Source organism: Sceloporus undulatus, chromosome 2 (assembly GCF_019175285.1).
Source record: "Sceloporus undulatus isolate JIND9_A2432 ecotype Alabama chromosome 2, SceUnd_v1.1, whole genome shotgun sequence".
In the NCBI taxonomy this organism is placed as follows: Eukaryota; Metazoa; Chordata; class Lepidosauria; order Squamata; family Phrynosomatidae; genus Sceloporus; species Sceloporus undulatus.
In genome coordinates, this window is record NC_056523.1 from 171,178,769 (window position 1) to 171,250,857 (window position 72,089).

The window sequence follows — 72,089 nt, forward strand, 5'->3', positions numbered from 1 at the left end:
ATACTGAGGAGGGAGCGGACTTGTTTTCAGCTGCTCCAGAGACTAGGACCCAGAACAATAGATGCAAGCTACAGGAAAAGAGATTCCACCTCAACATTAGGAAGAACTTCCTGACAGTCAGGTCTGTTCGACAGTGGAACAAGCTTCCTCAGAGTGTAGTGGAGTCTCCTTCCTTCAAGCAGAGGCTGGATGGCCTTCAAGCAGAGGCTGGATGGCCATCTGTTGGGGATGCTTTGATCGAGAGTTCCTGCACGGCAGGGAGTTGGACTGGATGCCCTTGCGGTCTCTTCCAACTCTATGATTCTATGATTCACCTTAACCACACTTTTATGTTGCTTGGCCATTGGAGTCCCAGTTTTCACCTGTGAAATGTGGAGGGTATGGAAAACAAGGTTTGATGGTTTTTGTTTTTGTTTTGTTTTACACAAATGAATATCCTCCTACAAAGTCCCTAAATGTGAAAAATCATTGAACAAGTCACAAATTTCTTATAATATCACCCAAGGTGTGAAAACTTTTGAAATTCTTTTTTCTTGTATTTGAGCATGAAAGACGTAAAGGTTTCACTAAAGCCCAGCAATTGTTTAGAAGTTCCAACTTGAAATTTAAAGGGGATATCTCTTGTACCATACTTCAGTTGTGTTTCAGGGTTCTAACAAAATGCAGATGGCATAATGCAAGTATGAAGTTTGCCCTTCCATGTGTTATATTTACCATTTTATCACACTGAATGTTCAGGATGCTGAATATTCGCAATTTAAACAGACATAAATAAAAATATGAGACATGTCATGTCATGCCTGAGACTGATTCCCTTCAAGACCAGAGCATGGGAAACATGTAGGCTTCCAGATGGTGACAAATTGAAACTTCCACCATTCCTCACTACTGGCTTTGCTGGTTAGGTGTGATGGAAGTTGCAGCCCAACAACATCTGAAGGGGCATAAGGAGCCCACCCTTGCTTCAGCCAGATTCCTTTGGCCAGATGTATTCCTGAACTAGGATTTAACTTCTGCAGCTGCAAATGTTACAAGTGGGCACATGTCCTCCACACCTCTCCCCCAAGGGCAGTGCATGGCCTCAGAGTGGGCACAACCAGGGTGGGCAAATTATGGATGTTTATGCTAATTCATGTATGTTTGCACTTGAGATGCCCTTGAATTATCAGCCTAGCTTTGACTATTCCCCTTCCCTGATAACTGGAAAGCACACAAAGCCCCTATGTGAATGAAACAATATTTTCCTTTCTCTCTCTCTTCCTTCCCCACTCTATTTCTGTCTCCATTTCTCTCACCCATTCCTTGTCTGCATACCAGTTACAGTAGAGGGCACATGGAGTCTAGTAGGCGGCACATGGGGAACATGTAGTAAACCAGTGGTAGGGAACCTGTGGTTTTTCAGACATTTTCATAGTGCCATTTCCCCAGTCCCTGGCCATGGGATATGCTGGAGTGCAACATGTGGAGAATCACTGGTTCACCACTCTGTAATACACTGTGCTCTGAATTCACACTTGTACTAGTAATGTTCTCCTTCGAGTTTGCAAAACTGTTCACATAGAGATTTTTTTTCTTTTTGCCTTCACCCCTTCCAAAATCTGGTAGGGTCAACAACACAATGGACCAAGCATAAATCAAGAATGCTGTTATACTTCATCTGAATGCTTTGGGACAACATCTAGAATCTAGAGTCTTGGGCTGTAGAATGAATGCAGTTTGACATCACGTTAACTGCCATGGCTCCATCCTATGGAATTCTGGGATCTGGACTTTGTTGTGACACCAGAGCTCTCTGACAGAGAAGGCTAAATACATCTCAAAATTACAAAGTCCAGAATTCCATAGCATTGAGCCATAGCAGTTAAAACCATGTCAAGCTGAATTCATTCTGCAGTGTAGTTCCAGCCTTGGTGATGCCACTAAGGTAGCCTCCATCCCTTCTGTTTCTAATACTCAGCTGATGGGTAGCATTGCTTATATACCATTGTGTAGAAGAAGAAGAAGGATATCTGCATGTCTGGTTGAATTCAGAAGTTTAGAAAAAGCACCACTCCCAAGAGAGAAAATTGAAAGGGGGCAAAATCACCACCAAGTAGTCCAAACAAAATTATGCCTCTGTAAAAAACAGTTCTCTGACCATCTCTGCATCCTTAACAAACTCAGTCAAAGAGAGTGCTGTCTCAGCCTCCCAGAACATGTTCCTCAGATATGTCCTGCCTGAAAAGGGGTATGCTTTGGTATAGGATGACAACTGTAGATTCCTAGTGGATCTCTCCTGAGAAAGGAGGGCATTCCAGGAAAAAAGAAGTAGCAGAAGGAAAAAGATTTTTGAAGTCATGGAACACTTTTAAAATATCATAAGCACGTATGTACACACATTATGATACTTCTGTCTTCTACTTAGACAGAACACATGATTAAGGCCCTGTCTGTATGGGCCAAAAAAAACATCCTCCCCTGTCTTTTGGTAGGGAGTCCAGACTCCACTTTCTGACAATGTCCAGCCCGTTCAGTGCTGTGTCCAGGGTATCTCCCCCTCCCAAACACAACCATAATGGATTAAAATAACTCACCTAGGAGATTTGGAGTCCTTCATTGTGACACTGTTTACTACCTATCCTACTGTGCTGCTGTCCTAGTGGCAAGTCATTCGTTTTGTGATCAGAATGAAGTGCCAAGCTATGTGACTGATGCTGGGCGCCTTGTTCTGACATCAGAGTAAGTGATTTACTGTGGCAGCAGCTGCAATGGGTGGCACAGAAGATTGTGCATGTGAACAGTCACCCAATGTCATAATGGGAGTCAAGACTTTTCATTATTTGAGCCTAGGGGACAATGGCCCTCCTCCACATTCTGAGAACAGTATTTGGCTGCACTGTCAGCCCAGTCTTACTTTTTGCTTCAATACCAGGGACAGAAGAGTGAATTCCAATATACTTGAGGGATTAGAATAGTTTAGAGGCACTAGGACAGGTTGTATGGCATACACAACTCTGTCTTACAGCAAATGGAAATAGCAGGAAATCCTGGGGGAGCAATCAAGGGGTTGCTACTATTGCTTCCTAGCACCAGCTGCCTAAGGTGAGTTGGCATACATCTCTGGGCACAGGCTGAGCAGGGCTGCTGGTGGAACCACCCTTGATTTTACTGCTTGTCCCTCTACAGCTGCTATGAGTTGTGTATGGAAACTCCCTCAGTGCTAAACCTTGCCCCTTCAGAGGTTCATCACCAGCAGGGCTCCCAGTCAGCTTGGACAAGATGTAAGTAGAGCAGCAGCAAAATCAAGAGTGGATTTGCCATCACTGTGCCAGCTGATCCACTGGCCACCACCTGTGATGCTACCTAATGATAGACCCAGCATACATGTGCCTACACCACAATGATCACACATACTAAGAAAGAGAGACAAGAAACAGGGCTTTATTGATTCCTGTGAAAGCCTTCCTTTTGGGGAGGGATTTTATTCCTCCGCAAAATATATTCTTGGTAGGAATTGTACCAATAACAGATGATCCTTACTAATACACACACACACACACACACACACACACGGAAGGGATCCTTTTTATCTTGACTACAAACTGGATCCATTTCTAAAAATATGATTTTAAATTAATTCCACTGAAGAAACATGACACAAAAACACTTCACCCTTCAAACAGATCTTTCTGTTTAAAATTAGGAATCTTCTTGGGATTAAGTAAATGGAGGTGTTCCACATTATAATGTGGTACATCAGACTTTTACATCTGCAAAGGAGCAGGTCTAAGGCATCAGTGATGCTATACCATGAAGAGAAGCATGTAAGTATTTGAATGCCTCATGCTGGTCAAATCTTTATGGGGTCACAGAAGATCAATCTCTGCAGAACAGATTTCCTCAAATTGGGTCCCTCCAATTGTTTTGGAGATAGTGTGGAATAGTGGTTTGAGTGTTGGACTCTGGTTCTGGAGCAGAGTTTGAATCTCTGCTCAGCCATGGAAACCTACTAGATAACCTTAGACAAGATATACTGTCCTAGTCTCAAGAGAGAGCAAAGATAAACTCAGAACAAATCTTGCAAGAAAACCCTGTGAGTGTTTCACTTTAGGGTCATCCTAAGTCCAGGATGTCTTGAAAGCACACAACAACAACAACAACAACAAAGCACACAGTTCTCAACAATCCTGTTCCTTGGCCATACTGACTGTGGATGAAGGCCTAGATATCTAAAGGTCACTGCCAGATCAAGGATGACTGATGTTGTGGTTCTAAATCTGGCAGGTTCCCCCACCCTTCAAATTAATCTGATTGAACCATTTATATATTTAATGGAGCATATGCAAACAAGCCAATAACCCCTCCTGCACCTTTTTGAATCTCTTATTCTTGATGGTTTATGGTGATGGGGAAATCTCACTCTAAAGTTGTGGAAATGATAGTTCCTGTAGAGCAGCACTCATCTTGACTTGTATTTTAGATATCTCTTTCCACATGACACTACCAATTGGTCCAGGAGAATACATCCCCTTGCACTATCTTGTCTTGTGCACCTGAGATTAAACCTATTTGAAGAAAGCAAACATGATGGTGGTTAACATGAAAGAGATGCAAACAAGCAAGGATTGCAAAGTCAGCAATTTTGACAAAATGAAAACGATGTAATAGGTGTGTTGTGCGTTTGCTGCTGGGGTTGAGCCGTTACTGGAGAACTCATTGCTTGAAGGCAAGCCAAGCCCTTGATGAAACATTCTGCCTTAATCTTTGCATTCTCATGCAACCAAGCCCAACACCTCAAACACATATAAGGAGAAGTCACCCAGTCTCACTTCACAGGGGGCTCTCAATCTCCTCCAGCCTCTTCTCTTCTCTTCCTGCTCCATATAATCATTGCCATTCCCAAGGAGCCACAATGAGCCGGCAATTCAGTTCCAGATCCTTCTCCATGGGTGGAAGAAGGGGCTACTCTGTTTCAGGCAGTGGCTTCAGAACGGGCCACAGCTCAACTTCTGTTGTTCCAGTTGGTGGAACAGGAGCTTTCTCTGATGGCTTTGGCAGCAGAAGCCTCTACAGCCTTGGTGGAAGCAAGCGGATATCCATGGGCCTAGTTTCAGGTGGAGGTGGAGGTCATTTTGCAGGAGGTTTCGGTGGAAGAAGTTTGGGCAATGGTCTAGGATTCAGCAGTTTTAGCTCAGGTTATGGAGGTTTGGGAGGTGGTGCAGGCTTTGGCAGTGGTGCAGGCTTGGGAGGTGGCATTGCCCTTGGCAGTGGTGTTGGCCTTGGTGGTCCCATCGGAGGCTTTGGTGGTGGCGGATATGCCCTTTCAGGCCCAGGTCCCTTACCAGCACCAGGGCGGATCCATAATGTTGTTGTTAACAAGAACCTACTGGCTCCTCTTCATGTGGAGGTTGATCCTGATATCCAGAGGGTTCGGACACAGGAGAGAGAACAGATCAAGACCCTCAACAACAAATTTGCCACTTTCATTGACAAGGTAAGCTGGGGTGGAAAAAAATTTAGACTGCAGAAGGAATAAAGAAGAAGATGAGGAAAGGTGCACAAAAGTGAATTCCTAATATTTTAAAAACAAGAAATGGAGATGATTGTGCTTTTGGTTCAAGTAGCTAAATTGGTACCATTCAGAATATGATTTTTAATGACGATTAAATGTTAGTAGCAACTTCATAAGTGAAAGTTCACTGATGGAGCTGGCTACTCTTAGGGAAATTGCACAGCATCTTTTCTTTGTTTGGAAGCTGTCCAAACAAGGTGGAATGGGAACCTGTAAGTCATAGACAGAGAAACCTCTCAGTTTCAGTTGTGTTTCAGTGAATCCTACCCACATTTTCTTTCACCTTCCTTCATATTGGTTGCAAGACTTTTTTTAGTTCTTTCAGATTCATACAGAATCCACCCCCATGCTTGTGCAGGCTTTTTTCAGTTGTATGTTCACATTTATTTATTTTTTTGAATTTTTTTATTAAACATACAAAGACGTGCATTTACAAATGACAACATATATAAACATACACACATATGTACAAATAATACTACCATTTTGGGTAGTATAACATAAAGGCAGTATGTTCACATTTAACAAGACTGTTAACATGCTTTGTTTTTCTGAAATGTCCAGTTAGTTTGAGAAATATGCAAATTCTTGAAGCGAAGTACATTTCTTCTTGCAGAAAGTTTCAGGGGTGTGAGACGGGTGCTTTAATTGAGACTGTGGATCTAGCAAAAAAAATTCCCATCTCTATTATCACAGATGCTAAAAACATTGGAAGGATATCTTGACTGTGAACATTTAGAGGAAATGATTAATTGATAACTTTCCAGCTATGTAATTCTGTTCATTGATGGGTTTATAAAAAGAGAAACTCTACTTGGTTATACTTTAGGAGTTACTATCTGTAAGCTTCTAAGGCTGGCCATCTGGATGCTTCAGTTCTTAGGGTACCATATAGTCATCATGTTCAGGTACATGTACGGAGATGGAAATTTGTCAATTTTGGTCCCCCCCCCCCCAATACTGGAATGTTTAAGGCTTTCTTGTGTTCTGGATATGTTAATTGCAGACCTTTGATCAATCCAAGTACTAGCTGAAATGAAATTCTCCTTGGTTTCCACCAGCCGGATGTATTAGGTACAGCTATTTCTAGGGAGAAGTAGATCATTTGTATTTGCCTACCACATGAGTTGTGTGTGTTGTGTGGCCTGAAATCATTTCTGACTTATGTGGACCCTAAGGTGAACCCATCATGGGGTTTTCTTGGCATTATTTGTTCAGAGCAGGTTTGCCATTGTCTTCCCCTGAGGTTGAGAGCATGTGACTTGCCCAAGGTCACCCAGTGGGCTTCATGGCTGAGCAGGAATCAAATCCTGAACTCCACAGTCATAGTCAAACCCTCAAATTACTACACCACACTGGCTTTCTAATACAAAGTTTAAAGTAAAGATGAGAAGCCTAGCAACAGAAACATATGGCAAACCCATTTGAGAACTGAAGTGAAAGAATATAGAGGGATTCCTATCCATTGTTATGAATTAAGCATTCATTCTTGATGATAAAAATGGAATTGACAGGAAATTCTCATCTGACCCTTTGTTCAAGTGAACTGGATATTGTTTCTGAGGTGCTGGACTTACATATTTAGGGGCTTGATTCTGTGGCTTGTTTTGAGATACTTTGGGATGTGGATTGGGCTAAACTCATTGATACACAATATATTGTCTTAAGTAGAGACTGCAATACATTTAGCTCAGGAACTAAGAAAGATCTCCACTGAGATATTTGAAAACCAGTGACTAGATTCATTGCTGGCTTAACCCCATAGGAGGCAGCTCCTTTAAAACAAAATATTATACTAACAGTGAATTAGTGCTCTTCAGGTAACTTAGGGGTATCTGTGCTCAACAAGTCATTCATATTTATTTAAACAGGAGTGGGCAATTTGTGGTCCTCCAGATGTTGTTGGATCACAACTTCCATCAGCTTGAGAGATCATGGTTAATTGTGAGGGATGCTAATGATACTTGGAGGACCATACAGTTCCCCATACCTGACTGACAAGGATGTGGTGATGAGCCACTAACCATTTGATTCCCAAGTAGATATTCTGCTCCAGAGCACATGGTTGGCAACCAGAATACATCTCTCTTCAAAACATGATTTCATTCCCTATCATTCCTGAGATGCTTCTGAGATTTTAGCCCCACTAGTCTTTAAATGAAAACATATTTTAAGTAGAAAATTTGCATGAGAGCTAAGCCTTCTGGGTAAAATGCAAGTTGAACTCTAGCAAAATTAACCCTGCCCTACCTTTTCTTTATTTCTGTTCTCCTTCATGTATAAACTTCTGACATACAAGTAGGGTTTGGACTACTTTTGTAAAGGCAGCTTGAATTTCTTTTTATGAATTCCAAAAGAAATAGAAATAGAATTCATGATTGTTTCAGAACTTCAGGTTTTGAAACTGAGACATTTGCAGATATGGTTTTTGAAGTGGATGTTTTTGAGAACCCAGGTTACTTTTAAAAACCCAATTCTTGGATTACTTTTATAGCAGTAATAGTAAGTGTTAATTGGTTAGGTTCAGGGGCCAGGAGGCAGAGAATCATACAAGTAATACTGTGTGATCATGGTGGCTAGCTGTATTTCTCCCTCCTGTTTGCAACCCCTACCAGTATCTGCTTAAGACAACATATACCCTACCAAATGATTCTTTAAATGCCAAGGAGTTTTCAAAATGGTGATGTATTCTGGTTGCCAACCATATGCTCTGGAGCAGAATATCTACTTGGGAATCAAATTGTTAGTGGCTCATCACCACATCCTTGTCAGTCAGGTATGGGGAACTGTATGGTGAGTATGGGTGTCCATGTCTCTATCTATTGCAAAAACCTAACCTGTGGTTGGTCAGGGTTACAGCAGCTCTTTTTATTTTGTCTTACATAACATCTCGCTACATCATCTACATAGCTTATATTAAAATTAGTCCAGGCTAGGAATGCTACCTTAAGAAAACCCCATAGATTGTAATCCTAAAACCAGGTGTGGAGTCTTTTGTTCATATCAAAGGATACTGTCACATATAACAACAACAACAGGGCAGGGGCTGTGGTTAATTTACATAATGTGTTCAAATTCATGTTATGAACACCATGCATCATTAAAAAGGAAGATGTTGCTAGAGGTTTTCATCTCCTGAAGCTTTGGTTACTGATTGTGGGATCCATTGGAAAACAGGAACCCTTATATAAATAGCATTGGAAAGTGGGGGGGGGGGGGGGGGGACCAAACACAAAAATTCACTTTTGTTCCTTGTGTTTGTAAGTGCCTTCAGATTGTCTGTTTACTTATGGTGATCCCATGGATTTTAGAAGATTTTCTTGGGAAAGGAATATTCAGAGATGGTTTTCCCAGTTCCTTCTTCTGAGATATAAACCAAAGCACCTGGCATCTGTTGGTGATTTCCTATCCAAGTACTCACCAAGGCTGACCCTAGTTATCTTCCAAGATTAGACAGAATTTGGTGTCTTTAGACTAGCAGGATAAGTTGACAGGGAAGGGATAGATCTCAAAGGTCCTTTTAGCAACAACATCCAGTTAGTTGCTCTTTGTATTGGCTGTTCTCTTTGCTGTTCTCCTCATTGGTCTTTCCCCCAGACAGACACTTTCCTTGGAAAAGTTGGGTCCTACATCTAGCAAGTACTCTGAAGCACTTCAGTTGCTCTTCTTACCAGCTGTTCTCTTCAAAACCTCTCAGCCCGAGGTGTGAATGTTTGTGTGAAAAGTAAGAGTTCTCTGCCTAAGTTAGATGACCCTCCCTCCCTTCATCCATCCCTTGTGCCACAGTCTGGCCTCCCCTGCTACAGACACTCACCTGTATCAGTGGGTCTTAATTCTGAAAAGACAGGATAGGATTATTCTATTAGTCACATACTTCTAGAAAATATTATCACAAGCATGAATAAAGAAGTATGGAATTGGAAAAAATGCTTTGAGTTTTAATTTAAAGGTATGCCTATATGGCACATCAGGTAAGAGAAGAAGAAACACCTCTTCTAAAGTAGCACCTAGGACCTGTGCTGTTCTTAAAATGATAAACACTTGCTGTCACTTAATGCCACTTGATTAACTGGAGCAAAAAGGTTGTAATCCACTGAGCTAAGCAATTTATTGGCCAAATGCCTCAGTCCCTGAAACTTAACAATGAGAATTTCATGTCAAGCACTCACTCAGGCTTTATACCTTTTGGGGTGTTAATTGTCTTCCAAGCTGCTGACAAGTGGATATAACAAAGTAATTAAAGATATATCTTCATCATAGTAAATCACTAAAAAACCCACCCATTCAAAAAACAAAAAACAAAAACAAAAACAAAACACCAAAAAACCAAACCTCCATTGTAATCAGTTTCATAGTCAGTAGAATGAGGTGGGCATAATCTATGAATGGATTACCATGCCATTATTTAGAATAATGACCAGAAAAGGGTTGTAAGGCACAGTTTTTCACCACTTTAATGGCCATGCCTCAGTTCTATGGAATTCTGGGATTTGTAGTTTTGTGAGATTTACCCTTCTCTGTTAGAGAGGTCTGGTGACACAACAAACTACAAATCCTATAGCATAGTATACTAGAGTGTCTTCTAGGAATTAATCCTTGAGGATGTTGAAATGTGTTTTACCCACAATTAGGTGGACTACGTCTTAGATGTTCCTAAGGAACCATAACCTTAACTTTCATAGGATCTACAAAGAACTTCTGTTTTCAGTTATTATACCACCACTCTCCTATTTATAAAATTCCATCCAGGTTCTTGATGCCACTTGGGAAGTCTAACAGTTGTTCTATTCTGCAACAACTATCTATCAAGAGCAAGTGTGAACTTTCCAAATAGTTTTGGGCTTCACCTTATCAGGGGAGACCTTGTGTTTGGGTAGGTATGTATGTTCAATGTTTTGTGCTTGCTCACCCATAATGTCAGTTCTGAACATCATCTTTTCCATCAGGCCTTAAAACTTAGGCATTTCTGAATGGGAGAGGTGAGCCAAGGTTGTGTTTCAGATATAGCATTATTATGGAAAAAGAATAGATGCACAAAACATTCACAATTCTGTGTCTGAACACAGAAAGAAGCATCCAAAGATGCTCTCAGCTAGGTGTGTAACTCTAACAATTCCCTATATCTTTACTTTTTAGTTGCAGGCCTTTCCCACAAACAACACAGAGGTCCATTGTCTAGTTTAGTGAACAGTGATCTTCTCTCTCCCAGGAACTTAAAGCCTTAACACATGAGAAAATAAAGCCGTAATGGACTGGCAAAGTTGTGGCTTTCTTCTTACCTCTCTGCATGCTGTCAAGCCTTTTGCCAAATGGATTTTTTCAGTGAAACAAAAGACATGCTTTTACGATTGTCTCCTCAGGAAGACATGTCATGTGGGGAAGCAAGAAGAAAGTTACAACTCTGTTAATCTATTTCAGCTTTCTTTTCTCATGTGATAAGTCCCTTAAAATCATAAAGTTGGAAGAGACCAAAAGGCCATTTTGTCCAATCTCCTACCATGTAAAAATACACATCTAAAGCACTCCTGAAAGATGGCCACCCAACTTGGCAATGAAGAGCTTGAAGATTCCAAATATTGGAAACAGAACTAGGAATAGTTACTCTTCTTAGCTGGTATAGAAGGAAATGTAATCCAACCAAGTAACTTTTCTAAGGTCTGGCAACTAGTGATTGTCTGGCAACTGCACTATATTCTCCTGCCAAGATTTTAAACCATTATCTGTTTAATTGTTACAACATCACTTTAGGCTAAGTAGTTTATTACTGTAATTCTAGCTTTACAGATGAAGGAGTTGAATTTGTAAGATAGAGAGTCCTTTGCCCAGGGCCACCCAGAGCGTCCTTGGCTGAGTTACAATATGTGTTTGGTTCCCATGGTCTAAAAGCCTGTATTCTGGTATAATTTAAAAATGTGTTTGAGGATTGAATATCTGTAAAGAAATATGTTTCTATACTTGATATATCTGTTAATAAATCATCATCTTACTGAAAGCCACAAAAGTGAAAACAAAGCAAAACATTTGATTCCTCCTACAGTCATTCTGTTAGTGAGATTATGCTCACTCCCCAAATAAAGACAAACAACTCTCATGTTGTCATAAAGAGCTCCTCCTCCCTGCACAATATTATTGTCTTTTCCCAAACTGACTTTAAGTAGATCTTTATTTACAGTTTGTGCAGACCTTAAACTGATTCTCCAAGGTTACAGCCAGCACAAACCCATCTACCTCCCTACCTAACAACCAGATTTCACTCCTAACAACAGCCACTAAAATGATATACAAAGAGCAAAACTTTCATCTCTGCCTTAAAACTGATTGTTTTATCTAGATTCAGTTCTTTTTCTTTCTTTTTTTAATCCATGAGGACTGTGGCTTTAAAGAGGTTTCCTTGTTAAGCTTTTAATATTACAAAGGTGTGTGTGTGTGTGTGTGTGTGTGTGTGTGTGTGTGTAAATATACATAAAACTGTTAGGAAACATGTTCCATGTGCTCTGAGATGGTTAACTGTTTATTTCTTTTTAAAATTGCCCATGCATGTATATCTATCTCGCTACATATATATATATATATATATATATATATATATATATATATATATATCTGTATGCATATCTGTCTCTCCCTACCTAACAACCAGCTTTTATTCCTAACAAGAGCCACTAAGATATTATACAAAGAGTAAAACATTTATTTCACCTGGTGCATCTCACAAAGTTAAAATTGTTAGAGTTTGTTACAAAATAATAATGACATATTAAATTAAATTCAGTGCATCTGGTGAACTGGGCCATTCTCCTCCTCTTCAAGACTCTTCTACCAAATAAAAAGTGCACTTCTCAAGGTTCTGTTAACTTCTTAGTCATGGCTATCCCACTGACCAAATTAAAGCATGCCTGTTTATTATTTAGTCAATAATTTTTTAGGACTTGACTTTTGCTTAAGCTATCCATGGTCAGGAATACTAAAAGAGAAGGGAGTTCAAGGTGGATGGGAATTTCTCAAAAGGAAGATATTGAAGGCACAAATTAAAACAGTTCCAGTGAGAAAGAAAAATGGGAGGTGTCGCAAGAAACCAGGATGGATGACAAAGGAACTTTCAGCTCAGCTAAATTTTAAACGGAACATGTATAAGAAATGGAAAAATGGAGAAATCACCAAAGAGGAATTCAAACAAATAGCTAGCAAGTGTAGAGATAAGGTCAGAAAAGCTAAAGCACAGAATGAACTCAGGCTTGCTAGAGAGGTTAAGAACAACAAAAAGGGCTTTTTTGGATATGTCCGCAGCAAAAGGAAGAAGAAGGAAACGGTAGGACCACTGCGTGGAGAAGATGGCAAAATGCTAACAGAAGACAGAGAAAAGGCAGAATTACTCAATACCTTCTTTGCCTCAGTCTTCTCAGAAAAGGAAAAGGGTGCTCAACCTGAGGATAATGGAGCAGAGGACAGAATAGGGGAATTTCAGCACAAAATAAGTAAAGTGATAGTACAGGAATACCTGTTTAACCTAAATGAATTTAAGTCTCCAGGACCAGATGAGCTACATCCAAGGGTATTAAAAGAACTGGCAAATGTAATATCGGAGCCATTGGCAATAATCTTTGAAAACTCCTGGAGAACAGGAGAAATCCCAGCAGACTGGAGGAGGGCAAACGTTGTCCCTATCTTCAAAAAGGGGAAAAAAGAGGATCCAAACAATTATCGTCCAGTTAGTCTGACATCAATACCAGGCAAGATTCTAGAGCAGATCATTAAACAGAGAGTCTGTGAACATCTAGAAGGCAATGCCATAATCACAAAAAGTCAACATGGGTTTCAGAGAAACAAGTCATGCCAGACAAACCTGATCTCTTTTTTTGATAAAATTACCAGCTTGGTAGATGAAGGGAATGCTGTGGATATAGTATATCTTGATTTCACTAAGGCCTTTGACAAAGTTCCCCATGACATTCTTGCAAACAAGCTTGTAAAATGTGGGCTAGACAAGGCAACTGTTACGTGGATTTGTAATTGGTTGACCGGACGAACCCAAAGGGTGCTCAACAATGTCTCCTTTTCATCCTGGAGAGAAGTGACCAGTGGGGTCCCACAGGGCTCTGTCCTGGGCCCAGTACTGTTCAACATCTTTATCAATGACTTGGAGGAAAAAATTGAGGGAATACTTATCAAATTTGCAGATGACACCAAATTAGGAGGAATAGCTAATACTCCAGAGGACAGGATCAAAATTCAAAATGACCTGAATAGACTAGAAAGCTGGGCCACAGCTAACAAAATGAACTTCAACAGGGAGAAATGTAAGGTACTGCACTTAGGGCGAAAAAATGAAATGCACAGATATAGGATGGGGGACACCTGGCTTAAGGAGACAACATGTGAAAGGGATCTAGGAGTCCAAGTAGACCACAAGTTGAACATGAGTCAACAGTGCGATGCGGCAGCTAACAAGGCCAATGCGATTTTAGGCTGCATCAATAGAAGTATAGTGTCTAGATCAAGGGAAGTAATAGTGCCACTATATTCTGCTCTGGTCAGGCCCCACCTGGAATATTGTGTCCAATTCTGGGCGCCACAATTCAAAAAAGACATTGAGAAACTGGAGCGTGTCCAAAGGAGGGCGACTATAATTGGTGAAGGGTCTGGAAACCAAGCCCTATGAGGAATGCCTTAGGGAGCTGGGTATGTTTAGCCTGGAGAAAAGAAGGTTAAGAGGTGATATGATAGCCCTGTTTAAATATTTGAAGGGATGTCATATTGAGGAGGGAGCAAGCTTGTTTTCTGCTGCTCCAGAGACTAGGACCTGGAGCAATGGATGCAAGCTCCAGGAAAAGAGATTCCACCTGAACATTAGGAGGACCTTTGTGACAGTAAGGGCTGTTCGACAGTGGAACACACTTCCTTGGAGTGTAGTGGAGTCTCCCTCCTTGGAGGTCTTCAAACGGAGGCTGGATGGCCATCTGTCGGGGATGTTTTTATCTGGATTTCCTGCATGGCAGGGGGTTGGACTGGATGGCCCGTGCGGTCTCTTCCAACTCTATGATTTTATGATTCTATGATTCTATCCCAGAATGGGGGACAGCCTCCCAGTAGTCCCAGCCTCTCTGGCAAGTTGTATTTCAGGCACGGTTTTGATCTATGGAGAAGATCAAGACAAAGAAAAAAGAGAGAGAGGCCAATGGAGCTTTATGGACATATTCGTGCAGAATAGAGAAAAGTATTTTGCTCTACCAATTCCTCTGCTGCCAATCAGTTGAAGAATGTGATACCCAACCAAATGCATCACACTGAATGAAGTCGATTGAACAGAAACCCTTTCAAAGTTGGCAAGAATATCCTCTCACCACCAGAAGCTATTGATATAGTGGAGCTTTTCTACTGGTTGAATACGGAGAAAGCAATGGCTGGAATCCTGTTGGTGAGGCGCAGTTAGAGCAGACTTATTGGGTCAATGGTTGAAGAGTGAGCTAAGACATGGTTAAACCTCAGTGATTCAATCTGTCTGCTCTAGTTGGAACTAAGAACAGGATTCAGGCCAATATTTTCCAGTTCTTTTATCAGACTGCAGTCACCTGTGCCCTGGGAACTTCTGCTCCAGAGGGATGGGAGACCCTCTGGAACAGTGGGAGAAATGTGAAGGCAGCTGTGGAGGGAGGAGATGTCTGGCCCAAATTTCTACAGCTTGGAGTGTTCTGAGCAAAAGTCTGTTGATGAAATCCTATCTATCTCCCAGTGGAATGGAGTCTCAAGTGGAATGGAGTCCCAACCCATTTAGAACAGAGGACTATTTAAACTGGGATAGAAAGTGGGTGGATCTTTTAATTTAGATCTACACACTTGTAAAATCATCAATCCATAGTGGATGTTGTGTGCCATCAAGTTGTTTCTAACTTATGGTAACCCTAACACGAATCTATCATGGGGTTTTCTTAGAAAGTTTCTTCAGAGGCGGTTTACCATTGCTATCCTCTGAGGCCGAAAGAGTGTGACTTGCCCAAGGTGAACCAGTGAGTTTAAAAATTCTTAGGCCTATGTCCAATTCAAGGTGACATACTGAATCAATGGAGCTTACTTTATTTTGTAAACAAATTCACTGATCGATTGAAATACTGAGGTCCCCTTAATTTAAGGATGTCTGCTATAATTAGGACTGACAATGGGGTTAAGCTCAAATCTCCTAGTTCATTTCTCACTCATATTCTAGTAAAAGGTACTGGCAACCCAGGAAAGCATCCAAGCTATCCCAGGAATTGTTTAAACTCTGGTGCCTATGATCTATTTTGTTTTCCAGTAGGCCTTGTAGTTTTTTTTCCTCTCATATACCCTCTGTATTCCATTATTTGCATCTCTTGTTAGGCTGACAATAACAAAGTTGTTCGCTGTATCCTGAAGAACTGTAACAAAGGACAGGGAAACACATACATTTTTGTATTCTATTGTATTGGCATGATGCGTACAGACTGGTTCCTCTTACTGGTTTCTCATACTGGCTTAACATTTTCTCCCAGTGTACTTTATCACATGGTGGTATGATTGGCAGTTTTAAGGAGCTGAACTTCTCTCCTGAGAATTCTAAATCCCCCTCCTTAAAACTGCCAATCCCAGCATGCAACAGGAGGCAGCTAGAGGAGTCACACTGGAATAGTACCTCTTTAAGAGCATAGTGTGATAAACATCACCGTGAGGCCATCTTGACGTGATGTCAGTAACATAGCATCTATTTATTTATTTAGAGTATTTATATCCTGCTGTTCAGCCACAAAGGCTCTCAGCGTGGCTTGCAGATTGCTAATTTGACAGTTCCCTGCCCTCAGGTTTACAATCTAGAAAGACATGATACAAAAGGAAAAGGTAATGGCATTAGGGAAGGGGATCAAGTCCAGCAGATACTGCAGGTTCTTCTCTCCCTCCAAGACCATGATGGTGACAGTTGGACTGGAGGAAGGGTCCTCCATCTGGTTCTGTGCCTAGGCATGGTAGAGCTGTGCCTGTCTCATATTCTCTCCCTCTGAAGCCAAGGTGTTAGCAGTTAAGATGGAGGGATGACCTTTCATCTGCCTCTGGGGCTAGGCATGGTCAATCATGTACTTTGTGAATACTGGCATGCACAAACTGAGTTCAAAAAAGATAACCAGATATTGCCTTTTCTTTGCCCTTCCCCTGTGATGTTTCAGGTGCGATTCCTTGAGCAACAGAACAAAGTATTGGAGACAAAATGGGACTTGCTGTATCAGCAGGGCACTCCAGCTCTGAGGGACAATATGGAGCCACTTTATGAAGCTTACATTGACAATCTCCGAAGGCAGCTCGATAACCTCACCAGTGACAAGAACCACCTGGATATAGAACTGAAGAACACACAAGAGCTTGTGGAGGATTTTAAGAACAAGTATGTAAGAGTGAGAGATGTATAGGGTTGCTGGGAGACTTCAGACCTCAGCCAAGAGAAGGCAGAACAACACAGTTATGTGGTTCTTTTCTTATCCAAGTGAAGGCCAAGATTTCCCATATTTCTTTTTACTATCCCATGGTCGCTGTTGTTTTTCTTACTGCTATCTGTTATAAAAATAATAATAAATAAATTTTTTATTTTTATACCGCCCTTCCATAGATCAGGGTGGTTCACAGCAAATATCAATAAAACACAACATATACATTCAGGTTAAAACAATTACACAGCAGCAAAATAAAACAGAATAAAACCCCCGTTAGCCAGTCCTCTTTGCCACAGAAGAGGAAGGGAGGCCCACTGGACTTTAGTCGGGGAATGCCATCTGAAATAGAAAGGTTTTTAGGCCCTTTCTAAATTGGGCCAGGGAGGTGGCCGAGCGGAGCTCTGTGGGCAGTGTCTTCCAAAGGGCCGGGGCGGCGATGGAAAAAGTCTTCCTAGTTGTAGAGGTCAATCTAGCCCCTGGCACCCTAAGTAATTGCTGCCCAGATGTTCTGAGGGTGCGGGACGGAATGTATGGGGAGAGGCGGTCCTTCAGGTATCCTGGGCCCAAGCCAATTAGGGCTTTATAGGTCATTACCAACACCTTATATTGTGCCCGGAAGCGAATAGGCAGCCAATGCAAGTCTTTAAGCATCGGTGTAATATGGCTGGCCCTGGAAGTTCCAGTGACCAGCCTGGCTGCCATATTCTGTACCATTTGTAGCTTCCGGGTTTGGTATAAGGGTTGCCCCATGTAGAGTGCGTTACAGAAATCCAATCTCGAGGTTACCAGAGCATGTACTACCGTTTCAAGGTCCCTCTGGGCCAGGTATGGGTGCAGCTGGCGAATGAGCCGAAGCTGATAACAGGTGTTCTTGACCGTCGCATTCACCTGAGCAGTCAGGTGAAGCGATGAGTCAAGAAGCACCCCCAGACTGCGCACAGAGTCCTTCACAGGGAGCGTGATCCCTTTCAGGACAGGTGTTGATGGTCTCATTAGGTTGTTGTTGTTATGTGCCTTCAAGTCATGAATTTATCATGGTTTTTTAAAAAGATTTGTTAAGAGGGGGGGTTGCCTTTGCCTTCTTCTGAGGCTATGAGATTGTGACTTGTCCAAGGCCACCTAGAGAGTTTCCATGGCTGAGTGGAGAGTCAAACCCTGGTCTCCCTAGTCAGTCCAACACTCAGACCACTACACCATGCCGGATCTCTCATTACTATGTGCCCAAGTTTCTTTTCTTTCCCCTCTTCCACATCAACCCTCTTCACTTAGTCTAGCACCATGGACTGCTCCTTCAAAATTCAGAATAATACCCAGTGGATTCAGTGCCACACCAACATGGAAGATAGGCACATTAAAATATGCTGGCTAGAGAATGCAGTTGTTCACAATGGGGATACAAATAGTCATACTTGTTCCTTTAGGGAAGAACAAATAATTTTACCATCATTTTCTGCACTGTGCAGAAGCTGTTGAAGGCTGCAGAGTTTTTGAAGATTATTTGCTCTTTGGGAACTAGTCTATGTTTTTTAAAAAGTGCACACAGGGTTTTTATGTAGAAAAATAAGGTTTTTTTCTGTACAAGAATATTCTTTTCTGTAAAGAAGATGCTGTTATCTGCACAGAATTGTTTCAGTCTGCATAAAAGTTTATGCATCCTTTCATTCACTCCTCAACCCTATAAATGTATTTTGTATGCATTTTCAAGAGAGATTTTTTTTGTGCATATTTTATAATGCATCAGTTTTTCAAGTGACATTTTCATCGATTAAAGCATTTGATATGCATCTTCAAAGTCTGTCCCAGGCCTATATAAGAAAAAACTTTAGTATGCTATCAGCCTAGACTTTGCAGTTTGGGACTTATTCTGTGCAAAATTTGCACATGGTATGTTTGTCCAGAAAATTGCATTTTCTGTCCAGGGAGTAGCTGTGCTGAAATATTAATTCCTAGGCAGTAAATGCTGTTTCCTGTGCAGAAAATGCAGTAGATGGGGATTTATTCTACTCAAAATTCACATGTAGTTTTCAGTGTAAAAAACACTGTTTCCTGTGTTTTCTACAATAAAAATACCATATTACTAGAAAGAATCTGAATCTCAAATGGTCTAAAACTCCAGTTGGCACCACCTGGTAGACTGTGAAACTGAAGAAAAACACCACCAATAATATTATCCTTCTAACAGGTACGAGGATGAAATTAACAAACGTACAGCTTGTGAAAATGAGTTTGTGGTGCTCAAAAAGGTAAGTGCCATTGGGCTGTATCCAGTGCTAGATTTCTGCTTAGACAAGAGTGGAATCCAGTACAAACTTAGGGGTCAACCCTGGAACACTAAAAACTGCTCCAGGAGGCTGTTAATAAAACAAAAACAAAGCCCTAAGCTTTTACCAGGCAGTTCTTGGGGTTGTGGGGTGGAGACAGTGATGTGAAAGAGAGTCTAGGAATTCTTGTACTGTTAACAGTGGCCTTTTTTACATGGACAAATTCACCTAAATTCCACCCAAGCTCACTGTTTCTATTTATATGAAGCAGGGCCAAAACTTCAAAGCAAGTGCCGACTACCTTCATGAGGCCTGCACCTGATCCAAGGCTTCAAGGTTTATTCACTCTAACCCACATTTAAATAATTCACCTCTTGTTGCATGTTTTTGGCTCTTTTTGCAGTGACAGCAGTGGCTGAATTCACTCACAGTCTTTGTGAGCTTTCAAGCTCTGCCGCTGTAGCTGCAACTCTGTCTGAGTTCAGAATGAGGCATCCAGCATCGATAGCATGGCTGGGCACCTCTTTCTGATCCCAGTGATAAATGTGGGAAGGCAGCCCTCTGCCATTCATTGCAAGAGCTGGGCATCAGCAGCAAAAGAGAGCAGATAAGAGGAGAATTTGAGGGGAATTGAGGGCCAGAATATTCCAAGGGCAGAGGAGTTTGGCCACTGACTCAAGAAAACTTGAAGAGAGAATGTTCATTCTTATTTCATGTAGATTGTGGTGCAAAAATGTGTATCTGTGCAGCACTAAAGTAATACCTAAAATCTACAGTCTTATATTTCAAAAATTCACTGTCACAGCAACAAGCATACAAAAGCCAGACAGTTTGGGTCTTTTGCCACTTCATTGATGTAGCAGTTCAGGTTAGGAGTCAAACAAAATTGTTACAACTCTGCAGTTTTGCAAATTTTCCTTTCCCATCCAGAATGTTTAAAAAATTGCTACAGTCGTGCCTCGGGTTACGAAATTAATTCGTTCCGCCATTCCTTTCGTAACCCGATAATTTCGTAACCCGAAACACTTTTCTGTTAGCACTGGAAAGCCTATAGCATTTGAATTCGCGCCGAAATGAATTTCGTAACCCGAAAAATATTTCGTAACCCGAAACAGTTTTTGCCAATCCAACTTTTTCATATCCCGGAAATTTCGTAACCCGATCATTTCGTATCCCGAGGCACCACTGTATTTTAAAATGTTTATTTTTATTTATTTCTGTCAAGGATTTATATCCCACCTTTCTTCCACAATAGGATTCAATGGGAATATTATATTAAATTTAAGAAGTATTTACACAGAGAGAAACAGAAAAGCTTGATTTTTACAAGACACTTTCACTTCATTTAATTGCAATACTTTTTTTTCATTGTCTATCATACAAATGCATAATGTAATCTTTACTGAACTGATGTTTAAATATGTTATTTTCTGTACTAAGAGCAATCCTATCCGAACAGTGATTTTGTGTTCTTTTCTCAGGATGTGGATGGCTCCTATATGCACAAGATAGACCTGGGATCCAAGGCTGACTCCTTGACTCAACACATCCAGTTCTTAAGAGCACTCTATGAGACAGTAAGGATAATTTCATCCCTGCTTTATCTGATTAGTCCTACACTTCTAAATTATCTTCAAAATCCAAAATCTGTAATAGCACTGGCAGGGGCAACAGATCCCCTAATTATCTCCTAATCCAATATGTGGCCCATATCTATGCTGGAAATGCCACACACACTGTAATGTATGTCATTTAATAGCAATAGCAATAGCAAGTACATTTCTATACTGCTTATCAATGCACTTAAGTACTTTAAGTACAATAAACGGATGGTTGAGCTTTTCTCAGGGTTGACCCAGTGGCATCATTAGGGGTACGTGACGAGTGTGGTCCACACTGGGTGACACTCCAGAAGAGGGGTGACACCTAGTTGGGCCTTCCTCTTGCTGAAGGGTGAGAAGGGCTGAGTGTGCCCTCCCAGCAATGCTGCCACAGTGAAGGAGAGGGCTGAATCCATCTTTTGACTGTCCGTGCCTTTCCTGGCAGTCCCCTCTGTACCGGGTGACACCAAGGGTGGGAACACCACTGGGCTGACCAGCAATGCTGAGGAAAGGAGGAAAAAAATCAACTGGCTCTGAGCAAACCTTTCTCCAGTGCATTCCTTTCTCCATGTCTGCTGTCTTTTTTCCCTCCTGCCCCAGCACCAATGCCAGTGTAGTGCGTCGACTGGAATAGTTTGCCTTTTTTGTCATTTTTTAAAACTACTCAGTAATGGCATTTTTTCTTACACATGGCCATCATTTTAACATTAGTTAAAATAATTCATGTCATTAGAAGAGGTGCGTTGACAAGAACAACCACTGGAACCATGTAATGTGCTACTGTTAGCAAGTGAAAGTGGTTGCATGAAATACAAGGGAATTGAGTAAAGTTCCCACCCTTCTTATGGCTGTATCTCCAAAGGAAGTAATTTACTTTCCCCTTAGAAGTAAACAACAATTCTTCACCTATGGCCAGGTTGGGCAGTGTGGTCTTTGGGTTGTGTATAGCCCCCAAAGTTACTAAAGAGGCACCCAGGGTCTTCCAGCACATTCCATTTTAAATATAGGGCACTAAAATGCTCCACCTATGATATTCTGATAACACAAACCACTATAACTCCCACAGGAACTGGCTCAGGTGCAGATCCAGGTTAGAGACACCAACGTTGTCCTACAAATGGACAACAACCGAGATCTGGATCTAAACAGCATCATCACTGAAGTCAAAGCTCAATATGAAGATATTGCCCACAGGAGCAGAGCTGAGGCGGAGGCTTGGTACCAAAGCAAGGTGAGGATCTCTTAAACAGCGGAGAGAGGCAGAATTTCATCAGCATTAAAAACAAACAAACAATCTGAATTCACCTTCTCCCAGCCTGTTTATCTGATCAATATTAGATTTTCTTGCCTTTTCAGACAGTGCAGCTCATCTCTAAATGTTTTGGGAAGTGAAATTGATAATTTGTCACACAAAATGAAGGGCAATCAATAGAAACTTTTTCTGAACTGATAGTAGTGTCTGTTCTTCCTCTTCCTCTATCTCTTTGTAACCTGAAACTAATGGAAGCTTAACTTGGCACCAAAGAATTCTATCATTCCCCCGAACCTCCACCCCTGCATATGGAGAAATTGTCTTGAGTATGAGAGATATTTATGAGTTATGAGTTATTTATGACTTCTGCTTTGTTTTGTGGGTTTCAGTATCAGGAACTGCAAACTACAGCTCACAAACATAGTGAAGAACTGAAATCTACCAAAGATGAGATTGCAGAGCTGACTCGGATAGTCCAAAAACTTCGCTCAGAAATTGAAATAATTAAGAAAGCGGTAAGGCATAACATTTTGTTTTGTTGTCATATAGGCTGTGACTGTTCTAGGGCAATCAGTTGACTGAGGGTGCATCTACACTGTAGGGATAATGCCATTTGACACCGCTCTAAGTGCTGTAGCTCCATCGGAATCATGGGATTTATAGTTTTGCAAGGTCTTTTGCCTTCTCTGCCAAAGAGTGCTGGTGCCTCACTAAACTTCAAATCCCACGATTCTGAAGGATGGAAACATGGCAGTTACAGTGGTGTCAAACTGCATTATTTCCCAAGTGGATGTACCCACAACAAAACACATACCCTACAACAGGACCAGTTTATCTAAAATTAGTTTCATGCAATTTATGAGGTATAATTCCTTCTGGTCTTTCCTGTTTGGTTATTAGACCTATTTTCCTCCAGGGAGGGGTTCTTCCACTTAGGCAATGCTTGGGTCCAGACCTGCTTAGGTGCATCAGTACAACTGCGGCACTATAGACTTCATGTATCCCAAATACCTGAACACCTGTCCCTACTAGCAGAATCCCACTATGTTTTGCCACATGAAGCTATCAGTGTGTTAGTAAATCTGCTTTTGAGGGAAGAAGTGTGTCTGGTTTTTTTTAAACACTTTTGCTATTAACATTATCATAATCATTATCATCATTATTAACACTGATAATGAAAATGTCATTGTAAATTAGTTCTTGTTGTTTGGGCATTAGCCATCAAGTTGGCTTCAGCTTATGGAGACTGTCTGAAGGAAAGACTTCCAAGAACCCTTTCACCATTCATTTTTTCCCCTAAGACTTCACTCTCTACAGTTTCCAACCACATGTGCCACATATAAACCTGAAATCTGGCCAATCATTTATTAATAAGTGGAGTGGGTTATACTCTCCCAACGTTCTTGTGTTTGAGTTGTTTGACTTCAAGTTACAGAACATAGAGTGATTGCACAGAGGCGTAGCCACAGAATTAGTAGCCAAGGTGCAATAAAGTACATAATTTTAAATGCCTATTGCATACTTCTTGATTGTCTGAATTCATCCTTTCCAATGATAGAATGGTCCGATTTGTGTTTTATATTTTAACACTGCGCCACTATAGAATAATGAGTGGCATTGTGAATAGCTCTCAACCCATTGTTGTTGTGTGCCTTGAAATTGTTTTTGACTTTTGGTGACCCTAAGGGGTTTTCTTAGCAAGATTTGTTCAGAAGAGATTTGCCATTGCCTTCCCCTGAGGCTGTGAGGTTGTGACTTGCCCAAGGTAACCCAGTGGGTTTCATGACCAAGCTGGGAATTGAATCCTGGTCTCCAGAGTCGATATCCAATACTCAAACCACCACATCACACGGATAAATTTCGTTATCTTGAACATTCCACAGGATCCTGTACTGCTTTGGCTGCAACAGACTAACATGTCTAATATCAGAATTTAGGATGTGGAACTGGAGTATAGCATTCAGATTCTGTAGTGTGGGTAGGCTTGGCCATAGTCAACAGGGTGTCAAGTGAAGAACCAAGCTCTGGATGCGTCTTTTCCATGTTTTTGTTTGGCTTCATTGCTTCCTTCACCCAGACTACGTCTATGTCAAATATAGCCAAAGTACCACTCCCTCTGGGGATTTTTAGTTTGTTGTGGTGCCAGAGCTCTTTGACATAGAAGGCTGAATAGCTCACAAAACTACAAGTCTCAGAAATCCATAGCATTGAGCTGTGGTAGTTAAAGCTGTGTCAAATGGCTTTAATTGTAGATACAGCTTGGTCTAGGATCAGAGCATGGAAAAGTTACGTTAGGGGCTTCTACTCCCAGAATCCCCCACACAACATAACCACTGGTCATGTTAGCTGGGGATTCTAAAAGTTAAGTATCTCTAAAATTAATGTTTCTAATTTCTGGCTGCAACATTTATACCAAGCCATCCACTAAGATGGTCAGCCTTGAATTATTATTATGTTCTTTCACACCAGCTTCCATTTATGGCAACCCTACCATGGAACTTTTAGCAGTATATGTTGTCCAGTTTTTTCCTCTGAGTCTGACAGAATGTGACTTGCCCAAGGTTAAACAGTGGGTTTCTGTAGCTGAATGGGGATACAAACTCTAGTTTCCCAGTGTCCTAGTCCAACACTCAAGCCACTATACTATGCTGTCTCAAAGCTTTGAATATGCACAGAAAAATGTTGTTGACTGAGTGGGAAAAATGTAATGATTTCCACCATTAGAAAGCAACATCTGCCATTAAATAATTTTTATTCTGGAAGAGCTCACAGACAGTTTGTATAAAATGTCATTGAGAACACAGCTGCTTAGGGCTTGAGGTATCCTGAGGACCTTGTCTCTTTCCTGTGGATTTGTATTTGGAGGAAACCAAGCAATCTTCTTAATTACCAAATTAACCAAGGGAGGCATTCTTCTTTTCCTTTTTCAGGTTAATGGCCTGCAGTCAACCCTTGCAGAATCTGAACAACGTGGAGAGCTGGCCCTCAAAGATGCTCAGAAAAAGCTGCTTGACCTTCAGACTGCCCTAACCACCTCAAAGGATGAGCTGGCTCGCCTACTGCGTGACTACCAGGAACTGATGAATGTGAAGCTGGCTTTGGATGTTGAGATTGCCACTTACAGGACACTGCTGGAAGGGGAGGAGAGCAGGTAGGCAGAGGCCAGGGAATCAGAAAATGTCTGATGGAACAGATGTGGGTGTGTGTATGAGCCTTCAAGTTGCCTGTTGAGCTATGCTGACCCTGTGAGTGTCATAAGGTTTTCTTAGGCAAGGAATGTGCACAGATGGTTTTTGCCAGTTCCTTCCTCTTTGGAATACGTAGCAGGGTGCAAAAGATCTTTTACCTATTTGGTGTGTATATGTATGTGTGTGTGTGTGTGTGTGTGTGAGTGAGAGAGAGAGAGAGAGAGAGTGACAGACAGACAGACAGACAGACATGTTTCCAAAATAACGGCGTGTTCTGATTGGAATACTGAGGAATCACTGCTTTGTAAGGGTGGCTAGGACCAAAGAGAGTTCCTTGAGCAATAATATAGACAAATGAGATCATGACCCAATTCAAGGCATGTTTAATGCCAGATCTAATAGGGGCAATTATATATCCTTTAAAATGGAATTCCATAAAAGGGGGCTACCATCAAGGATAGTTTTGTGTGTCTTGTGTTTTGTATGAGCCACAAATTTTTATTTATTTATTTATTTATTTTACTGGCTGCATTCTCATTTTATTATGGTCTCCTCTCAACTTTAACTCTATGGCGGTTACTAATGTGCAACCTAGAGTTATACACTTGTGACTATTTTGTTTTTATTATCCCCACATAGCCCCTAATTTAGGGGCTACGTAAGGACCATGAAAGTCCCTCAGTCTCCATTTTCTGGGAAGTAGCCACTGTAATTGATATTGGCCTGTTCCCCTGTTGACCAGGAAACAGCTGACTGATGTTCACAACCCCACCACCACCGCACAAGCAATCCTTGGTATGAGGGGACATGGCAGGGAGCTTCATCTGGCTGTCATACTAGAGACTGTTCACTGGAGGGGGTGGGACTGTCAGTCAGCTGCTTTCCAATTGACAGAAAAACAGACTCCCACTGATCACAGTGGCTGGCGCATGGAGGTTGTGCGGATTGGAACAGGATTCACTGTGTAGCACCATAAGTATAATGTTTAAACATGCATAAATTACCAACAGGATCCCAGATTTCATTGTTCATTGTTGTTAGGATGTTATATGGAGAACAGTTACAAAAATCTTCCTTGAGGTGCAGATGAATTTGATTAAGATCACTTCCCCTGTCAACTAGATGAATGCCAACTACAAAGAAGAGCCTCAGGCTGGTCTGGCAAGATTTGTTCTTACCTTAACTTATTATTTCTCTTTCCCGTTAGGATGTCAGGAGAGTACCCGACCCCTGTCAACATCTGTAAGTATAATTCTTCAGTATTCCATTAAAATGGGAAATCATCTTGCTGCATGAGGGAATGAAAGAGATCTCTAACCTGAGTTTCCATTTCTACAGCTGTGATCAGCAGTTCCAGCACCATTAATGGTGGTGGTGGAACAGGAGGATACAGTGTCGGAGGAGGAAGTGGCTATGGCATCGGAGGAGGAAGTGGACTGAATCTTGGTGGTGGAGGAGGTGGTTATAGTGTAGGAGGGGGAAGTGGATACAGCCTTGGAGGAGGAAGTGGGATGAGCCTTGGTGGAGGAGGTGGTGGTGGATCCATCAGTGTTGGAGGAGTAAAAACCAGCCGGTTTAGCAGCGGAGGCAGCCTGAGTGGTTCCGGCAGCATCACTGGGGGTGGATACAGCTATGGAATGAGCAGCTCAGGTGTGAAGCTCGTATCATCCCCAAGCTCCTTCAACAGAATAAGCAGCTAAAGTTTTGTTTTTATGTTTGTTTGTTTTTATATTAAAAAAGTGTGTCATTCCTTACGTCAAGAAACAACAACAATGTCCAATGATTATAAGACCCCACAGTATGCAACACGTATATATCTATTGATAACTTCCCTGAGCACAGTGCACTAGTTTAAAATGGCAAATATGCTACTGCTCTGTTGATTATGATACCTATTAAGCTGAAAGATATGATCATTTGGTGTATCTTTGTACATCTCCAAGATCTAGATGAGGCGTGGCATACTTAAATAATCCTCCCTCCACTAAATTTTGGACTGTCTAGTCTGACTTTTTCCCTGACAAGCTAGTTTTGTAGGCTCATAAAAGAACCGCTTGTTTCCTAATAACTGGCAGCAATGTTTGGCCAAAGAATTATCCACCTACAGGCTCTGAAATTGTACAGGCTGTGCTGACTGTGTGTGGTTTACCTGTCTCCAGCCTCTTCAGCTGGACACCAGGCCACCTAACATTGCATAAAAAATACATCTTCATCACTCTCTAGTCGTTTTTGGATGTTCGTTCCAAGGCAGCTTCCCAACACTTACTTATAAAGATGCATAACTCTGCAGCAAACAGGTAGCACAGTTTGTTCCGGGACTTCTGTTTCTTTATTTTATCTCTGTCTGTAAAGGAGATCACCACAAACCTTTTTTTTTTTCTCCTGACAAAAGGGGAAAAGAACATTAACTTATAGCTGAATCAAAAAACAAAAACAAAAAACAATAGCACAAGAACAACAGAAGTGCTGCTTCTGAAAGCTTCCACGTTCTTAAAAGTATTTTCATTGTAATCTGTTTTTACGCACTGATACTGTCAACTTATATTTTCAGCAACTTTCATCTCTCTTCAGACGTTACATATTGCTAACAATGAGCCCCAGCTCAATCATCAAACAGGGTCATTACTCACCTCATGTATCTGCTGTAGTAAGCTTCTGTCTATGAACAATAAAGCTGTTCATTTTCAAGGTATCTTTAGGCTCCTTGTTGTGTTTAGAGCTGAAAGCATAGTATCTCTGTACGAAATGGGAAGAGAGATACTTTTATAGACTGAAGTGTTCATGCGAACCTCCCCTTACTGTCTGTTCACTATACAAAAAAGGGCTGAAGACCAACTCATGAGAAGCCATTGTGAGAACCAGCTATGTGAAGTGGTAAGCATGTTTTGGGTGTTCAGAGAGTTGAACAGCAAAAGGAATGACAATGTTGTATGAAGCTATACTTCTTTTTTTAAAAAATCTGGCATGGGAAAAGTCAACATCTTGTTAAAATTCTAAGGAGCTTGAAATTGTCCTTTAAGTTTTCCAAGGAACGCTTAGCACCATCTTCCTTTGGGTCTATGGCTAGAGAGAAAATAATTTGGAAGAAAGTTGGAAGTACTGTTACTTTCTCTTTGTGATGTAGATACACCACTTTTTTTTTGTTTCTTTTTGCCACACTTGGCTCTGATCAACCATGGAAAGAACTTCTAAGGGATTTGCCATGGGGGCAAATTATCTATATCTGCTATCTTCCATTTTTAAAGCAATGGGTATGATACTTGCAATAAATTGGATGTAATTTTAGTCATCAGCAACTCTTACCTGTGTGCTATATTCAAAACCAATGAGCCTCTGCCTTTGCTACATCTATTGTGTTAGCTTCTTACTTAATTGACTCATTCTGCATCTGTTTGTAGATTGTAGTCATTCTCCCACCCTTCTCTCACTTTGCTATGCTGGGGGATGTAAAATTGACCAGGCCTTTGTATAGTTTCCATTCAATTTTGTGAGTGTTCTAACATTTCTGCTGTCTTTAGAAATAATAAAAAACGGCTTTGTGCAGAAACGTCATCCTTATGTATTTGTGTGTTTTGTCCTTCAGTCACAGCTAGATATTTAAAAAGTAATGGGAACAAATAGCTCCAATATGGCTGATGAAATCATCTCTTGTTAAGAAGAGTCTTCCAGAGACCAATATCCTAATGACCACTACACTAATAGAGGAGGAAAAGGCAGAAAGGGAATAGGGGCCCATTCACACTACAGACTTATAGCACTATGATTCCACTTTAACTGCCATGGTTCCATCCTATCTAATCCTGGGATTGGCAGTTGGAGGAGGGACTCTTATCATTCTGCATAAGAGAAACTATAGGATACAGGGTCCCACAGGATGGAACAATGGCAGACCAAGTGGAATAATAAAGCTATAATTCTGTAGTGTGAATTGGCCCAAGATCTAGCAGCCGAGGAAAAGACACTGTGAGTGCTGCAACAACAGGAAGGATATCAGCAGAAAAGCCATCCCTGTCAGGAGATAAGGCTACTCTGATGTCTCCTGAGCTGCTGTGGAGCTGGCAGGGCAGCTTAATCTCCTAAGAAGTATGGTTTTTGCTGCCATTCCCCACTGCTTCAGGCTGCTGCCACCGTGCAGAAATAATCCAGTTTTACATGGCTCAGTGCTGTGGAATTCTTAGATTTGTAGTTTGGTGAGATAGTTAGCCTTCCCTGTCAGAGAGCTCTGGTGCCACACCAAACTACAGATAGCAGCAACCTCAGTTGAAAGGGGATGTATGCCGATGTGGGACATCCTCTGGTGTAAGGAACTGGGGAGAAGCACTGGCAACATAGAAAGTCCAGAGTATCCAATTAGGGACAGGCTGAGAAGGTGGAGGCCTGCCTGAGGAGCGGATATAAAAGGAAGAGTGAGAGAAAGCTGAGGAGAGTGTGTCAAGCCTGCAGAAGCAAGAGGGTGTTTTAAAAAACTGCCAGGAGGTGCAGTTCAGAATAGGGGTTCAGCTGGATGGGATTCAGACTCCCAATTCCATGAAAGCACCTTTTAAAGGATGAGAGAAGTCCAGTGTCATTAAGGGAATATGTTCTGTGAGAACTAAGTCAGTGAGGGAATGTAAACACAGTACATGTGTAAAAGCAAAAGTAACTCGTGTACTGTAACAACAAGCTTGAGAACCAGCCACTAAGAAAGATACAGTCATATGTTCTGAATGTAAATAAAGTTATTTGTTTTTCTTCATGTTCAACACGGAGTGGCCTGAAGTAATTTTACAGATAACAACAAACACGTAATAAAGCCACTTCAGTTAGTGAGAGGGTCGTCATTGTCACAGGAACCAACAGGTTTCTACCTTGAGACTGTGAAAAAGGGGGAGTGATCTATTTTTGCTGTCGCAGGAGGTAGAAACAAAGCTGTTTCTCCTCCTCCTCTTTCTCTTCCTCCTCCTCCTTCTTTACTTGTCTCTCACTCCAGACCAATACATACTAAAAACAACCAGTACATAATTCAAGATGCTTGCTTTAAAAATCATCTGGGTAGGCTTGCCAGAAGATAGTGGTCTTTACTGTTATTTTAAACTCAGTGTACTCAGTTGATGAATCTTATCCAGCAGGTCTTCCCACAATAACTGTTTTGAGGAAAAATAGGAGACTGGCTATTCTCCCTCAGTACTGACCATGAGCATAAATGTAATCTCAAAGGGACTGTTCAGACAACAAGCCTGTATGGGTTTTAGATCAATCTAGGCATTACATCTCCCCTAGAGAACAATAATTTTGGTGAGGAGCTGCAAGAACTCGCAGTTAGCAATTGGAAAAGCCCCTCACTGCACATTTCCCAGAGATCTCTTGGGAATAGCAATAGCAATAGCAAGTACATTTCTATACTGCTTATCAGTGCACTTAAGCACTTCCTAAGTGGTTTACAAAGTGTAAGCTAATTGCCCCCAACAATCTGGGTACTCATTTTAGCAACCTCCTCAGAAGAATGCAAGCCTGAGTCGAGCTTGAGCCCTTTCTCTGGTATTGAACTCACAACCTTGTGGTTTGTGAGCGAGTGACTGCAGTACAGGCATTTAACCACTGTGCCACCAGGACTCTATGAGAAGGAAATTAAATAGCACATTTATACATTTTATACAGCTTTTATTGGTTTGTAATATGCTGCTCCTGTGTGCCTTCAAGTTGTTTCCGACTTATGGTGTCAAACATATCACAGCAGGGGTTTATTGGAAATATTCGTTCAGAGGGGGTTTGCTTTTACCTCCCACTGAGATTAAAAGAGGGTGACTTTCCCAAGGTTACTCAGTGGGTTTCATAGCTAAGCTGGGAATGAAACCCTGTTCTCTAGAGTTGTAATCCAACACTCAAACCACTATACCACACACAGTGATTTATTTCCATGGAATATGCATTTCAGCCTCTTTGGATACCAATGCTTTAATGCTGAACATAACGAAAACAAAAATAATGACCACAGAAGAAATACATAAATTCAACCTAGATAATGAGGAAATCAAAATAGTTAGAGCTTTCATACTTAGGATCAAACATTGATCAGAATGGAGATTGCAGTCAACAAATCATAGAATAGGAAAGCGAGTCACTAAAGAACTAGACAAGATCCTAAAGCAGTGGTTCCCAACCTGTGGGTCGGGACCCCTTTGGGGGTCAAATGACCCTTTCATGAGGGTCGTCTAAGGCCATTGGAAAACACCTATTTAATTACAGTTATGAAGTAGCAATGAAAATAATTTCATGGGTTTGGGTCACCACAACACGAGGAATTGTATTAAAGGGTCACGGCATTAGGAAGGTTGGGAACCACTGTCCTAAAGAGTAAAGACATACAAATGAACACTCAAGTTAGAATCATCCAAGCCACTGTATTCCCCATCTCCATGTATGAATGTGAAAGCTGGACAGTCAAGAAAGTGGATAAGAAGAAGATCAACTCATTTGAGATGAGGTGCTGGAGAAGAGTGCTGAGGATACCATGGACAGCCAAAAAGACAAACAAATAGGTCCTTGAACAAATCAAGCCTGCAATCTCCTTGGAAGCCATGATGATGATGATGATGATGATGATGATGATGATGATGATGATGATGATAATAATTTATTTGTTTATAGCCTGCCCAATCACAAGGAATCTGGGCGGGTTACAACAGTAAAAATACATTAAAAATACAATAACATTCAAAATTAATGATGATCAAATTGAGGCGGTCATACTTTGGCCACATGATGACAAGGCATGACTCATTGGAAAAGGTAATAATGCTAGGATGGATAGTAGAAAGAGAGGAAGGTGCAGATGGATAGACTCAGTCAGAGAAGTCACAGGCCTGGGTTTGCAGGACCTAAGCAGAGCAGTGAAGGATACAGAACTTGGAGATGTCTCGTCACCATGGTGGCCATGAGTCGGTGTCGACTTGAGGGCAGTTAACAGCAAACCACAAATCAGTTGATATCCCATTAGAAAATATATCTTCTTATAATCTTTCAGTACATGCAGATAAACAGGACTCAAAGTGAAGAGCAAGGCAAATGTCATCAAAGATTAAGCCATTTGGAAATTAATTAAGTTAATTATTATCTTCTAATGCCTGGTGGCAGCAAGGTAATGTGATTTCCAAATACTATTTGATCTGCAGGTGAAAGCCCTTTAGGATTTTTGCTTGCTCTTTGCACAATGAGTGGATGGAAGAAACATACCAGAAATGTGCTTACGGTAAAATTAAATGACTTTTCCTAAGTAGATGGACATCTGAGAAACAGAGTTCAAGATCCCACATTGTGCTATGAGAGCATAAGTTAGTGACACACTGAGTTGTAGAGTAGAAGATATGGAATTAGAATAGTTGAATCTATTTCAACTAAAGATGGATTCAGCTCTGAAAATGAGTGATATGGCAGCAAAACATTTGCTATTCAGAAGGCAGGCTTCAAACACTTATAAGGCATAATTTTAGACTTAAGAATAAATCTGGAAGAAGTAAGTATATATTACGTTATATCTGACTCTATAAGCAGATCTCCATCAGATTGTAGTAGGAAAAGTGGTGGCTACATTTTAGTTTTCTATGTCAATGACCTCAGGGGGTTCTCCAGAGCAACAACTGAGTTTCTGGTATAACAGATTCTGATAGAAATTGCAATTTAATACTACACAGTTGCAAAATAAATAAATAAATAAATAAATAAAAAGGAGAGAAGACATTGGCTTCTAAATTTACGTTCCTGATGATAGCAACACCAAAATTAACTTTGTTACTGACTCTTACCAATACTAATTATGCTAGATGGAGGCAGGAGAAAGATGATATTTCCCAGTTATATACAATCAGCTTCTTGTTCCTTATTGCAAATCAAGAAACAAAGAATTATTTAAAACACACACATACCTACACCAATATGCAGCTAATTAATGTGCTCATGAGGATGGAAGAAATATGCATAGTTTTGGAAGCAGAGGGCTTGGCTTCAATTGCTGTTTTGGAGGTGGAGAACGTGGAACAGAATCTTGTGAGAGTGAAAGATGCTGTTCTGAGAGGAGAACAATCCTGGATGAAGCATGTATAATTCTAGTGAGGATATCAGTTTGTGAGTGGGAGATTCATTATTAAAGGAAAAACTGAATCTGGATCAAATTTGTGCTGTACTAGAGGCACTCCTGTTGCAGAGACTGGAAGGGATGTATGAATTCAGCCACAAGATTATGGAAATGATCATAGTCACCAGACACAACTCAGGAAATAAACACTTTGGCTCCACAGGCACTGGCAGTTCTGCATAAGCAGAGTGCACAGCACAGCAGTTTCAGATGGGGTAGCGCACAGCTTTGGAAGAAGCAGAAATGATGCTGATGAGGACACTGGTTGTATAGGTTAGATCTGGAAGAGCAAGTTATGGTTGCATTGTAAATATTGGCTCTGACAGGGTGGATGATTATGGTGTTAGAGGAAGAGATGAATTTGGAGCAGATGGATATTTTCTCAAGGGCCCTGTCTGCATGGGCCAAATAAACTAGCCACCCCTTGTCCTCTGAGTGGGGATTCTGAAGATATAGGGTTCAAATACCAGATTTGATGTGAACAAACCAGATGATGTCCACCACATTCATCACCAGAACCGGCTGTACCCCTTCCTCAGTAATGAATTTTAAAAACTTACTTTTCACTCCATATCTTTTAGGAAGATCCAGAGCCCTCTGTTATGATGAGGGGTGGCTGTTTAAAACATGTCATCTGAGCCACCTGGTGTGTCTGCCACCAGTCACTCACCATGAGGTCAGAGCATGGCACCCAAAGGGACACATTTGCACATTACCATAGGAATTTTTTTCACCCAGCAAAGGAATTTCAAAATGCAAAATGACCTGCAGCAGAGCAAAGTGACCTGCAGCAGTGGTGGATGCATTGGGTGGCTCAGTGGGATGTATGTGAACAGCTGCCCGGTGTCACAATGAAGGGTTCTGGATTATTGCAATGGAGGGCCACATAACAGGGGGAAGTTAGGGCAGATCTGGGGCCAGGATACTCCAGGCTGTCCCCAGGAGATCCTGGCCTGTGCTTTCTGCACCGCCATTTGGGACGTCCTCTGGACGTCCCATTTTAAAAAGGGGGCGTCTCTTATAGACACCCCTGGGCCTAGTACGGACTCCGTTCGTACAAGATGGCGCCGGCCCTTCTACATGGCCGGCGCCATCTTTGCGTATCGGCCGCTGAGCGTCCGTACGCGTCGCGCCGCTTGTGACGTAGCGAGCGCGCCCCTCCCATTTTGGAGCTTCTTTTTCGGTCCGTGTGAAGGCTCCGGCTCCCCCGCGGACCTACTGGCGGCGACGGCAGACCGCCGCAAAGCGGCGGTCTGTACCCTGCCAAGATCAAGGTCTGGTTACCTGTGCAAGTAGTAGAACCAAGTCAATTCCATCTCCAGCTGAGTCAATTAAATCAAAGCAGTGGTGCTGCTTCTGGCTAAGAAAGTGAAAGAAGTGAATGTAACTTTGGTAGTCACTGTCCCTTCCTCATATGTTTAGAAAGTCCAGTGCAAGGCATTCCTGTGCTGGTGACAACGTTCCCCAAAGAAACAATGGAAGACTTGGCTCTGCTCCATTAGAAGAGGTTATGGTTCTTGTGTGGGGACAAACCAGAAGTGAGGACTCCAACAATTAGACTGCATATTAGAAAAGTCTAACAAAAGTATTAGGACTCAAGGAGGAAAAATCTTCAACAGTAGTACTTACTACTACTGAAATTTGTAACAATGCTGTTACAAGTAGCAAACTGACATGCTAGCTATTAACATATCTGCCTTCTTTAGGAGAGGAGGGGGTTGAATCTTGCCCCTTGCCAGTATGCTCTGGCAAAAGCAAACTGCTGAAGCTTCTCCTAGCTTGTTTGTTCTCCCTCATTAGTAACTTTTTTCCATCTTGGCCACATTCTGATCTTGCTTGGCTACATGTGTGACAGTTTTCATCAATGAAAAGTTGGAAGGTATGAAGTTGTAGATCTCAAAATTAATTGTCCAAAACTCTGGAAGAAATAATTGTCCAAAACTTTGGAAGAAATATTCTTTGAGTGCTCCATTCTAGGGGCCATCCCAACACTCTTCAGTTCTGGTTCTGTTAGTTAGGGCTGTTGGGAATGGCAGTTCAACAATGCCTGGAGGCCTGTGTGAGTGCCACCCTTATATAGGAATAAGGGACGCCTTTACGCATTACCATAGGAGTCTTCTCTACCTGGGTATTTCATGTGTATTTTTTCCTCCCCCACTTACATGTTTTGCTTTTGCAATGAGAGGTGGAAAACATTAGTAGCCGCAAGGTGTTGTAAGATTATAGAAGGCATATGGAGCAAACCACATCTGAGAGGAGGAGGATGGATCCTCCCTCCTGATGTTGTGCACCTGACATTCTTCACACAACCCAGTAAAATTAGCAGAAGATTAACAAAGCAAATGAGTCTTGTTTAAGATTCCCCAGACACAGTGCTAAGCAAAAGCTGCTCTCATTATCCCCAACTGGTACATACCTCTGAAATGAAAGGGAGTTGGTCGGAAGAAGGTGGGACAGGAAGAGATCTTCTTGGTGTTGACCCACAGTCATCAGACTTGGTGGCTCCAGATCAGGATGTGAACTGTGAAAGCAGCAACCAGGGAAGAAGAAGAGTTTGAGGAACAATTCCCAAAGCTGGTGGCTTTTATCACAATCCAACCCCGTCCAAATAACAAATCACCAAGCCTCTCCAAAGACATTGATTAAACCTTGTGCAAGCCAAAGCTGACAGTGGGTGCATCTACACTGTAGAAATAATGCAGTTTGGTACCAGTTTAACTGCCATGGCTCCATCCTACAGAATCCTGGGATTTACTATATAGTTTTGTAAGGCACCAACACTCTTTGGAAGAGAAGGCTATAAAACTATAAATCTATAAGTTGTCTAGACTCCTGAGAATTGCAGCCCAACAATATCTGTTAGTTACTAGATTCTGGAGCAGGAAGACATAGTGGAACTACATGATGTCTCTTCCCTCACTCCCCAAAACCCACCAGTTGGCTGCTACAATCCCACCCACCCCCAAACATGGAAATTTATTGGCCAGTGGAGAGTGGGGGGCAGAGAAGAGCCCAGCTTTGTTCCTATAACAGGGACTGAGAGCTGATGTATAAGTATTTAAACAGACAAGTAAATAAAAGAACTGTACAGCACTAAAGGATTGAGAGCCAGCGTAATCTAGTGGTTTAAGCACTGGGCTGTGACTCTGGAGACCAGGCTTCAAATTCCATGGAAATTCCACTCACTGGGTGACCTTTGGCAAGTCACACACTCTCAGCCTAAAAAGATGGCAAATCTCCTTTGAAGAAACTTGCCAAGAAAACTCGATGATAGGTTTGCTTTAGACTTGCTATAAGTCAAAAATGACTCTGAGGCACACAACAACAATAACAACAAACAGGAGTCCTGCCCATTGTCCAGCTTGGCAACCTTGGGAGGGCCACATGTGTTCTACCCGTGATTTAGGTCATTGCCTGTTCTCTCTTTGTGTGACAAGAACCACAAGAACCATTTGGAAATAGGGACGAGTGAGAATTTTTGCTCAAGAATTTGCTCTAGAATTTCCCCAAATCTTGCCAATTCCTTCAGGTTCACAAGAATTTGAGATTTTACAAGATCAAATGTGGCTTATTTGCCCATCTTGGCCCAGGGCCTTTGAGAACTTAACTCTTAAAAGTTTTGGTTTGAAATCCTGTGTATTCAACCACATTTATGATCGAATTCTGTTGCCGCCTCCTCCTCCTCCTCCTCCTCCTCCTTCTGGGTTCCTCATCTTTAACACCTTTAAGGCAAGCTGCAGGCAAGTGCAACATGTCCATCTCCATACTGAGAACAACTGCATTTACTGAATTTTACCAGTGTAAAGAGATCGGAATGCTGGTTACATTTGTTTTTGAAGACTTTTCAAGAATTTGCAAACTTCAGGTGAAAGGTGGACAGAACTTGAATTTTAAATAAATTTTGTGTGGGAGAAAGTGAAGCTAACACATGTCACCCTTGCTTGGAAATTTTGAGCAACCTGAAATTTTCCTAAGATTTATTTATATTAGCACTTCTCAAATTATGTGATGTGGCAGAGTGACAACTCCTCTTGTTCACACACACAGACACACACACACACACACACAGAGAGAGAGAGAGAGAGAGAGAGAGAGAGAGAGAGAGAGAGACAGGAACTGGTATTGTATTGGTCCCATATCACAAGACAAACAGCTGATGACTTATGGACAGATGCTAGTCCACAAACTACCACTTTTGGTAGCACTCGTTTGCATCATTTTCTGGTTGTTTGCTCCTTTCATGGCACTGGGCCACTGTTAGAATGGGGTAACTTGCCTCTCTTGAGTCACAAAAGCCTAGAAGTCCAGTCTGCAAAATATTCTGTCCTGCGTGTTATGAAGGAAGGGACAAGCTGATGAAACGATGAAACCCAGGAAAGGCAAAATGCAAAGGACCTCTCAGGAACCATTTTAGCTCAAGCCTATAATTGCTCCATGGAAAACAGGTTCAATTAAGCAACACAACATTGAGAATGCTTGCAAGCCAAGCGACTTTTTAAAAATTTAGATTACTTCATTGACATAAGGCTAGCTCTCTTTGATGCATTTTTGTCTGCATGTTTGGGGAAGGGGGAGGGAAAAACCAAACATGTTTAACATTTATGACTTCCAAATGATCATTATCTTGGAGCCAAGCCCAGACCTTCAGAGGTATATAAAGGGTAACCTCTGATGGACACATGAAAGGGGTTCCACTCTCTGCCTGCCTGCCCTCCTTTTTGGGATATCTGCAGCTCAGCTTTGCTTCAGCAACCTTGGTCTCGTCTCTCCACACAACACCATGACCCAACCGTGCTGCAGCTCGGGATCTCTTAATGGAAGGCGGTGTGTCACATCTGCTTCAGCCATCAGCCGTGGATATAGGGGAGCCAACAGTTTGTCTTCTATCTGCTACACTGGAGCAGGGAGATGTGGTGGTTACAGCAACATCAGCCACTACAACATTGGCCGTAGCAGGAGACTTTCAGGAGGAAGCCTTGGAGGATATGGAGGAAGTTCTGGTGGATACAGTGCAGGCTTCAGGGATTTTAGTAGCTTGGGCTATGGTGCTGGGCCCTTAGGCTATGGACCTGGACCCATAGGTTATGGTGCTGGTGTTGCAAGGCATGGGAGCTTTAGTAGTCACAGTGTAGGGGTTTATAGCCCAGGTGGAGGATTCAGCAGCCACAGCCTTGAAGGCTACGACACAGGTTACAGTGGTGGCTATAGAAGTAGTGGCTTCAGCAGCCGGAGCCTCGGTGGTGGCTGTAGCAAAAGGTATGGGAAAACAGGCTTCAGTAGCCGAAGTCTTGGTGGTGGTGTCTATGGCAAGCGAGGCCTTAGTTGTGGTAGTTTTACTTGTGGTAGTTTGGGCTATGATCCCATGAGCCGCTTTGGTGATGGAAGGGGGATCCATGCAGTGAGAATCAATGCAAACCTCTTGAGACCCCTGTGTATCAAAGTGGATCCAGAAATTTCCCGTGTGAAAGAGGAAGAACGAGAGCAAATTAAAACTCTCAATGACAAGTTTGCCTGCTTCATTGATAAGGTGAGGATCGTCATCTACTAAATTTCATTTTAAAGAGTCTTTTGTAAATAGACAAAATAAAAACATCATACTGATCAAAGAGCCTGCAATTATATTTTCAGCTGCGCTTGAGTGGGGAAATGGAACAAAGCAAACCATATTCTGCCACTGTGATTACATTTCCCCATCTTTTTGAAACATCTTGTTTTGTTGATCTTTTGCTTGTCTTACTAAAATCTTACTCCATCAACCAGTTAAACACCATTTGTTGTTGATCAGTCAATTTAATTTAAGCAATTGCATGTTAACAAAATGGCAGGATGGGCAGTTTTTCAAATATTAAAAGAGCTCTGCAGAAAATGGTCCTTATCAAAGTCAATATCTGGTGGGAAACTGTCCTTACAGGAACACACCAGAGGCATGTGGCCTTTATTTACATGTGTGCTTGCTACGGCATTGGTAAAAAGTATAAATCCATTGGCTTGTGTACAGATCCATCGATAAAAGCCTTATGGGCACAATTCTGAGATGTCATATCCACCGCACAGTGCTTCAGTTTGGCTCCAACAATCATGGAAACATCAAGGAAAGTATAATAAAGACTGTAGAAAATGGAGTGGGGAAGAGGAATGATATGGTCTGCAGCAGTGCCTAACACACCATTATAGTATAGAGACAGAATGAGCAACTGCACCTCCAGGAATTCAGAGGACAAAAAATTGCTGGGTTGGCTGTTGCAAGGTATGGTGCAGCCTCTAGTATTTTCTGATGGTCTACAGTGTTTTGGGCTCTTTACTTTTCAAGCCACTCTGAAGCAAGATATTCAGGATGCAGAAGTGCAAACAAATCACTCCAAGTTTTTCAGTGGAGCAAACTGGTGCCTGCTCCTGTGCTCTTTTTTTCCACTCTCTACCTTGTGATTTTTTGGAGTTGCACTGGCCTATGGTGAAGGGGGAGGAAGATGTATATGTTTTGATTCACTGTTGCAGGATTGCACAGATTCCATTCTACACTCTCTCCAGTAAACACCACTTTATTTGTATCCAGTAAACTGAGGCTTATAGCTGGCTAATGTAGCAGTGAATATAGCTACTATTCTCCCTTCTCTAGAAATTAAACAACACCGGGGAGGTTCACTGCAAAATAAATATGCCTAGGACTGTGCTGTAAATCTTGCTTTCCTATTTTTTTGCAGACCAGTTTTGTTTTAGTTCTACAATTTATCATTTAAAAGACAGTAAAAATCACCAGAGAATTGGTCTCTGACCCTGAAGGAAAATGTGATAGCATGATTAAACTTTGAATTGTGTTTGATGCTTTATTTTCCCATCTATTTTCCAAAGGGGGGAAAAAAAAAGATTCCCCATTCTCATTAACAGGCAGGACTCAAGGTCTTTATTTGCAGTTTGTACTGACATAATATAATCTTGACACCCACTACAATTACAGGTGAGACACTTGGAACAGCAGAATAAACTTCTGGAAACCAAATGGGGCTGTCTGCAACAACAGGAACCCCAGGAGAGGAAAAGCATTGAACATCTGTTTCAGAAATATATTGCAACCCTGAAGAAGCAGCTGGAGATTTTGTTGAATGAACGGGAGCAACTCAAACTGGAACAAGTCAAATTCCAGGATGTAGTTGAAGATTACAAATGCAGGTACAATACACAGCAATAGGAAATAAAATTACTTGCACAATCCTGACTTCAGGCGGGGGTAATACTCCCCACACTGGTCGAAATACCTTAAAGGCACCAGATCCTCTCCTATTTTGGAAGCTAAGCGGGGTCAGATCTGGTTAGTACTTGGGTGAGATCATGGGAGACAGCCAACAAATACCTGGTGCTGCAGGATATATTTCAGAGGCAGGAACTGGCAAAACCACCTCTGAGAATTCCTTGCCTAGGAAAATTCATCTGGTCACCATGCATTGACAGGTGACTTGAAGGCACATTCATATACAGAACTCACCAGCAACAGCATATCAGAAATACTGACTGACACAAGTCTTCCTCCATTATATGCTCTATGGCCATACAAGGTCTTGATACCTAAAATTCCCCAGTACTAGTGCAGTGCTCTACCCAGGGACCCTGAAACTGATTTTAAGATGCCAGGGTGTGTCTCAACATTGGTAGGCTGGTTGTTGTTAATTTTATCTGCTTGCAGGTAGACACAAGAGGAGGGCAAAGTACTTTCCCCATCTGCTGTCATTCATACATAATTAATTATGAGGGCATGTATAAGCACAATATGGACTTAAAAGTGCCATCCATGAGATTAGGGGAGTTATACCAAAGTAAGTGTGCCTAGCGTAGGTTGCAGACAGCTTTTATTATTTCTGAGATAGCTCAATGACAACAGTTGTCTTAATATTTTTTTAGTGCTTGGTCATTTTACACTTCTGGCCTAGGGAGGTTCGAATAGGAGCCTTGGTGGTCCAGTTTTGCTAGATCATGTTTTACTAGCCTAGTCAAGCCCCCTTCCTGCCTTACAAACACTTGTGCTAGGGTCCATTGCTCTAATAGACAGTGATTCCTTGGGACTTTCCTATATTGTTAATGTTAAGCAGGGCATGTCACGCTCTCAGAGTTTTTAGTATCTCAATTTTTTCTACTGCAAGGTATGAAGGAGAAATCAATCGACGTCTGAGTGCAGAAAATGAATTCGTGGTGCTGAAAAAGGTCAGTAATCTTTGACTGTTAATGACATAAATGGGCAATGAAAATGACTAAAGGATTAGATGTAGAATAGACAGCAGTCCTACATTTGGTAATGGGCTTCCTAGGAGCATCCAATTGGCCAATGTGTGGGGAAACAATGCTGAACCAGATAGAAATTCAGTCTTACCCATTGGTTTTTATTTATGTTCCCATGCAATCAAAAGAAAGGCCCTTGATGTTCACAGCACAATGAGGGTTTTTTTAAAAGTGGTCTTCCAGATGTTGCTGAACTCCAACTCTTTTCATTCCTCAACATTGTCTATGCTAGATGGGGCTAATGGGAGTTGCAATCTAACAATATTTGGAGGGTCATACGTTTCTTACTCCTGTCTTATAATGATGTAAGCCACTTTAAATATTTTCTAGTAAAGTGGGACATGCATTTACACCATACATATTGTAGGTCATTCTTACATTGCAGTTTTTTCTATATATTTTTAATTGCATTTCGTAAATCTATATAAACACAGATCTCATTCAGATGTCTATCAAATGTAAAAGCAATGTGGTGCATCTTGTGAAAGCTAAAGAACATTGCAGTGAGTCACAGCACACATGGAGCTTACAGTCAGAAAGTATAGCAAGAGTTACTTGAAATGAGAGAAAAATACCCACCATTATCAATCACATATTTTGTTGGATAATCTGGTGGTATATAATTCCTGAAAGACAGTAAGCTAATGAAATGGATCTCTATGTTTGATTGTACCCCTCCTATCTTCTACCTCCAGTTGGGACATATACAGTTACTGTGGATTCTTATGCATATCTGCTTAAATATAGTTCTTCTGAAGAGGGCAATTGTATACCACAGGAGAAGGAATCACACAGCCTTCTCAATGTTGTTAGACCACAACTTCGAACATTTCTCACCAGTGTTTATGCTAGGTAGGGCTGATGGGAGTTGTAGGCCAACAACTACTGGAAATGCATAATTACCCCCTTTAGTATTTGGGACTGAAGTCTTAAGTGCGTTAATATTGTGAGTACAAAGGGGAAGGTTTGGATTTTATTGTTCACTGCACCTAAATCTTGACTGAACATGTGAAGATCTTCTTGTACATAATTTCTTTCTTTTTCTTCAAACGGTTTATTTATAATTGATGCCAACAACATTGACTATGTCGTGTCTATCAGGATGTGGATTGTGCCTATACTGGCAAGGTGGAGCTGGAGGTGAAAGAGGAAGCCCTAAGACAGGAATTAGAGTTCCTCAGATGTGTCTACGATGCGGTAAGCAAGCATCCCCATCCTTGACCAACACATGTGGGACTAAATTCTGTTGCTGGTCCTAATTAGAGTAGGCCAAGTAAATCAACAATAATTTCTGTTAATTTCTTGGGTTTTATGTACTTGAGATTAACATTTGGATTTAGGTTGTGGCTTGTTCTTGCTTTCTGTTTTTGTTCTGAAATGATTGTGTTACTCCCATGAATTTCTCTCTGCCATGCTTTGCACCAAACACTGAGAAAGGGGGAAAGTCACAAAAGATGCCCCTCCCTTTTCCCACAACCCAACATGAAATGATGAGAGTGGGGGAACCCCTACATCTCACTCAAAGGGACCCAGGTAAGGGAAGATACTGCCTGATTTAGACAAAGCAGATTTGATGTGAGTCTTGATGTCTCTGCCTTGCCCAGAGATGAGTGCAAAGTGATCCAATATTTCCTTTTCTCCCTCCCTTTTTGTAAATTCTAGGGGATCAGTGGAAGGGAAAGGGCTGTTATTGTTAACTAAAGATGCTTGGCTTCTCAGGAGAGATGCTGGTGAAATGCTCCTGATCCAGACTTAGAAATGAATTGTTAAGACTTGTGATTGACAGTTCATGAAAAGAACAGTCAGTCACTATGAAATTGTTCACATCCCATGACATTATTGTTTGTGACGTGACTTTCAGTGTAAGATGAAAGCTGTGTATATTGCACCTGAGTCTGACACGGGCACACTGTAGTGACATTTAGAGGTCACTGATGTGTTTTGCCCATCAGCTAAAAGGTGCATTATCGTAACAGGGTGGTAGCAGGAACAAACACATTGTCACCTGATAAGTACCGGCCAAATACCCTTTGATCCTGTTAAAATTCTGCTTTTTAGCCGCATGTGGTAAAAACCTTGGAGATGACCCCTTGTTATGTCACAAGAGATGGGCCCTGGTGAGGTTACAAGGGTGAGGTTACAAAGGTCATCCTCTGGTTATGTCATTAAGCCTATCAAATTAAACATGGACTATAGTTTTCAAGGCAGTATCCTTACACTAAAATTCTCTCACACATCTTAAGAACTTAGCAATAGTAAAAGCAAGCACATTTCTATACCACTTACTGGTGTACTAAGGAGTTTCCAAAGTGTAAGCTACTTGCCCCCAACCAGTTGGGTACTCATTTTAGCAACATATGGAAGGATGCCAGGATGAGTCAACCTGGAGCCCCTGGCTGGTATTGAACACACAACCTTGTGGTTTGTGAGTGAGTGGCTGCAGCACAGGCATTTAACTACTGAGCCAACATGTCTCCCTAATAAGAGGGTCCAGGTCCTGAGATCTGAGAACTCTACCCATGGATTCCTACTGGCTGTTGTTATTGACAAAAGTCATTGCTATCCAGAGGCTGCCCGAGGCAAAAGTCAAGGTGGCATGCTTCCCCATCCCAAATGGTTAAAAATCTTTTGAAACAATGTATTGGCAGGAACTGGAAAGCCTACAGACATCATCATCTGACACCAGTGTTGTTGTGTCTATGGACAACAGTCGAGACCTGGACATGGAGGGCATCATTGAATCTGTGAAGTGCCAGTATGAAGAGATTGCCCAGAGGAGCAAGGATGAAGTCAATGCCCTGTATGAAACTAAGGTAAATTCCCCAAATGATTACCTGTGAATGGTATTGGTTACCACTGAAATTGCATCACTGGTGGGCAGGCTTTAGGCTTGATAGATTCTGTGCTTTTCTACTTGATCCACCAGCCAAAAACCAGGTGCAAAAGACACAGACTCAGAATGAAAGAATCCCGAGGCTGGCAATTCATTTGGGATTATAATTCATCACTTATATTTATCTCCTGTCTTTCCTTCAATGAGCTCAATCTGACATATGAGATTGTCCTCTTCCATGTAAATATGAACTATTATTTCTAGATACTTCTGGATTTGGCCCCCAAAGGGAGATTTGGCCCCTAAAGGGTGGATTGCTTCTTCCAGAAATCTCTAGGAATAACAGTTCACTTTTTGAGTACATTGCATCTCTCTTCTCCTCCAAGCTGCTTAACACACACAGACACACAGAGCATTCCCAGAAGCACAAAATGAGCTCCCAGACTTCTTGCAGTTGTCCAGTCCTGAGCTAAATCTACTTTCTATCTAATTCTATAGTTAGATTAGTTGTGAAAATAAACTCATCATCTGTCTTTCCCACATTTTAGTACAAAGAGCTGCAGAGTACCTGGGGGGATTATTGTAACAACCTGAGTAGCAGCCGCCATGAAATTCAAGAACTGACCCGCCTTATCCAGCGATTGAAGGCTGACATGGAAAATGCCAAAAAACAGGTGAGCTGGTGTGGCTGGAGATGAAGAGAGGGAGAATAAGAAGAAATAGTGTATATTTATGGTTTTGTCCAAATATTTAGGGATTAGTTCATCATTCAGTATAAAAAGAAACAACTTAAAATGAGAAGTCAAAGGCTTTCATGGCCAGCATCCATAGTTATTGTGGATTTTTCAGGCTATGTAGCCATGTTCTAAAAGAGTTTATTCCTGATGTTTTGCCAGCATCTGTGGCTGGCATCTTCAGAGAATGCAGGCCTAGAAGAGAGCTGTATATATATGCTGGTGAAACGTCAGGGATAAACTCTTCTAGAACATGGCCACAAAAAACTAATTTAAAATGAATTTGTTAATTTGTAAAACTGATTTTAAGTTTTAAAGTATGAGGTACACATTTAAGAAAGTTGGGGCAAAATCCAGGATCCAGCCTATGCTCTCTGTGCACCATTGCTCAAATACAGTTTTCTGTGTGCAGGAGCATCATCAGGGTGGGGGATAAGATGGATGCCATGTCAGTGGGACAGTGAATCTGCTATGGATCTTCACCTAGACTACGAGGGAACTATCCAGGTTGCTGAACCTATTTGGGATAGGGTTCACAACATTGGATAGCTCTTTCAAAGTTCAGACTAAAGCCCAATATGGATTCACAACTCCAGTAAAGTGTAAGCCATTAGTCCCTGCTGCCAGGACAGGAGGACAATATATGAATCTTGCATGTAGCGCAGAGGACATAGGAAGTACAGGAAGGACAACATGGAACCAAATCATCCCTCTAGTCTTGGTGAGAAATATCAAAGCATTAATTCTGTAGAAATCTACATTCTTTATAGATATTTTGATCATGTTAAAAGACAAGGCCTCAAAGATCAATCATAGCGAGAAATAGATTTACAAGACATTTCTTGGATTTTCTCCTGTTGTTCCTATTAAAATAACATATTTTTTTTGTTATACTGTATTTCATTGCAACTCACAACTGTATTTTAGTCACAGTTCTTTTTCTTATGAACAGTGGAAAGACTTCAGTTACAGTTTGAACACTATTATTCTAGTTAAGGATTAGTCTGTAGCAAACTTTGTGATATGGAAAATCTAGATACTGATGTATCCCAAGTTATCGGATATGAGGAACTGGCCATTTTCGTCCTCTGTCTATCAAAGAATGGCATCATGATTGTCCCCATTGGCTATCACTGTTTCTTTCTTCCTTAAAAAGCTTGCCAGGGCCCAGCAGCCAATGGCCTAGGGGCCAGTACATTGACTAGCACTGCTTTATATTACAGAGTCTGAAAGACCCCTCTGGCACTGGCTCATTCACAGTGTACTTTATGAACAGAGAGCACGGAGTCTTTAGTAGGATAATATTTATATCAAATGTTTACTCTCTGCTATCCTTCTATAGGCATCTGAAGACCTGTTTGTTTCAGCACTCTTCTTCTCAAGGGGAAAGTGTTTTTCAAGGGCTATGTTGTTTGCATTTGTTGTTCTTTTAACTTAGTTGTTTTAAATTTTGTTGATAGTTGTATTCTGTTTTTAACATGCATGTGTGTGTGTCTGCATGGCTTCAAGTCTCCTGTTGGCCGATGGTGACCCCATGAATTTCACAGGGTTTTCTTAGGCAAGGAAGACTTAGAGGGGTTTTGCCAGTTCCTTCTTCTGGAATATAGCCTATTTCAGCTGGTATTCATTGGTAGTTTCTCATCCAAGTACTGACCAGGGCTGACCCTGCTTAGCTCCCAAGATTAGATTGGATTTAGTGCCTTTAGGGTGTTTAAGCCCTATTTTTAAGCATTTCCGTGATTATAAAATTGCTTCAGTTGTAGCTGTTTTAACTTTTGTAAGCTGCCTTTAATACCAGACTAGAAAAGAATTAGGATCACCACCACCACCATCACATGTTGAAGCTTCCTTGTTCAGTACCACTTAGTTGCTTCTGTGGTTATGCACCTAACATCACAAATACTAGTTGAGAAGAACCACATGCCACCTCACTTATCTTATCTGATTTCTACAACAGCTTTCCTCAACATGGATTGAATTACAACTCTCATTCCTTTCCACCAATATGACCAAATGGTAGTTCAACATACCTGGATATGAAGGCTGTACAAGTGTTCTAGGAAAGCAGCACCTGGCTGCATCTCTTCTTAAGGTGTTACTAATGAATGATTTAATTAGATTAAGGAAAATTCCCACAGAACGGCTAACCTTTTAAACTATGTGTCCTTTCAAGGTGGAAGCACTGCAGGTTGCTCTTGCTGACAAAGAGCAGCAGGGCGACTGCACCCTGAAGGATGCCAAGGAAAAACTGGCTGAGGTGGAGAAGGCCTTGCAGACAACTAAGGATGAATTGACTTGCTTGCTGAGGGACTACCAAGAATTGCTGAATGTCAAGATAGCTTTGGATATTGAGATTGCAATGTACAAGTCACTTCTGGAAGGAGAAGAAAGCAGGTGGGTCGAAAATATCTGCCAGACATTGCTAATTTCTTTGATGGAATGCCACATAATGTTGTATTTGGAATGCTGATGATTAGTGTAATCAGGAAATGCTGAATTCATTAGCTGGCATTTGGAATTCAGGAAGTAGTACTGTATAAATTATCCTAAAAATTATAGCTACAGTGGACCCTTGTTATACGCTGGGGTTTGGTTCCAAGATCCCCCGTGTATAACAAAATCCGTGTATGCTCAAGTCCCATTAAATATAATGACATAGCAAAATGGTGTCCCTAATAAAAAATGGAACATCAAGGTAAATTTATACTTTTTTGGAACATTTTCAAACCGTGTATACTTGAATCAGTGTATAAAAAAATCTGTGTATAAGAAGGGCCAACTATATATTTTAACTAATTATGAATTCTGGAATGTGGCCAATGAAGATATAAAATATGAACTGTGCAAGTTTATATACAAGACTGGCTTTTAAACACATCAGTACCCTTTCATTGATACTAGTACAATTGATCCCCCCTTTTTAAAAAAAAAAGAAAAAGAAAAAGAAATATTGCCTATTTCAGAATTGTTATACCATTTCCTTTTAGCTTTCTGGGACACATGGATTTTTTTTAACAAGTATATCTTCTCTTTCCTCCACAGGATATGTAGTTCTACACCTGTGAACATATGTAAGTAACTTTTAGAAGGACCCTATGAAAAAAATGTCAATTCCTAAAGTCCTAGAAGTGTGCATGTGTGTGAGTAATAAGAAACATCTTCTCTCTTGCTATAGCTGTGACAGGTTCCTCCAACCTGTCTGGTGGAGGTCACTTTGGTGGAGCTGGATTTAGAAGGAGACACATCAGCAGCCCTGGAACTGGAGGGCATGGTGGTAGAAGAAGACACCTCAGCAACAATGCAAGATTCAGCTCTAGAAGTGGACATCTTGGATGCAAAACTGGATACAGCTCCAGGAGCGGAGGGAACCTCACTCGATGCACAATGAGCTCTGGCTTTGGTAAATGCAGCACCAGCACTGTGGTGCCATGTGGTGAACCGAGAGATTGTGTCCCAGTGAAAATAGAAAGTATTGGAGGTGGAGGCTGTAGTTCTAGGAGCAGAGGGTCCAGTAGAAGGAGTGAGGGTTGCAGCCCATGCAGGCCACACCTGTCATCAACTGGTGGGATTTGTAGTACAGGGAGCTTTGTTGTAAGCAGCAGCTACACCACGCACGGCACAACTAGTGGTGCAGGAGAGGGATACACCACTGAGCTATACTAGAGCAATGTGTAAATGGCATCTCAAAGTTCTTCTCTCTGTCTTTGGAGAACTTTCTTTCTTTCTTTCTTTCTTTCTTTCTGGAGGGAGAACAATTTTGGTAATTTTTTCAGGGGTAAAAAAAATCTGCAGTTTATCTTTAGGAGAGAAAGAAATTGTCATGGGTTTCTTCTCTTTTCCCCATTTTTTTCTCCTTTGCTGCTGGTGAAGAGGCAACAGCAAAAAAGAAAGAAAATACTGTTGCTTTCTGCAGTGCTCTGGATCTTATATCATTCCATGGCATTTGAGAGTAGGGGAGGGATGGCAGCTTGCCAGAGAAACTGTTACTGGAAATATTCAGGAAAAACAAATTTGCTGTTTGCTATTCATTTTCTAGAATGGGATGGACATCAGTAGAGGGTCTATCAGTCACTCTCCCCAGTTTCCACTCTTCCTCAGATTTCTGCAGCCACACTCACCCTTTATTTCAAATCTTGAATTGGAAATATTTTTGCCCCCAAATAAAATGTATGGGGCAAATGCCTTACAATGGAGAAATGTGATCCCTTCCTGAGGCTTCTAGGGGCTTGGTTTTCCATTGGGGGGCTTTTTCTCCCACCAAGAATTATGTGTCTAGCGGAGACATAAGCACCAGAATCAATACAATTTCTACCCGTTTGAAAAATATGAGAAAAAAGAAAAAAATCTCTACACAAACTGGGGGGGGGGGGGGGGGGGGGGTTGCCTGAAGAATTTTTAGCTATGTTTGTTCTAACTGATGTAAGTTTCTTTCAGTCCCAAACTGGGGGAAAGGGGGGATACAAATAAATATAAAAACAATGACAACAATAATTCCAGTTTAGCAGCAGCTTCAGTATCCCTGGTTAATGGGTCTACTGTGAGCTCTACTGGTATTGGCAGGCCTGTCAGCATCATGGAGGAAGTGGGATGCAGATCCAAAACTGGAAGCTTCCAGCACCAGGAAGCACTGCTAAGTGGGGTATGGAAAGCACTGCCGTACCATAAGATAAAGTCTAGGCTCTGTTTGGTTGGGAGGGTGTGTATTTCCCCTGTCTGCTAGTGGAAAGAACAACAATTATGCATCAAACTAACTGGTTTTAAAAAGTTGCCAATGACAAGCAATCTATGCTCAGTCCAGGTATTTCCCCTCTCATGTGACTCCACTTCTATGAGCAGGGTTGAATAGGATGCACTTTCCACCTGCTCTTTCTGGGTGTTGCAAGTTAGGATGTTGCAAATCTCTGCAGTATGCACTTTTGTATCCTCTACTCTGTAGACACTTTCTGTGATTTTGGGAATCCTTGCATCGACACTGTAGAAAGAATGCATTTTTAAGTGCTGTAGCACCATCCTATGAAATCCTGGGATTTGTACTTTTACAAGGTCTTTAGCTTTCTCTGCAAAAGAGTGCTGGTGCCAATTACAAATTCCAGGATCCTGTAAGATGGAGCTATGGCAATTAAAATGGTGTCAAGCTGTATTGTTTCTACTGTGTGAGTGCATCACTGTTCCTCTAAAGTTCTAAACCTCAAAGGGAAACTAAAACCCAGAGCAGATTCCTTGCCCCACTGTCATGGAAGCCATAAGCTTGGTTCGGACTCCCCTTCTCATGACAACAGTCTTGAAAAGTCCAGGTGGGCTCTAGGCATTAGGGCGTTCATTTGGGTTTGGCTCTGATTCTTTAAACACACACATACACACATCTTGTACACCCTGATTCTAAACATCACAACAAAAGTGTGGATGGATCTACAAGTTATGTTTGTTGCCCCAAAGGTGTGAGTGTTGCCAAAGATGGCATCCCCACAGAAAAATCTGAGCTGTAACATTGACAGTTTCATACAGCATACCCTGAAATCAGCTTCGTGTGAACATTGGCTGTTGGGGCATGGAGAAAGTGCACATGCCCATGCATTCACATACACACAGAAAACAAGAACTCCAGGAGATGCAGTCTTCCTCATGTGCAAAAAATAAAAATAAAAAAGTTACAGTTGGGGGTTGCTGCAAGAGTTTTCCAAGGGAAGATACCATTTTGGAAAACATCTCTGTGGCAACCATCATGAATATCACTTCCTGATATCTCAGACAAAGGATACCTGGGTATCTGAGTTGTGTGCCCAATCCCCAACTCAATATACACAGAGGAAAAACGTTATATGATAATATTGATGTATGTAGTGAATATTCTATTGCTTACCTGTCACTTATCAAATTATTCTCACCTTCCTCTCTGTCCTGCAAAGAGACAGTGGCTGGAACCCTGTTGGGCAGTTATGAGTGTGTAATTTACTTGTGACTGTTTTGCAGTCATGATCCCTAATATCCCCTAGTTTAGGGGATACTTAGGACTTGTAAGCATCCCCAAATCTGTAATTATTGGACAGCAGCCACTGCAATTGATGGGGGTCAGTTTCCTTGTTACTTGGGAAGGAGTTGGCTGCTGGTACCACTTCACAAGCTTCATCTCTACCATGAGGAAGAATTGCAACATGATCCTTCCTCTGCTTGTCATACCAGAGATCACTTGCAGGAGAGGACTGTTGGCCAGCTGCTTCCTGAATGACAAGAGAACAGACCTCCCTCAATTGCAACAGCTGCTATCTGGTAAATGCAGAATGAGGAGATTGGGATTTACTTTGTAGCACTGGAACTATAGTGCTTATGCATTCTTTACTTCCCAACAGGATGATGGCCAGCATCTCTAAATCATCTTGTTTCATAGGGTTATTTTTAATGTGAAGTGGCTGAGGGTTAAGGTAGACACTGTAGACTGAAACCAACACATTAGTCCCAACTAGGTAGCCTGTTGATTCAACAGGTAAATCCAAGATTGTAGGACTGAAAACTGGAAATGACTCTTGTATTTTTAATGGTTGTGCAGTAGAGGGAAATTCAAATGTTGCTTATTACCTGGTTGTGTGACAAGCAATACCTGCTGAAAGTCCGTCTTCTACACAGCTATTTAAGTTACAGGGACCCTATCCAGTTTTTAGTCTGGCAACCCTGGGTAAATTCCATTAATTCAATGGATCTGTTCTGTGTAGGATTAACAATATTTTTAGGGGTATGTAAAATGTGCAGTATCTATCCCTTTTTAAATGCTTAAATTATGGGGGGCTTGATTGAGACCAGGTGTGCCACAGGTAAGGGGCAGGACAGCAGCCCTAGCTGGATCTGTTTACTAAATGTACATGTAAGCTATGCTGTGATATGAATCCACACCTGAACTTGGGGAAATATAGATGGAAGTGTGGTGGTTTTGTGGCAGATATTCAGAAAATAAAGCTATAAAAATTCTGCTGTGTGTGCTTTGTTGATCTCAGTCTTTCCTCTGCAGACATCAATGTTCTAAGCTTATAGATCAATGGACCAAATTACAGGAAAAGTATTTTTGAGTGTCAAGAAACACTGGCAAGAAGAATCCTGGACTGAGGAGACTCTTCACAGCTCAGGACTTATTCTTTGTAAAATGTGCAAATGGATGTTTTGCACAGAAAATCCCATTTTCAGTTCAGAAAATAATATTTCTATGCAGAAAAGACCTAATGATTTTTCAAGCTCCTATTAAGGGAGAAAGAAGATCATTATTTTTAAAAGTGGTATGTTTCAGCCTGTTTCTCCGGTGGGAAGATAACTGAGAGAAATTTCTGCTTATTTTAACACCTGAAGAAGGTCTCCAAATATGATAGGATGAAACACACTGGATATTTAAAGAATAAATGTCATTACATAGCATCTGGGATTTGCTCCTCCTCTGCATAGGTTCTGCATGGATGCACTCCTGTTTTTGCATTTTTCTGGCTATCTCACACATGGACATTATTTTGGTAGACACCGATACAATTTTCCTTGGACTCTGGGGAAAGAAATGAAATAATCTGTTTTCCAGAGTGGGACAGAGGTACATCAGCAGCCTTCCTATTTTTTTAAAAAATGTTTGGTCTTTCTTGCATTACTGATCAAACCAATTTGCATCGATATCTGTGCACACACAACATTAACAATGTAAATGCACACTGAATAAATCAGCTCTCTCAAAGAAATTCTGTGGTTACAACAGCATCTTCATCACAATTCTCCTTCTGAAAGTGGGTCTTCTGAAAGTCATTAATAGAAGTATAACTATAAGAGTTATTTAAAGTGCAATTAAACAATTTATATAATTTAAACATTAAACACATTTAAATTAATTAAAAGATCATATACAAACCTTTACCTCATAGTGGCGACACAGGCACCCAGCTTCCCTTAGGATTCACAGGCAATGCAGAGCTTTTCTCCAAAAATCTGAAGAAAAAAATGATTTCCTTTTATCTCACATTTCCCTGGCAAATTAGAATTGGTGATGAGGACATGGCTGTGTGGCTAGGAATACTATGCATGATAGGATGCATGACTATTGTAGGGCTGCTCTTCTGGGTTGCTCTGAACTCACCACAGTATGGGTGGCATTATTGGAGTATGGACCAGGAAACTGCACTGTGGCTATGAGCTGAGTGTGGGGTTTTCCGCCAGTGTAGACAACACCACTGTTCACTTGAGAATTTTTCTTACTCTTTCTAGAAATTCACCATCAGAAAGCCAAGATGTCACTATCTCTGCCACCCATGTGGACAATTTTGGGTTTTGGAGTATTTTGGATTTCCAAATACTGGATAATTCAGAATTTGTCAGTATTCTGTAGTCAGGAATAGAGAAGACAAGTCCTGGGAAAACAGGCTGAAGGAATTTTCTGTATAGTGTGGGAGAAGTGGCGGCAGAGGGGAGGACAGGAGATCACTTTCAAAATATGCTACATGGCTGTCACATAGAAGAGCAGGAAAACCTATTCTTGGCTGTCCAGATTTAACAAGTTTGAGTTAGGGAGGTATATTTTACTGAAAATGAGGAGAAAATGTGTAATAGTAAGAGCAGTTCAGTAGTGGAAGCAAGCACCTGGTGTGGTAGAGGCTCTTTCTTATTGGAGGTCTTCCAAAAGAGGTTGGAAAGCCACTTATAGGGGTGCTCCAGCTCTGGTCTTTGTGGATTAACCCCAAGGTGGAGCTAGATGGTCTACTCTATGCTTTGAGCTCTATGATTCTGGGATGAATATAGCTGTTGGACAGACTATGATGCTGATGGTGTTTGACCGTTTTACACAACATGTGAGATATGTTTATATAACCAACCAAACAAGATAAGTAAAATTCAACCATGCTGGTGAAACAGTAGACTAGCCAATGACTATCGCCACCTAGGGGGAAAGAAGGAACGTGCATTGACAAGTTGAGTAAAGGTTAGAATTAAAATTGCCCCTGAAGGTAAAAGTCTCAAAAACATTTTTCTCTTCCTTGCTTACAAAGCTATGGATCTCACTTTATATATGTTGGCTGACAGCAATGTTGTGATGGTGGATGAACATCATAGAGATAATATGACACCACATAGGGTCCCATTGAGCTCCCAGTGATGTAAGCAGAAGACGACCAGCACTGAAAGGCCTTCCTTTTGCTGCCACTGCCCCCCCCCATCAAACCCTTTGTGCCATTGTTGCTTTTTTCAAACTTATAAGGAAAGGGATCGAAGAACAGAGGAGGCTCTGAAGTTGTATATCCATTGACAAGGGGAAGCAGAGATCCTATGCTTTAAAGAGAGATGCTGTCTGAACTGCAGAATTAATGCAGTTTGACCACCTCTTTAACTACCATGGCTCAGTGCTATGGAATTATGATGTCTGTAGTTTTGTGAGAGCATTAGCTTTTCTGACTGAGAGGTCTGGTGCCACAGTAACTACAAATCCCAGGGTTCCATATGAAGGATTCAAGGCAGTTAAAGCAGTGTCAGCTGCATTAATTCTATGGAAGGCTGCCAGGCAGATGCAGCCAGAGACAGAGAGAGATCAGTAAACCATCCTTGCGAGGCACATTATGACCTTATGTTATAAAATCCAAGGTATCATCAAAATACCACCGCAGAAAGAATGTAGCATGAAAAGCAGTTATTATTCACATCTATACTGCCTATTTGGAATAAATTTCATGCTCTTCTACTGTCCTGATTAGGCAGGTTAAATCCCACTTAATCCTCTATCATCCCACTTTTTAATCTGATTTTAAAATTTCCCAGTTTCTTTTTGTTAAGTTAAAATCAAAAGTTGATGTAGTTGTACCTTCATTGTTCAGGTAAAGGATGAATTACAAGTCAATAGTTTTTCATAACTAATCACTTCCATACTCTGATCTCCCTTCCCTAGAAAAAGGGGGTAACACAGGAGCATCTTGCTTATACAATAGCTTGGAGCACTGTGTTCTACACATGCTCAGGAGGCAAGGAAATAAAGGAAGAACCCTCCTATAAAAGATGGATTGTTCCCTGTGTTCTCAAAATGTAGTTCAGCTTTTAAAATACATATGTGAAAAGGAATCCCTGTCATCCTGCATTGTTAAGTAGTCTGTCTATACTCTGTAGCCATCTACTGAAAAATGGAAAACATTCATCTCCAGACAGAGGAGGGCAGAAAAGCCGACTTCTTGTCTGAGAACTTGTTTTATTTCTACCTGCTTCCATCTTTAACCCCCTTTTCTTTTTCATAAGTATGTAATAACTGCATAATTGTATGCTTTGTCAGGAAAGAGAACAAGTTGGGAAATCTTTTTTTTGTGTGTGTATCCTCCAAGAGTTGTGAAGGAGCATCCCTGGAGGGATGGTTCACATGATATCACAAATATCTTCCCAGCGGAGGTTGCCGATTGACACAGGCCCAATCTGTCAACATTTTTGCTCTCGTAGTATGTGTTGACTCTTTTCACACATGAGCGATAATCCTCAGATTAGCATCTGCTGCTTCAATGGGGAGAAAGGGGGCTGGTTGCCTCCTGGATGTCTCATAGTGGTAAGAAGCCTGGTGTTTTGTTTTAAAGAAAAAGCAGACAGTGAAGATGAATTCCAAGTGTGTGTGTGTGTGTGTGTGAAAGGAGTGGACTCCCAGTTCTGACATCAAAGAAACCAGTGCTTCTGGTTCAACTCATTTTGGTTCCCATCAGTTTTGGCAGACCTTGAACTGAGTTCCAGGGATATTTTTGCATTACATTTAATGCAGACAAACTTGACAGAAGTCCACTGGAGGGCATCTTCCAGTCATGTTGCACTGTGCTTCCTCTTTCTGAACATAAATCCATTTCTTGCTAGCAAATTCATTTCTTGCTAACACATATCCGATATGACAGATTTATCACTTTCTGAGGTATTTCCCAGTTCTTCTTCCACCTACTGTTCCCTCCCCTTTCTCTCCTCTGTCTCCACCAAAAACAACAGCAACAACAACAAAAAAAAACCCCTTTTCTGCATAGATTCTAAGCTACTGTACAATATAAACTGGGATTTTTTTGTTTGTTGGTCTTGACTTTCTTAATGTTGGAGAAAATTTTAAAAACTGGGTGAAAGCAATATATTATAAACAATATGCATGGATAATTATCAACGGAGGAAAAGCTGATGAAATAACTATAGCTAAAGGTACTAGGCAAGGGTGCCCTCTTTCTCTGCTGCTATTTATTATGATTTTGGAATTTCTTTTGACTGAAATAAGAGACGATAAAAATATAAAAGGGATTAAAATCAAAGGTACCAAATTTAAAATTAAAGCATTTGTGGATGATATCACCATTTCATTGAGCAATCCTATTGAAGATGTAAATGTATTATTAACAAAAATTAAAGAATTTTGGAAATTAACTGGATTAAAAATCAATATGGATAAGACCGTTATCTTAACCAAAAATTTGGATCATAAAGAAAATAGAGATTTAGAAAAACAAGCAAACTTAAAAATAGTAAAGAAAATTTAAGTATCTAGGTATTGAAATCACTAATAAAAATTCAGATCTGTTTCAAAATAATTGCAAAAAAAAAAAAAACTTGGGAGAAAATAAAACTCCAATTGAAAAAATGGAAAAGTTTACAACTGTCAATGTTAGATAGAATCTCTGCTTTTAAGATGATGATATTACCTAAGATTCTTTTTTTTTATTTCAACATCTACCAATAATAACAAACATTAAACCGTTTAAAGACTGGAATAAGGAACTTGCAGCATTTATTTGGAATGGGGAAAAAACCAGGATTAAATTTAGATATCTACAGGATAGTCAAGAAAGGGGGAATGTCAATACCCAACTTATAATTATACTATGAGGATATGGAGGGCCAACTGTAATGTTATTACATACTCGATCGCAATGCATTCGTTTATTACATGTATATCCCACCCATTCTCCAAGAAGTCCAGTTTATACAGTTCCCCTTATTCTCTGTTTTATCCTTATAAACAACACTGGAGGGGGGGGAGAGTTAATAGGAGAAAGAGTGACTCAGCTTCATGGCTAGGGACTGGTCTACAGGTGAAAGACTACTGTGAATTCCTGCAGGCTTTTGCACATTTGCACTGATGTTTATCTTCACTTTCCTGTGCAAATTTGCATCTATTCACACCTACTCATCCTCTCTCTTCGGAAAATGCACAGCCATTTGAATTCATCTGGAGCAGATGGCTGGGCACATGGTTTATAACATGCATCCTTATGGATACTTGCAGTAAAAACTGCAAATCCTTTTTCTAATGAGTTTGTGTAGTCCTCCCTCATCCCTAAAAGGCTGAAATACTCCAGATCACATGTGGCAGTATCACATTCTATTTGCACAGAATGAGGAGTATTTTTATCATGTAGACAAGCCCAAAGTGGGGTTTGTTTGTTTGTTTATTTATTTATTTAATGTCTTTTCCCTTTTTATCCTACTTCCCAAACTAATATTGTCTCCCAGAGCCCCTGCCATTAGGCTTACACTTCAAATAAACCAGGTAAGGAGAAAGAAATGGCAAGAAGAGACAAAACGGAGACTAGTTTTTCAATGCCTAGAACAAGGTAATGAGATGTAAACAGTGTTTGTATCCAGTTGGGGCCAGGTGCATTTCCCTTTACTGCTGCTCTTGCTGGAATAGCAAGTTGTAGCTCTAGTTTCTTGTTTCTTCAGCTGTTGACGGATGGAGCCAGGAGGATGTTCTTTCCTCTTGTTTGGCAATCCCAGGACTACAAGTAGTGGGAGCCTGTGTTCTTTCAAACAGGGAAGGGAAAAACCAGTTTTCTGCTGCTTCTACAGCCTCCTCATCCTTTTTCATCTTCTTTTTTTCATGCAATGTAAGGCTCAGCTTGGTTTCCTCATTGCTGTTATTCTTGCTTGGAAAGTTGGGGTGATTTTTATTGTAAGCCACCTTGATTCTGGATGGATAGGTGGGGTAAAAATAAAATTTCATTATTATTATTACCCCCTCCAACAGTCCTAATTTGGCAGGGACAGTCCTGATTAATATCCTATCATTTCCCTTTTCTCAATTGATTTTAAAATGTCCCTGTTTCTCTTCCCTGCTTCTCTTTCCTCCCTTTGTCCTCAACTTACTTCTCTTGCTACAGACTGAGTTCAAAGGGCAAAAGTAGTAACTAACTGAGCAGAGGAAAAGAGGGGAGGGGAAATTTGCCCTTCCCAGTAGGCTCAGGCAAAAGCAAACTGCTGCAGCATCTCCTAGCTTACATGTTCTTCCTCATTGATAAAATTTACCATCTTGACTGCACTCTGAGGTTGCTTGGCCACACATGTCCTGATTTTCATCTGTGGGATGAAGTGGAACTGGAACTGGAATTGACTCACCCAGCTAGCACTTAGAATCAAGTGTTTTCTTTCTACAAGGAGTACAGGATAATGAGTCCCCTTGTCTCTGCAGTTGCCCCATCTTTGAATGTTAGACCTTTCAGGGCTTGCTTTAACATGAGGTACCATGCTGGCTCTTAAGAATATTAGCATGCCCAAATGTAGAGTATGGAAGAAGTGGGTATACTGCCTGGCAGATTATAGGAGTGGTAGCTCAAAAAAGTAATTTTTCAAGATCTGTTAAAATACAAAATTAGCATAATATCCAGGTCTCAGACAAAGAGGGAGAAGATTCGTCATGAAGTTCCAATGAGATAATGTCATCAGCATTACATAATATGCTTTGGGAACATATCAGCCCACCAAACAAACCTACAGGAAATTCTGGTACAAGACTCCCATACTATAATTAATTTAGATGGCGAGAATCCTTAAAATGTATAATGTCTTCTGCTTACTGAATATGCAAACTAAGCATTTTAAATATACACCTACATATATATCCCTTACTTTTTCATTGTGATTTTTTTCTCAATGGTTCCTTGCTATTTTGTAATGGCATTTATTGCTGGCAGGCAAAACCTAACCCAAAGGAAGGTCTCACATTATGGTTTCCCCCTCCTCCCTTGAATCAACCAAGCCCAGATATTGCAAAGAGATATAAAGCATAAGCTTCAGGGTTTCCTTTCGTTTTCAGTACCAATATTATCTTTCACGGCTTGAGCATGAGTCAACAGCTGTATGTGACAAATTCTATCTATGGAGGAAGAGGATTCTCTTCTGCTTCTGACATATGTGGCCTAAGAAGATGTAGACCAAGTATGCCTCCCACATCCCTAACTGGTGGAAGAAGCAGAATTGGTGGCTACAGCAGCTGTAGCCTCTCAAACCTAGGTAGTCAAGGCTACCAGACTGTGGGCTATGGAAGACTGAGACATGGACATCATGTTACCTGTGGCAGTCAGAGCTACAGTAAGATGCATTATGGTGTTCCAAGGAGCTGTGCTGGCCTCAGAAATTATGCCGGCAGCTATCGCAGTGACCACATCCATGGAGTCAGCTTTAATGAACAGCTCTTGAAACCACTCTGCGTAGGAGTTGATCCAGAGATCCAGAAAATACGAGTGAAAGAGAGGGAAGAGATGAAATCTCTCAATGACCAGTTTGCTCACTTCATTGACCAGGTTAGAGTATGAATGGCTGTTTGTTCATCCGTCCATCCATCTGTGCATTCATTCATTCGTTCATTGAATGAATGGATCAGTAGTAAACTAATGATCTTTTCCATAGGGCACCTGGTGGTAGCATTGTCATTTTTCCTTCAAGAGTGTAAAAACTGATACCTTTTAGAAAAATCTATGTTAGTATATTGGTCCAACAAATGTTATGTAACATTGCTAGATATGCATGAAACCTCCTTGAGTAATTTAATTAATCTTGGGAAAACTCTTATAATTTTTCTCAGAATTCCTGAAGATCCTTGCATTGAGCATGTTGGTTCCAGCTCTTCTTAAATTTTTGCTTTAGAGGAAATTTGGTGGACACTTCAGGTGTGGAATTTTAGAAGAAACTTCTGATGTAATTGTGAAAGGGGGAAGATGGGTCTTTCTGAATAGTCCCAAGTAGAGTAGACCCATTAACTCAGTGACTGAATGCTGAATCCCATTGATTCAATGAGTCTTAGAATCATAAAATTAGAAGAGACCTCAAGGGAAATCTAGTTCAACCCCTTGCCATGCAGGAACTCACAATCAAAGCAATCCCAACAGATGGCCACTGAGTTTCTGTTTTAAAACCTCTGAAGAAGGTGACACCACCACTCTCTGAGGCAGACTGTTCCACTGTTGAACAGCTCTTCCTCTGAGAACGTTCCTCCTAATACTGAGGTGGAATCTCTTTTCCTGTGCTTGAATCCATTGCTCCATGTTTTGTTTCCTGCTGTTCCAGAGAAATAGGACAACGGATGCAAGCTACTGGAAAAGAGATTCCACCTCAGAATCAGGAGGAACGTTCTCAGAGGAAGAGCTGTTCAACAGTAGAACACGTTCCCTAAGGGTGTGGTGGAGTCTCCTTCTATGGAGGTCTTTAAAGAGGGGCTGGATTGCCATCTGTTGGGGATGTTTGATTGTGATTTCCTCCATGGCAGGAGGTTGGACTGGATGATCCTTGTGGTCTCTTCCAACTCTATGGTTCTATGTCATAATCTCCAGACCAGCAGGAAACAAGCTTGTTCCTTTCTCCATATCACTTCATTTTAAGTATTTAAACATCTCTACCATGTCACCCCTTAACCTTCTCTTCTCCAGGTTAAACATACCCATTTTCCTAAAAATGCTCCTCATGGGGCATGATTTCCAGACCTTTGTCATTTTGGTCATCCTGCTCTGGACATGCTCCAGTTTTTAGTATCTCTCTTGAGTGGTGGTGTCCAAAACAGTATTAGACAAACTATTCCAGGCCTGACCAAAGCAGAATAGAGTGGTACCATTATTTCTCTTGATCTAGATACTATATTTCTCTAGGCCAGAGTGTGTATGAGGATCAGGCTAGGAATAGTCTGCACAGTATTGTTGTACATTTTTAGCAGTGGTACTCAATATATTGCTGCAAGCAGTTTTAATAGGATTGTGGGTCATAACCCATAAGATTAATCATTCTCTAGATGATAAAGGTGTCTGGTGTTATGTGAATAGGGGAGAGATCTGCAAGGGAGAGCTGGACTAAGGAAAAGGAACGCTTTGTTCTCATGAGCCATATATGTTGTTGGGGGGGAGGCTTCAAGTTGTTTCCAACTTCTGGTGACCCTAAGGTGAATGGGGTTTTCTTGGCAAGTTTCTTCAGAGGGGTTTTGGAATTGCCATCCTTTGAGGCTGAGACAGTGTAACTTACCCAGTGGATTTCATGGCCAAGTAAGGATTCAAACCCTTTTTTTCTAGAGTCCAACACTCATACCACTACATCATGATGGCTCTCTTCATTCTGAAAATGGCTGATTTACTTCAGGTTTGGGTAGATATAGAATTCAATAAAAACTGAGTTTTCACTGAAAAATAAGACTTCATCCTCTCCAATTTCCATGTACATCTATATGCAATCTGTGCTTTCACAGCATCTTATTCTTCAACATTTCACAAGTGAAAAACCAGGATTCATAAGGCTAAACAACATCAGTGTGGGGTCATGATGGCAAAATGTATTCATTATGAAGAACACATAAGCAAGGAGATGCAGCAGCAGTTTGCCTTTGCCTGAACCTACTGGGAAGATCAAGGCTCTGCCCCCTCCTCTCCTTTCCCCCTGCTGAGTTTACTGTGTGGAAACTACTATTGTACTTTTAATTAATTTTGTAGCAATTGAAGTAAGATGAAGATGAAGAGGGAAAGTGGGGAAAGAGGAGAGTGAACTTGAAGTGGGAACATTTAAAATAATAATAATAAAAATTTTATTTATATTTTCCTGCCTCCCCCAGGTGGGTTGAGGCAGGATTACAACCCAATAAAATATACACTGCATAACAATAAATTACAATAAAATTAACTAATAATTTTGTTAAAACAAGTTCTATCAAAACTGATGGTGGATGCAGCAGGGAAAAAATGGGACAACACTGAATTAGGGCTTTCTGTATTTGCTTTTGAAATCTTAATTAAACTTGTTGATTGGGGTCAGGTTGGGTCTGTCTGGTCCAAAACAAATGAAGGTCAAATCTAAATAATTAGATCTGAACTGAATTGAAGTGGGGTGGGGACCTTGTACAGGCCAGTCATATAATCCCTTGCCCGAATTCTGCACATTAAAAAAATCCCTTGACACTAATGGAGCTTTTATTCCCTTTTAAAATAACTCATACAAGTGGATTACATTTTGCAGGTGGGGGCAGCTAAAAGGTAGGGTTTATCCCCCCCTACCTGCATATGGAGTAGATCCAGTGTGGATAAGGACTATATATTTATTGGTGGTTAAAACATCTTTCAGGTGCATGCTTTGCATTTTATATAGCATGGTATTTAACATTGTTTTAGTCTTACTTCACTTAGCTCTCAGTAATGCTGATACAGTAGTACATAAAGACCAAATTACTCCATAGTGGTAAGAGTTAACTAATTAGAGCCAATTACATTATGAATGAAGTTGGACATTTGCTAACAAAAGTGGCAACTTAAACTTTTTAATTAGCTATTGTTTTTATTAGATTGATTTAAACTGCTTGAACTAGCATGAACATAAACTAGCATAAACATTTCCTCAGAATTAAATTATCAGTTATCATTTATTTAAATAAGCAAGTGCTAAAGAGTCAACAGATTTTGCATTACCCAATTGGTTCTTTACTCAAAGGCTAGCTTTCTAAGATTTCCATTAAACTACCTGGTTTTTGTTAACCCCACAGGACTGGGGAATTACACAGTTCAGGTCACAAGACTCAAGCCATTGATTACAGAGTAATTCCAATGGGATTGAGTGAGTTAAAACGCTTTTCAGCCTAGGTAATTGGTTATCCCTTCCACTCCATTTCCAAAAATACGAAAAGATCCATATTATTGAAACCACATATCTCTGAGGACTTCTGAAAGTTGTAGAAGCACTTGAAATCTATGAGAAATAAAGACCAAAAAAGAGAACTAAAACCAACAAGTAACTCTGTTACTTATTCTTCTTGTTACTCTTTCTTCTTCTTCTTCTTCTTCTTCTTCTTCTTCTTCTTCTTCTTCTTCTTCTTCTTCTTCATGATAAGTATTATTACCCCGATCTTGCCCAACCACTCACATCAATCCATACTGTATGTGAATTTTTATGGCTTTGATTTCAGGTTCGATGCCTGGAGCAGAAAAACAAGGAGCTGGTGACCAAATGGAACCTCCTGCAAGAGCACATGCCTCCTCTTAGGAGAGACCTGGAGCCTCTCTTTGAACACTCTGTCTACAGCCTTCGCAAGCATCTGGATTTCCTGCTGAGTGAAAAGGAGCAGATGGAACCACAACTGTGCAATGTAAAGAAAAGTGTGGAGGAGATTAAATGCAAGTAGGTACTGGTAATGCTTGACAATGCAATGATGAAATGTCATTCTACCAAAGTTCAGTTGAAGGGCTGAACTGTGTTCATATAAGAGAATACACTAATTCGATACCCTTTCTTGCACAAGAAAGGGACATTTATGATTTCCATTGATCTGGGAATAGAGATGTTTTAGAAATTTGAGTATTGTGAATTCCTGTTTAAAATTACTCAGATCAACTAAACACTACCCCAGGCCAATTAACCAACTCATAAACTTTGTGTAATCCACACAGTTTTTGTAGTCCCCTATATACTATAACAATAGAGGCTGGCTCTATCCAGTTGAACTTCTAGTGGTGGTTAAAATGGCATTATTCCATCTGGCCTTTGAGGTTTTAAAATTGTTTCCAAAACTGGCTTTGAAAATAATTAAAAATCTGTGAAATAATGAATTTATATCTCTTATTGTACATATCTTTGGAGTTCATAGGAGTTGTTAAACAAACAATGGGCCTGCATGTGACTCATGGGAAAGATGCCTTTGTAAGGATGTTTAATATACATTCTATGCAGAGTCTATGAAGTCCCTGGGGTGGTATAATATGGAGACATAGGGTCGGAACAGACTGCTTGGTAAAGCCGGATTCCATGTGGCTTAGGGACATGGCATTTTGATGCTGTATGCCCCCAAGATATATGGAATCCGTCCTGGCCAACCAGATGTATGCAGCTTCAAGATGCTCTGGCAGCATGGTGCTTACAAGCCGCTCGCCACTAGAGTGGCATGAAGCCCCCCTGGGGTTGCAGCTGGGTGGCTTTTTACGGGCCCAAATAGGAGTGGCTCTTTTCTGCTCCTATTTGGCCTGGCTCCAGGGCAGATGGGAGCCGTGGCATGTGGTTTGCCATGGCACTGGGCTATGTGGTGCTGGAGCAGCCCCAATCCATCCTCTTGCAGCAGTCTGTTCTGGCCCTTACCCTCCAAAATTTCTCATATGAAAAGTGAGACATGTGTGGCCAAGCAACATCTGAGTGTAGTCAAGATGGGAAAAGGTATTAATGGTGAAGACTACACAAACTTTTGCTGCTGGGATAGACCTGGAATGTAACTTTCTTAAGGCTAATCTTATGACATTCATGCGTCACCGGGCAGTATGCAGCCTGTATGCAACCTGGGTTTCTCCAGGCTTGTCCTGTATCTTTTCAAGAACAGGAAAAATGGTTTAAGAAAAGTTACCTCTTGCTTCAGAACTTCCCAGAAGTTCTAGAGCCTTCCGTTGTGACAGTGGTTTTGCTAAGAGGGTGCAGGCCACACCCGGTGGCACCCTAAGGTGAGAGTGATACCACTATTCCTCAAACAGAAATGAGCTGAGGTATTTGCCTGTGTCCCTTTAACATGCTGAAGAGATTGTGCGAGTGGGGCAAGGCCGGGAGGGGGTGCCCTCAGGATTTTTTAAAATAAAAAAATTAAATTTTAAAATTTAAAATTTAAATTAAGAAAAATATATTTTTTTAAAAAAAATTAAAATGGCTTATTCTTTTTAAAATTTCTTTTAAAACATCACATCTTACCAAATTTTGACTTTAGCCACAGGAAACAATGAGCATGTAAATGCAGTGAGGTTGTGCATATGATATTGTAATTTATAGATATAAGTTTAATTTTGCTAGTAGTTGTTTATGTCATAACTATTCCCATTACTGTCAGTGATACACAGGGGTTACAATTTATGAGTAACATTACTACAAAAAAAATTACTAAGTATTCTGCATGGTGTGGTATGAGAGGAGGTCAGTGTATGTGTGCGGGGTGTGTATGTGACATGAGTTACTGCACCAAGTGATGCCAGTCCTAGTGATGCCACTGAATGACTTCTTACAATGCATCCCACAGTTCTGCCTGCCACTGCCGCCACTGGTGCTTGTTGCTCACTCTGAGGTCAGGACTAGGTGCCCAGCCATGTAATTGATGCTGGGTACCTCATTCTGACTCCAGTGAGAGTGATATGTGCCAATGACTGTAGGCAGCACAGTGGGATACACATACAAACAGCTGCCTGGTATCACACTAGAGCATCAAAAGCAATGGGGGGCTGTTGGGGCAGCTTTGGGGCCAGAGCTGCTCCTGAGTATTCTGGTCCATTTGGACCCAGCCTATATCAGTGCAATCCAGTGCATGTCCATATCAAGGCTTGCATTTTTTTTTTTTTTTTTGGAGTTTCTAGCATCAAGTTATCTAGTCATGGTATACCCTTTTTCTCTCACATCTCCAAATAGGTACATAGAGGAGATCAACCGGCGCATGGCTGCAGAAAATGATTTTGTTCTGCTTAAGAAGGTGAGAGATTCCATTTGCTGTAGGGTGATTTGTGTTGGCATTGCATAAAAGAGAGTCTGTGAAGGCTCTGAACATTCAAGGAAGGGTTAGGCAAGGCCACATAAACATGCATATTTGCATCCATTTCGTCTCTTTTCATTGCACAGAAACTAACATGGCCTTTTCATTTGTTTCTCTTTTAAAAGTCAAATTTGCCCATAATCAAAATCATGTGGAACATTGGAATTCTTACTTCACCCATAAAAATTCATTGAAAAAGTTCTATACTCTTAGTTGTGGGTGTCCTCACTGTGGTCTAAAGGCTTCATATGTCTACATTAAGTAATCTTGATGCTGTGTTGGACCTTCATCCTCTTTTTCGCCCACATATCCTCCATAGATTCATTGTAGTGGTGAAGTTCTGGTTTGGGGATACAGATGTGCAATGAACTTCCCCATATGTCACATATTTGAGTTCTGCAGATGATTAACTCAACTCTGGCTCCATCCCAACATCATGCTACTACCCTTATTTTTTTCTACTGTCTTTTATTCGGAGATGCAATTGGGTGATTTTAGGCTCTATGCTTTATTGTCTTAGGCTGCATCTACAGTGCAGAATTAATGCAGTTTGACACCACTTTATTCTATGGAATACTGGGGTTTGTATTTTGCTTCTGGCAAAAAAGGGGCTTATTATTTGTTACTATTGCATTTTTTTTGGCCTAGCACTATTGCACCATTAATAAATGATAGTGTAAATACATTTTAAAGCTTTTAATGCACTTTTAATCTTTTAATGCATTTGTTATTGTTTACTGCCCTGACTCATGGTGACTCTGGACGAGACACCTCCAAGATTCCCTATCCTCCACTACTCTGCTCAGTCTCTGCAAACCCATTCCTGTGACCCTCCTGATTGAGTCCATCCTTCTGTCATGTAGTCTTCCCCTCTTTCTTCTACTCTCTACCTTTCCTGGAATTTCCCCCCCTAGTAATCCTTGCCTTCTCATTATGTGGCCAAAGTACAACAGCCTCTGTTTGATCATCTTGGCTTCTAAGAAGAGTTCTGGTTTGATCTGTTCAAGAATCCATTTGTTTGACTTTATGGCTCTCCCTGGTATTCTAAGCACTCTTCTCCAGCACCACATCTCAAACGTGTTTATTTTCTTTCTGTCTGCTTCCTTTACTGTCCAACACTCAAATCCGTACATAGTGATGAGGAGTACAATTGCCTGGCTGATTCTGACTTTAGTGCACAATTGTATATCTTTGTTCTACAGAATCTTTCTTTCATAGCTGCCCTGACCACTCCCAGTCTTCTTATTTCTTGACTGCAGTTTCCACTTTGGTCAATGTTTGATCCAAGATACAGAAATTCTTTGATTATTTCAATTTCCACATTGTCCAGATTGAATTTATATATTTTTTTTCCGGTCATTATTTATTTTTATTTTTTTATGTTCAGTATTAATCTTGCTTTTGCATTTTCGTCTTTGACTTTCCTCAGTAACTACTTCAGGTCTGTGATGTCTTCCGCCAATCTCTCTGGCTTTGCTTCACGAATGAAGATTCAGGAAGGACTCATCCCGCGCTTTGTACAAGCGCGTTGGTGACTAAAAAGGCCAATCCGGGACAAACAGGTCTGGTTGCAGAAAGCACAGTGGAAAGTCTCCTTGGGTGATGTTTCCAAGTTGTGGTTCTTTCTGCGTTGTTGTTTCTCTTCGAGACTCGTTCGTCGTGAGCTTTCGAAAAAGGCTGCAGCATCGTGGATAGTGAGTCTCCATGCCTCCCGATGCGAGGCCAGGGCAGACCATTGTTGGTGATCAGTTTGGCCAAACCTGAGATGTTGTTTCAGGGAGTCCTTGTATCTCTTCTTTGGGGCGCCCCTCTTACGCTGACCTGCGGTGGGTTCACTGTAAAATACTATTTTTGGGAGACGATGGTCCTTCATCCTAGAAACACGTCCTGCCCAGCGCAGCTGCGTCCTCAGTAGCATGACCTCTTCCGCCAGTATTATTGTGTCATTTGCATATCTTAGGCTGTTGATGTTCCTTCCTCCTTTTCTTTTTAATGCATAGGCAAGTGGGGGGAAAAAGTTGTGCTTTGGTTTAATGCAATATTCTCATTGCAGCAGTGGTTTGGAACCTAGTCTGCCGTATAAGCATGATATGCGTGTTTGTGTGTGTGCGTGTGCGTGTGTAACTTTGAATCCATTCATTTTAACCTATGCTTTCAATGTAAATGAATGCATTTGGGCTTCTTCTTCCAGAATGTAGATGGTGCTTTCATGAACAAGGTGGAACTGGAAACCAAGGTGGCAACAATGAAAGGGGAGGTTGAATTCCTGAGGTGTGTGTATGATGAGGTAAGGAATCCTCAGTCTTACTGATCTCCAAAGGAGCTCATTGCTATCAGATTCTGAAGAAGGTCCACATGCTGGACCTCATTTGCCCTTAAGACATCAGTCCTTCCACATAGGCTTCTCTGTGTAGATAGAGTAACACAGCCCTAGTTATCACAATAGATGAATGAAGCAATGGTCTAACATACTGAAGTCCAAGGACAGGTGAGCATTTCATGTGATTCACTGTTATTGTACTAGATTTGAAATTCTGCAAATATCTACATGTACTTGACAAAAAGGAAATTAAGATTGGTTTTTTAAAAATTAACTGTGAATAAAAACAAAGGTGGTAGATTCATCCATCCAGGCAAAGAAAGGGCTTTTGAATCCTTGGCTTTTAAAAGTTTGGTTTTCAGCCAGGGTACTGAATTAGAGTTGCCTTACCTTTTTTGGTTTCCTCATCTTTCGTCCTTATACTATAGAGAGCATACAAAATGGTCTTCCTCTCAAATACAGTGGACCCTTGTTATACGCTGGGGATTGGTTCCAAGATCCCCCGTGTATAACAAAATCCGTGTATGCTCAAGTCCCATTAAATATAATGACATAGCAAAATGGTGTCCCTTATAAAAAATGGAACATCAAGGTAAATTTATACTTTTTTTGGAATATTTTCAAACCGTGTATGCTTAAATCCGTGTATAAAAAATCCGTGTATAAGAAGGACCGACTGTAGTTGTTCTTAGTTAATTTAGCCAGTGCAGGATTTTATTTGGTTCATACAGTGTTGATAGTAAAGAGAATACTGAAAAGCACATCAAAACACAAAACAGTGAAGAGACAAGCTTGTATTTTGGCCATAATGGGTAAAGGCCTTCTTCAGGGGCTAAAAACAAATACAAATACTAATATGTTATAGGTACTAAAAAACAAGACAGCACTAAATTAACTACATCCCATAAAACCACATAGGAATATAATATTTTTCACATGGGAAACATACATAGCCTCCAGCAGGAATCCCTAGAGTTGTGAACACTCTCCAGATATGTTTCTAATATGAAAAATATTGCATTCGTATGTAGTGTGTTTGTTTGTTTGTTGTATTCCCTCAAGCATTTAACTGTACATTTTATCTCTTATGTCTGTTTTTCAACTGCTCCCTTCAATGCTATTAGTTTTATTTTATGGTCTGTTTGATGTTGCTGCTATTGTGTTTTATATTTGAAGTGTAAGCTACCATTATTTATTTATTTTAAAAGACAGGGTGTAAATGTTGGACGGGAGAGGAGGGGGGTTCCCCAAACTTAAAATGTACAATTCTAGCTACCTAAATAAGACATTATTGAATATTTTCCCTTTTTTCTTCAACTCTTTTTGCTAATTTTTAAAACAAACAAAGCCATACAAGGAAAAAACATTCAATTACACAAATAATGTATATAAATATCATAACCCTACAAAAATCTAAAAACATAACTCTAAACTAAACTAAATTTCTCCTCAACCCTCCCTAACCCCCAACTCCTTCCCTCATATAAAACTCTAACAATAAACATATTAAACAATAAACACAAACCCAGTTAACACATCTAACATAGATTATTATTGACTTCCCACTTCCCAAACCTAAAAATATTAGGAATATTCCTGGATGTTTTTCCCCCCTGATCTGTTGGGAATATGAAGGATGGTATGTTCTCACTAAAATTCTGATAACAAACTTTAGGAGATTACTCTGCTGGAGGAGAAGATTCAGCACCAGACTGCAATTATTGTGCAGATGGATAACAGCCGAGACTTGGATATGAACTGCATCCTCCAGAACGTTGAAGCCTGGTATCAGAGCATTGCCCAGAAAAGTAAAGAAGAAGTGAACACTTTGTACCGAAGCAGGGTGAGTAACCATTGGAAGCTATTGGCTCCTGTGGCAGTGATACCATGAATCCACTCTAGATTTTAGTCTGAAGCCACCAAACTCCAGGGTGAATAATCCCCACTGATGTCTTATGAGTAAATGTTCAGGGCTCATAGAACAACAAAGCAATGCTCCATTTTATTTCTCTTTTGCAAAAATGGATGAAACATTTTGACACTGAAAATATGCAAAATACATGGGATTAGGTTTTTTTTTTAGATTTTTCGGGCTATGTGGCCATGTTCTAGAAGAGTTTATTCCTGATATTTCACCTGCATCTGTGGCTGGCATCTTCAGAGAATGCATCTTCAGAAGATGCCAGCCACAGATGCAGGCAAAACATCAGGAATAAACTCTTCTAGAACATGGCTGCATAGCCCGAAAAATCCACAAAAAAGTATGGATGCCAGCCATGAAAGCCTTTGACTACACATGGGATTGCTCATAGATGAATTTAGTTTAAAATAATGGAATAAGTAAAGCATGATTGGGGTCAAATCACATGTTACGTTACATATGAAACATGCAATTGTAGATAAAAGTCTCTGTGATATTAATATGTAATGATTGCCCTATTTATGAGCATTCAGTACCAAGAACTCCACAATCAAAGATGCCAGATAAGTGACAATCTGAAGACGAACAAGCGTGAGATTGCAGAGCTGAGCCGCATGGTACAGAGATTCCAGGGTGAAATGGAAAAAACAAAGAAGCAGGTAAAAGCAAAGTGGAACTTTCTCACATTACTGGGAGCAAGGTATCCTCAGTGTGGTGTGGTGCTCTCTCTTCGTTCAAATGAAGTCAGTTCAGCAGCTTCAAATAGCTATTTTCTTTTGTGCAAAGATGTTGTAATGTAACTTAATAAACAAATTATTTAAGCAAAAGTCTCTGCACTGAAGAGGGCTTTGTTTTCATGAGCCAAAAGGCCCAATCTCCCTCCCCCCCTAAGTTCTGGAGTTGTCCTGTTTAGATGATGAACTGCCCAAACCCTGGTTGTGGTGCAAGCAGTCCAGAAAATGTCTGACACATTCCATACCAGAACCAGGATGCTGCATCCAGCTCATCCACCACCTTCATGGGCAGAACCTAGTTTTGTGCTCTTTCTCACTTCAGAAACAAGCAACCCGCAGCAGTGACAGATGTGCCAGGCAGCCCAGTGGGAAGCAGCAGTTTCAAAGGCCTGACTCAACTGCAGATTCTATTCACCTGGGAAGAATGCAAAGACATAGCCCTGTTAATCTGGAAAATCAGTCCAGAAAGGGATCTTGTGGCATATTTGAGACTAAATGAAAGAAAGAAATAAGTAGCAGGAGCTTTTATAGGTTTGAGCCTACTTCCTCGGATGCATAACATGTATAACTGCATGACCTGCTCTCAAAGAAGGCTGCCACCGTGGTCCCAGATTTTCACTGCTTCTTTTGCCAGGAGCTTCAGGCTGCCTGAGGCAGCCCCAAAGCAGCTTCCAACTGCATGCATTGCCTAAACGCTGGAATCCACTTTAACTAACACGGCTGTGTCTTTGAATTTTAACATAAGTCTTGACTTACCCAGTTCTTATTAACTCAGTGAGTCTCCTCTAGTTGGAACCAACCATTGGATTTAGACCCAAATGTATATTTTCCCTAAAGCTCTGTCTGCAAGGTCCAAAAGTCCTGTTTTCCAGTTGTTCTGGCATCATCCTGTTCAGATGATGCATGTCCCAAGCCCCAGTTCTGCTTTGAGCAATCCAGATGATGTCTGGCACATTCTACACCAGAACCAGGGCAGCCTTAAAATAGTTTTTAAAAATGTACATGTTGCTCTGGATCTTCTGGGAAGATTCAAAGTCCTCTGTTCCATGCCATAGTGGCTGTCTGCACAAGCCTCAGAAGTGATCAGCTTCTGACAACTGCCGCAGTAGGAGAACAGAGAGCCGGGTAACGGTGGCATGTTGGGACA

At 41.0% G+C, this 72,089-nt stretch overlaps 3 protein-coding genes across 3 annotated transcripts in view; all 3 read left to right on the forward strand.

Annotated features, from left to right (window-relative positions):
* The first annotated feature begins 4,835 nt into the window (after positions 1-4,835).
* Positions 4,836-28,741, forward strand: LOC121923115 (keratin, type II cytoskeletal 6B-like). Its single transcript, XM_042453239.1, has 9 exons — positions 4,836-5,473; positions 16,723-16,937; positions 19,166-19,226; positions 20,726-20,821; positions 21,912-22,076; positions 22,487-22,612; positions 25,028-25,248; positions 26,493-26,527; positions 26,624-28,741. Exons 1-9 carry the CDS (start codon positions 4,892-4,894, stop codon positions 26,983-26,985), a joined length of 1,863 nt encoding a protein of 620 aa, XP_042309173.1. The 5' UTR covers positions 4,836-4,891; the 3' UTR covers positions 26,986-28,741.
* A 9,434-nt stretch (positions 28,742-38,175) lies between these two features.
* On the forward strand, positions 38,176-48,893 carry LOC121920454 (keratin, type II cytoskeletal 7-like). The gene is made up of 9 exons (XM_042447594.1): positions 38,176-38,922; positions 40,351-40,562; positions 41,528-41,588; positions 42,765-42,860; positions 44,312-44,476; positions 45,045-45,170; positions 47,404-47,624; positions 48,273-48,301; positions 48,406-48,893. Exons 1-9 carry the CDS (start codon positions 38,176-38,178, stop codon positions 48,891-48,893), a joined length of 2,145 nt encoding a protein of 714 aa, XP_042303528.1.
* A 10,502-nt stretch (positions 48,894-59,395) lies between these two features.
* Positions 59,396-72,089, forward strand: part of LOC121920455 (keratin, type II cytoskeletal 4-like) — a 13,111-nt gene continuing 417 nt past the window's right edge. The window contains exons 1-6 of the mRNA XM_042447595.1: positions 59,396-59,758; positions 63,385-63,596; positions 65,847-65,907; positions 68,159-68,254; positions 69,963-70,130; positions 70,742-70,867. Of these exons, the coding sequence (XP_042303529.1) occupies positions 59,396-59,758; positions 63,385-63,596; positions 65,847-65,907; positions 68,159-68,254; positions 69,963-70,130; positions 70,742-70,867 (1,026 nt within the window). The remainder of the gene's footprint in view (positions 59,759-63,384; positions 63,597-65,846; positions 65,908-68,158; positions 68,255-69,962; positions 70,131-70,741; positions 70,868-72,089) is intronic.

Coding starts and splice junctions, on each gene's coding strand:
- LOC121920454 (XM_042447594.1), top strand. CDS start 38,176: ATGACCCAACCGTGCTGCAGCTCGGGATCTCTTAATGGAAGGCGGTGT. Junction 41,589..42,764: donor AATTCGTGGTGCTGAAAAAG/GTCAGTAATCTT, acceptor CGTGTCTATCAG/GATGTGGATTGTGCCTATAC. Junction 47,625..48,272: donor CTGGAAGGAGAAGAAAGCAG/GTGGGTCGAAAA, acceptor TTTCCTCCACAG/GATATGTAGTTCTACACCTG.
- LOC121923115 (XM_042453239.1), top strand. CDS start 4,892: ATGAGCCGGCAATTCAGTTCCAGATCCTTCTCCATGGGTGGAAGAAGG. Junction 20,822..21,911: donor TAAGAGCACTCTATGAGACA/GTAAGGATAATT, acceptor TAACTCCCACAG/GAACTGGCTCAGGTGCAGAT. Junction 22,613..25,027: donor TTGAAATAATTAAGAAAGCG/GTAAGGCATAAC, acceptor TTCCTTTTTCAG/GTTAATGGCCTGCAGTCAAC.